The 55410-nt window shown below is 47.9% G+C and overlaps 2 protein-coding genes and 3 long non-coding RNA genes across 9 annotated transcripts in view; all 5 read left to right on the top strand.

Annotated features, from left to right (window-relative positions):
- The first annotated feature begins 784 nt into the window (after positions 1 to 784).
- Positions 785 to 26616, top strand: Gm32788. Of its 3 annotated transcripts, none has more exons than XR_384278.4 (4): positions 785 to 2945; positions 8941 to 9095; positions 12476 to 12632; positions 26363 to 26616. It is a non-coding gene; the product is annotated as a predicted gene, 32788 (long non-coding RNA). The 3 variants fall into 3 exon arrangements; XR_875506.3 differs by lacking the exon at positions 26363 to 26616 and adding an exon at positions 18730 to 18806 and having other exon boundaries at positions 785 to 5730; XR_875505.3 differs by having other exon boundaries at positions 786 to 5730.
- An 11408-nt stretch (positions 26617 to 38024) lies between these two features.
- C130064B19Rik lies at positions 38025 to 38912 on the top strand. Its single transcript, XR_384279.3, has 2 exons — positions 38025 to 38090; positions 38493 to 38912. It is a non-coding gene; the product is annotated as an RIKEN cDNA C130064B19 gene (long non-coding RNA).
- A 339-nt stretch (positions 38913 to 39251) lies between these two features.
- On the top strand, positions 39252 to 39754 carry Gm32886 (predicted gene, 32886). The gene is made up of 2 exons (XM_006521645.2): positions 39252 to 39260; positions 39426 to 39754. Exons 1-2 carry the CDS (start codon positions 39252 to 39254, stop codon positions 39624 to 39626), a joined length of 210 nt encoding a protein of 69 aa, XP_006521708.1. The 3' UTR covers positions 39627 to 39754.
- Positions 39755 to 39806: 52 nt separating this feature from the next.
- Gm41367 lies at positions 39807 to 41942 on the top strand. Its single transcript, XR_875507.1, has 2 exons — positions 39807 to 40227; positions 41149 to 41942. It is a non-coding gene; the product is annotated as a predicted gene, 41367 (long non-coding RNA).
- Positions 41943 to 45841: 3899 nt separating this feature from the next.
- Positions 45842 to 55410, top strand: part of A4galt (alpha 1,4-galactosyltransferase) — a 25008-nt gene continuing 15439 nt past the window's right edge. For 2 of the 3 annotated variants that reach the window (NM_001370647.1, NM_001170954.2), the window contains exon 1: positions 45842 to 45954. The gene's annotated coding sequence lies outside the window, so the exon portion shown is untranslated. The remainder of the gene's footprint in view (positions 45955 to 55410) is intronic. The other variant, NM_001004150.4, reaches the window with a different exon arrangement.

The following is a 55410-nucleotide window of genomic DNA, read 5'->3' as shown; positions in this document are numbered from 1 at the left end:
CTCTAGCCCCTGCCATCTCTCCCCATCAACCCTCGCTGTGGTCAGAACTTCCAGGCCCCCGCTCTGAGGCCCCTTGACCCTTCTGATCCCTAGCCAGTTTGACACAGGCCTCCTGGGATGGAGCGCAGCCTCCCAGCTTGTCTCTGACTTAAAACCTAAGTGCCTGGGGACAAGGTGGTCCGTCTGTCCTGTTAGCACACTGAAGATCCTGAGTCACTGCTCTGTTGGGAGGAGCCACAGGGATGACGGCAGACACTGAGGCTATGCTGGGCTGCTGGTACGGCTGTCATCATTCTGTCATCCTTTCCTCGGGACACGGGTTCACCTTTGCCAACAGGCTTTCCCTTCCCCACCCTACTCCTGACTTTCGTCTCAGGGGAGCAGAGATGACAGCCTTCAGTGGGGACAGGCTGGATCCTGAGGCCTGTGGGTGCACTATAGAGACTGTGCTTTTCTGGCCCAGTTTGCCCCTTTTGTATGTGGTTCAGGTACATAGCCCAGGCCTGTGTTTCACCTGCTGTAGAAACTCAGTGGTTACAGCTGTTAGCATTTTGTCTAGGCTCCGCCCCCCAGTTACCTGGCAACAGCCAGAAAGTGCCTGACTCAGTATAAAAGGGGCTCCTTGCCCCTCCTCTCTTTCTCTCTTGCCTTCTTGCTCTGTCCTCTTCCCTCCTGCTCCCCCTCTCCCCGTTCCCTTCCCCCCTCTCCATGTGCTCATGGCCGGCCTCTCTCTCTCTCTCTCTCTCTCTCTCTCTCTCTCTCCGCCCCCCCCCCTTTCTCTGTCTTTATTACCCTCTCAGCTCTGCTTCCCATGCCCTGAATAAACTCTATTCTAAACTATATAGTCCGTGTGACTGGTCCCTCAGGGAGAAGGGATGCCTCAGCATGGGCTCTCAGAGACACCCCTTTCCCCTGCACATCCACCAAGTATATTCTCTCTCCCTATATTTTTATAAAACAACAGTAACTAACATCTGTTGCCAGCCAAGCACATACTATCCAGCAGACACACAAATGGCTCTTCTCTGATCCCCTGTGCTTGGTTGACATCTCTGCTACTCCTACTAAGACAGCTAAGGTGACATAGGGGCACTGTCTAGAAAGGATGGGACTGGTCTTGTTAAACCAGGGCCTGGTGCTGAATCTGGGCTCTGGAACCCTTCCCACCCCTGTACCAATATGGCTTCCTTCCCCAAGGTGAGTCATATCCCACTCCCCAGCCCCTGAACACAAACCTCAACTGAGGAACTCCTGTACCTGACGGGACTCCAGCAGCCCTTGTCTGTATCCCCTGGGAGTTGACGGGCATTTCCTGTACCTCAGCAGGCTTCGATGTACTTGGAAAGTCCCTACTAGTGTGGCCACCCATGACTGGTGACCATCATTACTCAGCATTCACACCAAGCTGGGTTGTTCCTGTCAGAGACTCTATGAATGGGCCCTCAGCTTGCCAGAGCCAGTGTTGCCTCCTCCCTGGCCTCTTCCCCACATACTACTATGGTTCTCCCAGTGACCGTGGTGAATATCCAGGGAAGAAGAGCCAGTCTGTAAAGACTGGAAGATAGAGAGCTGAGGCTGAACCCTGATAATGGTGGAGTGGTTTGCTGGAAAGTGTAAATGAGGGATGAAGAGGTCAAGGGCCTGCTAGGCTGAGTGGTTGGCATGGGGCAGGTGGAGGAGCTAGGGCAAGAAATGGAGGGTTCTGGTTACAGATGTGTCTGTCTCTGTCAGGGGTTCAGAGGGCAGCATTACAGAGGCCCATGCGAGCTATCAGGGTAGAGCTGGCTTTCAAGGACAAGAGACTGGGACCACCCAGGGCTAGGACCCACCAATACAAAGCAAGAGGTCAGATGAGGAAGAAGCAGCTACAGAAAGAGAAGGACCAGCCACAGAAGGGGTAGACAGTCTATCAATGAGGCACCCCAGAGCCGGATGAGAAAAGCTTCAAATGCAGGACAGTGAGCGACTATTGGTGGACCCCACCCCCACCCCGGGGAGATCCCACAGAGGTGGAGACCTTCCAGCTCATGGGACTCGGGAGTTGGCTCCATTGGTAAAGTGTTTGACTAGCTTGTACAAGGCCCTGGGTTTGACTCCCAGCACAGCATAAACTGGGCATTGATGGTCCACACCTGAAATACCATGGTGCTAGCACTCAGGAGGTGGAAGCAGGAAGCTCAGATGCTTGGGGTTATCCTGAACTACATGGTCAGTTTGAAGGCATGGGCTACATGAGGCTTGTCTCAAAATGTAGAAAGGGGGAAAAAAGTAACTTTGTGTTCAGTTGCTGTAACAACAGGAAGCAGCATCAAGATACCATGTGGTAAACATCTCCTACCACAATGGCCTCAGGAACCAGGCCCCTGTTCCCCATCTCAGCCAAGATCATGGTGTGGCTTGCATCCACTTGCCCTCAACATGGCTTCCCTAATTCCAGCCATGGAGTTGGCAACTCCTGGCAGGGAGAAGGGAGACAAGTGAATTCGCAATCCTGGCTTCTTCCCCTTTGCCTCTTACTGGCCACAAATTGCTACTTCGAGCTGCTAAAGAGGAAGGAAAGGCTGCCTGCATTAACCCTCCGCAGACATAAAATTCTACTGGGAAAGAATGGGCAACTGAGAGACATGGTGGGCAGAGCTCAGCTCCCAGCACAGAGGAGACAAGTACACAGGTTTTCTCTCTCTCTCTCTCTCTCTCTCTCTCTCTCTCTCTCTCTCTCTCACACACACACACACACACACACACACCGCACTGCCTGCAGCAGATCTGAGAGGAGACAGTACAGAGAGGAGACAGTACAGGTAGCTGTGTCTAATGGTTGAGGAAACTGAGACACCCAGCTACTAGGACGCTTCTTCATGATCATCCACGTGCCCCAGACTGTTTTGACAGACCCAGAAATCTCGGAGACCTCCCTGGCTTACCTCCCCCATCTCCTAGACTTGGTGAGTTGCATTGGTTCCTGGCCATGAGCCATTGTCCCATGGCCTCAAAGGCCCAGCTTCTTGGGCTCTGTTCTGCAAGAAACTCTAATGGCCCTTTCCTTTTGGCTTGAAACAGGCAGTTTATGTGCCCTACCCCACCACACAGACCTTGGAGAAGAAAGGGCTTGGCCAGGCCCCAAGTGAGCCAGGTCTGCAGGCTTTTCAGAAGAAACACATCTGTTTCCTGGGCTTCTCCTGGCCCAACCTGGGTAGTTGGTCTGGAGCCTACACAGTAAGAGGTACAAAAGTCCAGATTCCTTGGCTCTGGAGTAGAAGAGTCAGAAATTAGCAGGTACCAGAGGATAACGAGGGTTGACTGGATGCCAGGGTAGAGACCAATGAAAGGCAAATGGATGCCAACGCCTGGGGGAGCTGAAAGGAGCCAATGGCTGCCTGCCGTATAATATGACCTCCCTAAGAGGACCTAAAATCAAGAAAGGCTGTGGGGGAGGATTCAGGAGTTGGGGAGGTGAAATAAAATTGAAATACATTTTATGCGTGTATTAGACTTGCAGTAAACAGGAAATAGATTTTTTTTAAATGACCTTCCTAGCTGCCATCAGATCCTGCCGGAAAGTCCCTCTGCAGAGCCAGCAGTGACCCAATCCCCCCACCCCCAGGCTTTACAGAGGTTGCTGGGGCAGTTCCTCATCAGCCCATCCAGGGAGAAACAGCTGGAACCCAGTGGAGCCTGGACAAGCAGTGAGGTCCTCAGCCCTGTGCTGGCTAAACATTTATGTCAACTTGACTCAAGCTGGAGTCATCCGGGAAGAGGGAACCTCAACTGAGAAAATGTCTCCGTTGGCCTGTAGGCAAGTCTGTGGAGGCATTTTCCTAACCAGAGATTGGTATGGGAGGGTCCAGCCCACTGTGGGCGGTGCATGCCCTAGGCAGGTAGTCCTGGGTTGTAGAAGAGATCAGGCTGAGGACGGGAGTGAAGGCTCAGTAGTCGAGAGCACTGGCTGCTCTTGCAGAGGATTAAGGTTCGGTTCCCAACACCCACATGGTGGCCCACAATCATCCGTAACCTCGGTTTCAAGGGATTCAAACATCTTTTTCCGGCCTCCACAGGCACTGCACAGATATGCGTGCAGGCAGAACACCCATACACATAAAACTATAATGATAACAAAACTTAAAAAGAAAGCAGCTGGTGAGTCACGAGGAGCAAGGCAGTGAGCAGCATCTTTTGTGGCCTCCATTCAGTTCCTGCCCCCACTGCCCTATGTGATGGACTTCTGGATGTAAGCCGAAATCACCCTTCCCTCCCCCAACTGGCCAGGATGTTTAGACAGCAATAGAAGGCTGCCTAGGGCAGCTAGTGTCACTGGTCCTAGGAAGTGAGTCTGTAGTCAGGCAGGGCTCCTCCCTGGGCCGACTAAGCCAAGTTTCAACTTTCAGGACAACAGCCCATAGGACCCCGGTTAAATCAAGCAAAGACTTCCTGTGACTCCTTCCAGATGGTGACAGACCCTACCTGGCCCCAAAGGGGAACATGGCCTGGGGGCAGGGGGTGACCCCACCAACTAAGCCCCTCAGGAAGGCATTCTGGGAGACTGTAGGAAAAAAACAAATCGCAAAACTCTAACATAAAGTCGGGTACAAACATAACTGTCCAGAGAACAGAATTGTGGCTGATAGCTCAGTGGGCACTTGACCCTGGGCCTGATGTCCTGAATCCAATCTCCAGGATCTTTATGGTTGAAGAGAAGCAACTCCCAGAAGTTGTCCTCTGATAGCCACGCTCATGCCATGTGATTTCCCCCAACACAGATAAAGCATAAAATGATAATAGCAACTTTTGCAAATGAAATGGAGACAAATTGTGTAACTTAAAAACCCAGTGTGTGGTATCCCGCATGTGTCCCCACACGTGTGTCTGTGCATGCACACACACACACACACACACACACACACTACTGATACCTCAGATGTTTCAAAATTTAGGTCTGAGAACTTTACAACCTAACCACAACCAGACCTCCCCACCCCCACCACCCTGCTCAGTGATGTGTCACAGTTGCTTAGTCGGGAAGTCGCTGTGGAATCTCGGACAGAGGTTATGCCTGGAAAGTGTGGAGACTTGCACAGAAAGGAAGTCAATGGGGACATGCCCAGGCCCGGGATTCAGGCCCTTCCCTGTGTGATCCGGGCCCATGGGCAGCCGGAGCTCTGAGCTCTGCGGCAGGGCCTATGGACTGCAGCACAGTGGAGAAAGAGAGGAACATACATGGCAGATAGAGACGAGCCACAGAATTGGCCCCTTGGGACTCATCTCTGGTCACACAGAAGCCAGGCAGTAGTGAGGCTTAGGGTCTGACAGGGGAAACTCAGTGTTAGGAAGTCTCAAAGCCCAATGGCTCCAGAGGGACAGCAGTGTGAGTCTCACTGGGATTTGTGACATCCTTCAGATAGAAGCCACATCTGCCTGACCACAGCTGGAGGGAGATTATGGTGGTCTGAATGTGGAGGGCCCCATAGGCTCATAAATTTGGTCCCCAGTTGGTGAAGCTGTTTGCAAAGGATTAGGAGGTGTGGCCTTGTTACAAGAAGTGTGTCATTGGGGGCTGGGCTTTAAGGTTGCAAAAGCCCATGCTAGTCCCAGTGTCTGTCTCTCTCTCCCTCTCCCCCTTCCTCCCTTTACTTGCAGATAAGGATGTAAGCTTTCAGCCACTGTCCCAGTGCCATGCCTGCCTGCCACCGTGCTCCCCACCATGATGATCCTGGACTCTAACCCTTTGGAATTGTAAGCCCCAATAACTCTCCTTTAAGTTGTCTTGTTCATGATGTCTCTAAACAGCAACAGAAGAGTTAGACAGAGGCGGCGCCTGGAACCAGCCTGGTGGGGGGGGGGGGCAGTTCAGACAGGGGAACATGGGGATGCTGTGCACTCTCCACTCTTCTCGAAGATTACACAAAGAAGAAGAAGAAGAAGACGAAGAGGAGGAGGAGGAGGAGGAGGAGGAGGAGGAGGAGGAGGAGAAGAAGAAGAAGAAGAAGAAGAAGACGAAGAGGAGGAGGAGGAGGAGGAGGAGGAGGAGGAGGAGAAGAAGAAGAAGAAGAAGAAGAAGAAGAAGAAGAAGAAGAAGAAGAAGAAGAAGAAGAAGAAGAAGAAGAAGAAGAAGAAAAGAAGAAGAAGAAGGAGGAGGAGGAGGAGGAGGAGGAGGAGGAGGAAGAAGGAAGAAGGAAGAAGGAAGAAGGAAGAAGGAAGAAGGAAGAAGGAAGAAGGAAGAAGGAAGAAGAAGAAGAAGAAGAAGAAGAAGAAGAAGAAGAAGAAGAAGAAGAAGAAGAAGAAGAAGAAAGAAAGAAAGAAGAAGAAAGAAGGAGGAGGAGACCCTCCAGAATAGAATAAAGCTGTATAACAGGCTAACTCTGGCCCAGAAACTGTCTCCACCCCTCAGCTATCCTAGTCAGCTCAGGCAATATGGCCAGTGTTTGACACAGCTGGGTCTGATCCCAGAGGCGCAGAGCCTCACTTGGAGCTAATTGTTGAGTCTCCACAGGCCATGGCTTTGGGAGATAAACCCAGGGACAGATGGGCCCCAGAGGCTGAGAAAAGCATGTGTGTACCTATGCCACTCCTGGTAAAGATCATGATCATCTAGGCAGCTTCACCCCGTGGGAAAACAAGAGCCTTGCAGGAGAAGCCAGCCTTGGCTTCTGCAGAGAGAATCAGGCAGCCATATGCAGGACTGAAGACAATGGCTTCCCTGACTGTGCTGACCCTATAGAAACAAAGGTCTCAGTTCCCGAAGGCTTTCTGAGATTTAGCGCCAGGGTGATACCCCCAGCTACACGCCTTCCCCAACCAGACCACCGTGGCCTTCCCTTTGCTGGCCTCAGCTAGACTGCAGCTGAGAAAGCCCCCAAAGACACTGCCCTGCAGCTGTGCCCAGCACCCCAACTTATACCAGGATAAGGTCTCCAGGGAGTTGAGCCCCACTGCACTTGTTGCAGAAACCAATTGGTGCCTGTTGGGGAGGATGGGGCTCAGCTACCACCTGGCATTTGTGTCTTAGGGAGAAGGAACAAATGGGTTTAGAAAGGGTGCTAGCTACATGACCTCCCTGAGGGTCACCATATTGACTAGCATGTTTTACTTGAAAACTCGGGGACAAAGGACTGGTTAGAGACTGCTGTGGGTTCCTCCCAGGGACCCCCAAAGCCCAGGATCTTCTTCCCCGGGGCTGGAGGATGGTGTGGGGAGGCTGTCCTCAGTGTCCAACTTCACGTCATCTCTTTTATAAAGATTTATTCATTTAATGTATATGAGTACACTGTAGCTGTACAGATGGTTGTGAGCCATCATATGGTTGCTGGGAATTGAACTCAGGACCTCTGCTCCATCCAGCCCTTCACGTTCTTCCTTATCATTCTCATCTGATTGAGGTCCAGCCCATAAACGAATGAAGCCCCGGAACACAGGTCTTTCGTGCCAAGCCTAGACTCACCATGTGTCCTGGTTCACTTTCTAGTGCTGTGATTCACTGTGCAAACCAAAAACAACTTGCGCCACTTACTGGCTTGCTCAGCCTGCTTTCTTATACAACACAGGACCACCGCCCACAGGGGGCTGGGCCTTCCTACATCAACCATTAATCCAGAAAATGTCCTTACAAGACTAACCTATAAGCTAACCTAATGGAAATGTTTTATCAGTTAAGGTTCACTCTTGCTAGATGTCTCTAGTTTATGTCAAGCTGACAGACAGACAAACAAACAAACAAACAAAACCTAACCACACCACACAGTCTGGTTGGTTCTCTTCACAAGTTCCAGAGGACTGGACACCCTCTCCTGGCCCTCAAGAGAACTAGGTATATATGCACTGCAATATATATGCACACATACAGAGAAAGAGGCATTCACAAATACACAGAATAAAAAAATAAATCTAAAGAAATTAAAAACAAAACACATTACCTAAACTTCAATAAACACTCAGTGTAACTGAGTGTGAAGTATAAGCTTTTAATTGTAGCACTTGGGAGGCAGATGGATCTCTGTGAGTTTGAGGCCAACCTGGTCTATATACTGAGTCTCAGGCTAGCCAAGGCTACATAGTGAGACCCTTTCACAAAATAAAGCAACCTTCTATGCAACAAGGCACATCCATTTTTAGTTGGGGTTAGATTATGTTGCCCATTCTGGCTTTGAATTTGTGATCCTCCTGCCTCAGCTTCCTGAGTATCTGGGATTACAGTTAACAGGTCCACCCACTTTCGTTTTGAATCTCTTGTCTTGTGTATCCCAGGCTGTACCTGAGGATGGCTTTGAACCCCTCATCCTCCTGCTTCCACCTCCTCAGGTCTATTGTCAGGATATGTCACCACATGGTTTTAAGCCCTGCCAGAGATGGGACCCAAGGTCTCCTGCACGCTAAACAAGTGTTCCACCAACTGAGCCATGTCTCCCACCCTGACTCCTGCCCCTTTCTGGCCAGTGTGACTTCTGAGGTCCAGAGGAGCCACAATCTCAGCTGACGAGTTTTTGTACTGTTTCTGTTCATAAATCACATTAGCACGCTCCTTGTGATTTTGGTATTATGTCTCCGAGCTTGATTTGAGAATACCTGGCTCAGAGCAGCCCACGGGGATGCAGGTGAGTGGTGTGAATTCCACAGCTCAGAGCGATGCTGGGAACAGAAATGCAGGCAAGAGAATGCAAACTCAGGCCAGCTAAGGTGCAGTCACAGCTGATGCAGGGAGGAGCCAGGAGGGGACCACATGGGGACCACACTGACCTCGCAGGGTCGACCCTGCCTGGTTCCCAGCTCAGTGACCCTGGAACCACGTGGTCGGCAGGTGTGGATGTGGTGAGACCCTCTCTGGGCTCTAATGCTTCATACACATTCCCACAAGGCCACGTTCATCCATCCTGGGGGTCTGGAGACGGGTTGCTGATGAGTGCTATTGTTATAATTTGATATTTATATGAGAACTCTGCCTGCTCACAGATCAGTGGACTCTGGGAAGTGATTTCATAGCACAGATGGGCTTTCTCTGACACACTCTCTCGCCACACAATGTCCACTGAATACAGAAGCCCAGACAGAAGATCATGAAGGGGCCAGCACTGTTGCCCTGAACTTCCCAGCCTCAAGAACACTGAGTAAGTACATTTCTTTTTGTTTTTGTTTATTTTCAGACGTTGTTTCTCTGTGTAACCCTGGAGTCCTGGAACCCACTCTGTGGGTCAGGCTGGCCTTGATCCACGTGCCTCGGTGTGCAGCACCACAGCCTGGGAGTAAATTTTTTTTTTTAAGTAAATAACCCCATCTTCAATACTAGCTTTACAGCAACAGAAATGGACTGAGATACCAAGAAAATTTGTACAGGTCACCTGATGCCCTCCCCATAAAAACAAACAAACAAATAATAACAATAGCAGCAACAATAATGATTCTATCCAGTACAAAACACTGATCCCAATACCAAAGGCAGAGAGATACCCAAACTGTAAAGATGACATTTCCTGCCCCATCTCTCCAGGACTAGTGTGGCAGCCACACTGTGGTGGGTAAGGTCTTGTCTCATGATGGAATAAGGAATGCCTACTCCTTACAGCCTGAACTATGGTCTTCCTAAGGTCCTGACTCCAGGTACCTCAGCCAGTGACTGCATCTGGAACATAATAAGGAAGCAACTGAGGGAAATCTGGCCCTGTGGCTGCCCCCCCACCCCCACCCCCACCTAGAGTGATGTGTGTCCTTATGATAAGATATCAGTCAAGAGGGCTGGCGAGATGGCTCCACGGGTAAGAGCACTGATTATTCTTCCAAAGGTCCTGAGTTCAGATCCCAGCAACTACCCCATAATGAGATCTGACTCCTTCTTCTGGTGTGTCTGAAGTCAGCTACAATGTACTTATGTATAATAATAAATAAATCTTTGCACCTGAGCAATCAGAGTGAGCAGGGCGTTGGAGTGAGCAGAGGTCCTAAAAATTCAATTCCCAACAACCACATGAAGGCTCACAACCATCTATACAGCTACAGTGTGCTCACATACATAAAATAAATAAGTCAGGAAGAAGGAGGAGGAGGAGGAGGAGGAGGAGGAGGAGGAGGAGGAGGAGGATCATTGCCTAGGAGCACAAGGAATGGACAACCTGAAGACACGGAGAAGCCAGTGTCCATAAGCCAAGAAAATGGCAGTAGGGATAGTTTTGGCTACTTTATTTGGTTCTTTTACCTACCATCCTTCTCCACCCTTATTCCACCCCAATCCGTTCCAATCCGTGACACTCGGTGGGAGAGAAAGAGGTTAGAGGGGAAAGGGGGTGTCAACCTCATTAGATTACTTCCTGCTGATTAAGGGACATTATGTTCCTTGGGACAATCTAATCTTCGTTGTCAAAATATCCAATTCCTTCTTGTCTCTCTGCTCACAACACTTGACAAACTGCAGCAGCACCAGCAAGGGGAGCAGCAGCCACCCCAGGCCCTCTTGGGTCTCTCACATTTATACCCTGTCACGAGTCCCCAGAATCCCAAATGTAAATGATCTGTAGCTGGCAAGAATCGCAGCCCTCCTAGAGCATGAGACAAATCATAATCAGCTGCTGTGGACAATCTGAAGCAGCCCCGTATCCCTCTCCTGGGATGAAAACAAAAACATAGTCACATAGCACAACTGGGTTTTTAAAGAAAGCAAAATTCTCACTGCAGGTGCCACCCTGCTGATCCTTTCAGTTTGCACTTGTGACCTCCCTCAACTGTGAGAAAATCCCTGTGGCTCTGGGAGCTCAGGGTGGGGTGTTACAACAGACCAGACAAAAATGCCAAGAGGTAAGGTCAGACTTTATGTTCAGAACATACAGTGTGCTGTCAGAAAAACCCCTTCACCAGAAGACAAAGTTGAGCTGGGCCTGATAGCCAGCCTTGGAATTCCCAGCAACCGGGGAAGCCGAGGTAGAAGCAGCAAAGATCCAAGACCTTCCCAGACTACAGACTGAGTTAAGGACCAGCCCCCAATTAAGACCCTGTTTCAATATAAATGGTTTTTTGTTTTATTGTTGTTTTTGTTGTTGTTTAGAGAGAGAGGTTAGGAGGCCGGAGAGTTGGAAGCACTGACTGCTTTTTCAGAGGACCCAGGTTTGACTCCCAGAACCTACAATGGCAGCTCACAACTGTCTGTAACTCCAGGATCCGACACCCTCACACAGATACACATGCAGGCAGAACACCAATGTGCATAAAATAAAAAAAAATTTTTTTAAAAAGTAAAGAAAAAAAAAAAAAGAAAAAAGCCGGGCAGTGGTGGCGCACGCCTTTAATCCCAGCATTTGGGAGGCAGAGGCAGGTGGATTTCTGAGTTCGAGGCCAGCCTGGTCTACAGAGTGAGTTCCAGGACAGCCAGGGCTACACAGAGAAACCCTGTCTCGAAGAAAAAAAAAGGAAAAGGGAAAAGGATAGAGCTCAGTTGTAGAGCATTTGTCTGGCATGGCATGAGAAGGTGAGATAATAATAATAATAATAATAATAATAATAATAACAACAACAGCAACATGATGTTAGCTGTCACAGAACGTTGCTCTGTGGAATGGTGGAGGTCTCTGAAGAGACTTTGTTTGCCAAGTGTTGTGACATACACCCATAACCAGCCCTAAGGAAGTTTAGACAATATGATCATGAGTTTGAGGCCAGCCTAAAACTTGGCTCAAGAGAAAAAGGCCTTTGAGTCTCTGCTCTTGGCTCCTGCACAGCACACAGAAATGTTTGTTGACTCCTTGTCCCTATAAAAGTAAAATGAAAAGTTATGATGATAACATCGAAGCTGGGCTTTGGGTGGAGGCTGCTTCGGAAGCCGAGCCAGGAGGATTAAAAGCTCAAGGTTTGTTGGAGCTACCCAGTTCAGGACCAACCAAAGGAAAAAGTGGGGGCTGAAGAGATGGCTCAGCGGTTAAGAGCATTGGTTGCTCTTCCAGAGGTCCTGAGTTCAAGTCCTAGCACCTAAATGGTGGTGGCTCACAACCACCGTTAATGGGATCTGATGCCCTCTTCGGGAATGCCTGAAGACAGAGCACTCGTATACATAAAATAAATAAATCTTAAAAAAAAAAAAAAACTCAAAAGGACGGGGCATGGTGGCTTACACCTTTAAAACCAGCACTGGCAAGACAGGAGTGGGTGGATCTCTGTGAGTTGGGGGCCAGCCTGGTCTACAGAGCGAGATTCAGGACAGCCAGGGCTTCGTAGAGAAATCCTGTCTCCAAACCAAACCAAAAAGGATCCTTTCGGTGGAATGAAGATGAGTCAGTGAGAGGGTCCCTACACTGCTGCTCTTCCTGTGGAGTCAAAGGCTGTGGGGCATCCTTACCAAGGGCCCACTCCTATCAGAGGCTTCTGTAAGCTGAAATAGCTTCTATATTAAAGACCCTGCAGACTGCCTAGGCCTGGCTTCGGGAAAAGACTGCTCCGTGGTGCTGAGTCAATTATCTGCAGTCATCTAGCCAAACTGTGCCTAACTTAGCTGTCTCCCGACTGGCAGATACACATCACAGAGTGTGTCCCTGAGTGTCTTTGATGACCTCCAGCCTCCACCAACCCTCGAGCTAAGGACAGCCACTGCTGTGTCCTGAATCGACAGAAGAGACCGCCCACCTTGGCTGTGGGCCACCTACCTGATGCTCCGACCAACATAGCTGGTAAGTGTACTGACGGTACAAGCCTCTGTGCCCTGTCCCATGGTGGCTCATGGTATCCAGGGCAGGCTGGCTGCCTTCCTGAGCCCCCTTACCCACTGCTGCACTGTTCCCGGTAAGCAGCCTCTCATTTTGTTTCTTTGTTTGTTTTCAAGGTCTATCAATTTATATTTTTTTGTTTGTTTATTTGTTTTTCGAGACAGGGTTTCTCTGTGTAGCTCTGGCTGTCCTGGAACTCACTTTGTAGACCAGGCTGGCCTCGAACTCAGAAATTCGCCTGCCTCTGCCTCCCGAGTGCTGGGATTAAAGGCGTGCATCATCACGCCCGGCTTCAATTTATATTTTTAATTTTTTCACTTTATATCCCCACCGAAACCCCTCTCCCTCCTCTCCTCCCAGGCCCACCCTCGCATGCCCCTCCCCCATTTTCCACTCCCCTTTTCTAAGGAGGAGAAGCCCCGCCCCCTCCCCCTCCCCCCCCCCCCCCCATGCATCCCAACCTGCCCTGGCCCTGACACATCAAGTCTCAGCAGGACTGAGCACGTCCTCTCCCACTGAGGCCAGGCAAGGCAGCCCAGCTAAGGGAAGGGAATCCAAAGGCAGGCAACAGAGTCTGAGACGACCCCCACTCCAGTTGTTAGGAGACCCACATAAAGACCAAAGCTGCGCATCTACTACAAATGTGTAGGGAGCCTGGGTCCAGCCCCTACACACTCTGGTTGGTGGTTCAAGTCTCTGTGAGCCCCCATGGGCCCAGGTTACTTGACTCTGTAGGTCTTCTTGTAGTGTCCTTGACCCTTCCAGCTTCCTCAATCTCTGCACCCCTCACCCCCACTCTTCCACAAGTCTCCCTGAGCTCAGCCTAATGTTTAGATGTGGGTCTCTTTCACCTGTTTATATCCACTGCTGGGTGGAGTCTCTCAGATGACAGTTATGCTAGGCTCCTGTCTGCAAGCATAACAGAGTATCACTAATAGTGTCAGGGATTGGTTCTTTTTTCATATATATAACATTTTTTAATTAGGTATTTTCTTCATTTACATTTCAAATGCTATCCCAAAAGTCCCCCATACCCTCCCCCCCAGGGATTGGTTCTTACCCATGGGATGGGTCTCAAGTTGGGCCTGTCATTGGTTGGCCATTCCATCAGTCTCTGCCCCATCTTTATCCCTGCACATCTTTATCCCTTGTAAGCAGAACAAACTTTGGGTAGAAGGTTTTGTAGGTGGGTTGGTGTCCCCCTCCCTCCACTGAAAGTCCTGCCACTATAGGAGGTAGGCATTTCAGTCTCCATGTCCCCTGCTGCTAGGAGTCTCAGCTAGGGTCACCCCCATAGACTCTTAGGAGTCCTCCCCCCATCCTAGGTCTTTAGCACTTTCCAGAGATGTCCCTCCACTGATTTCCATTTTCTCTCCCAGCCCTCTCCTGTCCCTGCTTCCCACACCTGGTCCCTACCTCAGCTCCCCTCCCCACCCCATCTCCCATCCAGTTTCCTCCCTCCATCCACCTCCAATGCCTATTTTATTTTATTTTATTTTTTGGTTTTTCAAGACAGGGTTTCTCTGTATAGCCCTGACTGACCTGGAACTCACTTTGTAGACCAGGCTGGCCTCGAACTCAGAAATCCGCCTGCCTCTGCCTCCCGAGTGCTGGTATTGAAGGCATGTGCCACTACGCCTGGCCCTATGCCTATTTTATATCTCCTTCTGAGTGAGATTCATGAATCCTCCCGTGAGTCTTTCCTGTTACTTAGCTTCCTTGGGTCTGTGGAGCATAGCATGGACATCCTGTATTTTATGGCTACTTATAAGTGAGAACATACCATGAATGACTTTCTGGGTTTGGGTTACCTCACTCAGGATTGTGTTTTCTAGTTCCATCCATTTGTATGCAAATGCCATGATGTCTTTGTTTCTAATAGCTGAGTAGTCTTTCACTGTGTAAATGTACCACATTTTCTTTATCCATTCTTCAGTTGAGGGACATCTTGGTTGCTTTCGGTTTCTGGCTATTATGAATAAAGCTGCTATGAACATAGTGGAACACATGTCCTTGTGGGGTGGAGCATCTTTTGGGTATGTGCCCAGGAGTGGTATAGCTGGATCTTTCACATGTGTGCTGGTACCAGTGTCTTTCTTGACTGCATACTGCTTGAGTTTGACCGTGTTTATTATTAAAAAGCAGCTGTAGACATACCAAAGGCAGAAAGAGACGCTTGATCTGAGCTTAGGTGGGACAATGTCTATTCGTGGTGAAGAAATATATTGTTACCTGTGAGTATGGATGGCCAAAAAGCCCACAGAAGAGGATGAGATGTAGTGCAGCTAAGAGGGGCAGAAACCATGGTCTGCAAGGGACGCTGGGAAATGTAGTCTTTCAGCAGGGAACTAACTGACTAGGTCTCTCACTGAAGCTGAAGCTTTTGTATTCAACTAGACTGTCTAGCCAGCAATCCTCCTGTCCTCAACTCCCCGGTCCTGGGCTTACAGGGGAGTGTTGCCACTGCCTGCTTTCTGTAGGAGTGCTGGGGACACAAGCTCAGGTCCTTATGTTGTATTTTATTTTATTTTAGGTGTAGGAGTATTTTGCCTGCTTGTATGTCTGTGCACCACATACATGCTTGGTGCCCAGAGAGACCGGAAGAGGGAATTGGATCCTCTGGATCATGTGTGTAATAACACCAGGCAGATGCTAGGAACTAAACCTGAGCCCGCTGCAAGAGCAGCAAGTGCTTTTAACCACTGAGCCATCTCTCTAGCCCCTGAACTCAGGTCTTTTTAGAAATTTTATTTGTTTGATTGTTTTTGAGACAGGGTTTCTCTGTTTAGCCCTGGTTGTCCTGAAACTAACTATGTAGACCAGGCTAGCCTCGAACTCACAGAGATCCATCTGCCTCTGCATTCCAATTACTAGAATCACCTGCTTTGATCCTACACCAGGTGTAAATGCTTGTTTAAGGTGTTCTTTCTTTGTTTAACATGCTCTTTATTTGTGAAGGCACTGACATCCCAGCCCTTTCATTTGTTCTTTCTTTTGCTATCGCTCTGTTTGTTGATTCAGAGCCTCAAGTAGCCCTGGGTGGCTCAAACTCGGTGTAGGGAAACATGGCTATGAACTCCGGATCCTGCTGCCTCCATCTCTCCAGCACTGAAATTCCTGACGTGCTTCACTCTTGCTGAAGTTTTCAGCCATCACGCGGCCTCGTCACAGGGCCCTGTTTTTTCTCAGATGCTCCAAAGGGGATGGCTTTTCTTGTGGGCACAGATGCATTTTCTGCCTTCTTTGGTCACTGGCTCTGAGCTGGCTGAACCCAGCTCCCCAACTGCCACTCCCAAGGATCCCAAGCAAGCCTCTCACTCTTTTCGGTTTACTGTCGGATGACATCTGTTTATCCCAGGAGAGCTCACACGTAGGAGTGGGCAGAGTCTGTGTGCGCATGCTCCTGCTGCGTTTGTGGCGGCAGAGAGGAAGAACACACAAGATCATTTATTTACGTGTCTGCGTATACACAAGTACTTGCTGACGTTAGAGAGCACTGAATTCCATAGGGTGGGAGTCACAGTCAATTGTGAAACATCTGACACATGCGTGCTGGGATCCAAATGGGATTCAAACTCAGAACAGCAAAGGCTCCGCTGACCCATCTCTTCAGCTCTGAAAAGCACCTCTTTTGCACCTTAGCTTGGGAGGAACAGATATGCGTATAAGCAGCACAGCGACCGTGGAACAAGAGGCCACACACGAAGGGCTTCCTTTCTCTTTCTGTTCTCCACAGAGGTAATAACATGGTCCTCGCTTGATTTGGTGGTTTAACAAATAAAAAGGCCAAGCTAGCCAGTGGTGGTGCATACAGCTTTAATCCCAGCACTCAGGAGGAGTCAGGCTGATCTCCGTGAGCTGGAGGCCAGCCTGGTCTACAGAGTGAGTTCCAGGACAGCCAACGCTTCAGAGAGAATCTGTCTGGGAAAGCCAAAGGAAAAAAAAAAAAAAAAAGAAAGAAAGAAACAGAAAGGCCAGCAGCCTTGACTATGTTGTGGTAAAGGACATATCCTTTGAACACGCTGAGAGAGTCGACAGCTTTCATGCTCTGTGTGTGTGCGTGTGTGTGTGTGTGTGTGTGTGTGTGTGTGTGTGCGTGCGCGCGCGCATGCGAGCACTCTTGTGCATGTGCTTTAGATTTCTTTGTCTTATGAGTGCTCTTACCCACTGAGCCATCTCACCAGCTTACATGTGTGCACCATATGTGTTCCCAATGACCACAGACGTTCAGGACCTCTGCTCACTCCAGCCCTGCTCACTCTGGTCCAAAGATTTATTTATTATTATATGTAAGTACACTGTAGCTGTCTTTAGACACAGACACCATAAGAAGGCGTCAGATCCCATTACAGATGGTTGTGAGCCACCGTGTGGTTGCTGGGATTTGAACTCAGGACCTTCAGAAAAGCAGTCAGTGCTCTTACCCACTGAGCCATCTCACCAGCTCCAATGGCTCATTTTCTTAAGAGCTGCCCAGATGTTCAGTGTTCAGTGTGGTGGTTCATGCCCTTAATCCCAGCACTTGGATTGCAGAGGCAGGTAGATCTCTCTTGAGTTCCAGGCCAGCCAGAGCTGTGGAGAGCTATCTTAAAAAAAAAAAAAAAAAAGACTTGTCCAGAGGGTTGGCAAAATGCTATTTCCAGGTGAGCCTGTGAGGGCGTTTTTGGAAGAGAGAGAGGTTTCCCTTCCCCTCTCCACCATGGTGAGTGGCTTCACCCAACCTGCCTAGGGTCCAAATGGAACCACAAGGCAAGCGGAGGGAGGGAACTGGAAGGACATGCTCTGCTGATGGTGGAGTTAGCTTTCAACAGGAAATTCTAGAGTAGATAAGCAGCATTCAAAACACATCAGGGTTTATTTAGATGAACTTATTTTATATGCAAATACGCAGTCCATGTGATAGCCACCTGTGGACAGAGTCCAAATGATGGCGGGTGTGTGTGTGTGTGGGGGGGGTGTCTCACTCCTCCCACTTTCACTGTGGTGGCACAGGAGACTAAACCGGAGCCCTACAAATGCTAGGCGAGAACTTTAGCACTGAGCTACTTCCCTAGGCACCTTTGCTCGGTTATCCCAGTTGGCCTTGAACTCACGCTGTGGAAACTGTAATCCTCCCGCCTCTGTTCCTAAATTGCTGGATGACAAACTTCTACCACTAAGCCCAGCTGACCCTACGTTATTATATTCAAAATAAGACACTTGTACATGGAAGCCTGGGTTAAAAAAAAAAAAAGTGCCATGAAGTTCCTGTGACCTATGGATGAGACAGCATGCAGAACAGTCCTCCCACACGATGGCTCACTAGAAAGAATTGCACAAACTACGATACACGAGCATCCTTGAAGATGGGCACCCGTGGCATGGTGCGTGGCGCACGCACACCTCTAGTCCTTGCACTCTCATTGTTATTAAAACACAAGGCGATGTTTACAGTTAGCTTAAGCAAATGCAAGAGCCAGCAAGGTGACACACCTGGCATTGAGTCTTCGCACCCTGGGTCCTGTGAAAAGAGCCAGGAATCTTGCTCCTGGCCCTTCTGTCTTTCTTACAGAGGCAATGTAGACCTGCCAGGAAACTCCCTCCATGTCCTTTCTTTTGAGTACACCTATTTTATTTTGTTTTTGTTTTTGTTTTGTTTTGTTTTGCTTTTTCAAGACAGGGTTTCTCTGTGTAGCCTTGGCTGTCCTAGAACATGATCTGTAGTTGGACTGGCCTTGAACTCACAGAGATCTGCCTGCCTCTGCCTACAGAGTGCTGAGGTCAAAAGCGTTCACCACCATGCCCAGGCTAAGAGTTTGTCTTTAAAAAAGAGAAAAGAGACAGGGAGAAAAAGGGAGGAAGAAGAGGAGGAGAAACAGTCACTGGTCTCTCCCACCACTAGAGGACAGAAGTCTAAGGTCAGGGCACCTCCAAACCCAGAGTCTGCCGACAGCCACTGCCTTTACTCTTCTTGCTATGCCCTTAAACTACAGAGGGTCAGGCGCTCTTGGGGACATCTTTGATGAAGGTTCAAAGCCCAGAAGTGAGGGCTCCAGTCTCACAGCCTTATTATCTCCCAAAGGTCTCTCTGCCTAACAGCCTCTGCTCCTCTTCCTCCAAGAAGGCCACACCTCCTCCAGCAAGGCCACACCTACTCCAACAAGGCCACGCCTACTCCAGCAAGGCCACACCTCCTAATAGTGCCACTCCCTGGGCCAAACATATTCAAGCCACCACTTCGGTCTACAGAGTAAGTTCCAGGACAGTCAGGGCTATACAGTGAAACCCTGCCCGGAAAACCAAACCAAACCAAACCAAAACATAACTCAGAGCATGTAGATCTCTGTGACTGGAGGCCACCCAACAGAGTTACATACCCCCAGCCTCTGAGAGGCTTTTCTGTGGGTTTTTTTTTTCATTCTTAGTGTTGCATATCTCATAGTGGGAATGGACCACAGTGATGACAGGATTGATAACAAGGAGAGTAGTGAGGTACGATGAGGATGAGGATGGTGATGATAATGCAGGTGATGACAGTGAACTGATGGTCCTGATAGAGATTACGATGGTGGTGGTTGGTAATGGTGGCAGTAACATACATTTTGGGTATACTCTGTGACTCTCAGAGCATCCCTGTTCAGAGAGCAGGCTTAGACTCCTCTCCTTTGCCTCTCACTACTCTGGGGCAGAGGACAAAAGCTCAGAGCCTCAAAGGGAGGCATAACCTACTTAAGGAGGTGTACTGGCTGGTTTTGTGTGTCAACTTGACACAGCTGGAGTTATCACAGAGAAGCTTCCTTTGAGGAAATGCCTCCATGAGATCCAGCTGTGGGGCATTTTCTCAATTAGTAATCAAGGGGGAGGGCCCATAGTGGGTGGTGCCATCCCTAGGCTGATAGTCCTGGGTTCTATAAGAAAGCAAGCTGAGCAAGCCAGGGGAAGCAAGCCAGTAATAACATCCCTCCATGGCCTCTGCATCGGCTCCTGCTTCCTGACCTGCTTGAGTTCCAGTCCTGACTTCCTATGGTGATGAACAGCAACATGGAAGTGTAAGCTGAATAAACCTTTTTCTTCCCCAACTTGCTTCTTGGTCATGATGTTTTGTGCAGGAATAGAAACCCTGACTAAGACAAGAGGAGAGAGCCATATGGTCCTCCAGGGTGGTGGCGATGCAGGCCATCTACAGGTCTGGGTGTGGGGGTGTTGGCAGAGCACACAGAAGCATATTGGGAAAACTGGGCTGGCCTCGTTCCCTGCTTGGTTCCCTTAGAAAGATTCTGTGTCAGACCAGGAAAGCCCAGCCATGAGTCATGAAGACATAATCAGGATCAATCAGCTGGCCTTGCCCATTCGGAGAGCGAGGGAACCTGCCAGAATGGAGCCAGATGCCTAGATAATCCAGTTAGAGCTCAGGCTGAACAGACATGGACAGCCTGACCCCCTCCATTAAGGAGGTCACAGGCTCCCAGAACCAGAGTCCTTGTGACTGATGGCACACTGCTCTGGCTCCTGCTAACAGCATGCTGCCCTGAACCTAAGAGATGACCATTCTTCCTAAATAGCAGATCAAACAAACAAACAAACCCTGGGGGGTTCTGGATGGCCTGTAGCTCCATAGAACAAGAGCTGCTGAGACACTATGTGGGTATCCCAACCTTCTTCCTGCCTCCCAGAGGTAGGTGTACCCTACCTCTTACACTGAATGGTCTTGGCTGTCCCTAACCAATTCCTTCCCATGGATTCCTTTCAGTACCTGGCATCCCCCTGACTATAGATACACTCTGATTCCTGTGTATGCCCCTGCCTTTTTTTGAATAGGAATGGCCCCCATAGACTCGTGAGTTTGAATAGTGCCTATAGGGAGTGGCACTATTAGGAGGTGTGTCCTTGTTGGAGGAAGTGTGTCACTGTAGAGGTGGGGCTTTGAGGTCTCCTATGCTCAAGCTAGGCCTAACACGACAGTCTCCTTCTGCTGCCTGCAGATCAAAATGTAGAACTCTCCCTCCTTCTCTAGCACCATGCCTGCCTGCCTGCTGCCATGTTTCCAGCCGTGATGGTACTGGACTAACTCTGTGAAACCATAAGCCAGCCCCAATGAAATATTTTCCTTTACAAGAGTTGCTGTGGTCACGGTGTCTCTTCACAGTAGTAAAACCCTGACTAAGACACCCTCCTTGGAAAACATTTGGCCAGGTTACTTTCTGATGACTTGCTGGGGCACAGGCTGACAGAAGGTGGACCTGGAAGGTGCTGTCTAGTGATAAGGGCAACAGGGTGGATGACACAAGTCTGCCCCTTCACCCCGCTTCTCCAGGGGGATCAAGGGACAGATATGGAGGGAGCTGCAATCTGCCTAAAAGCTGTGGATGACTCCCATCCCATCGTGTATGTCCATGGGCCAAGAACAAAGTCCTCTCAAAAGCCAGGCATGGTGGCCACACCTTTATTCCCAGCACTCAGGAGGCAGAGGGAGATGGATCTCTATGCATTTGAGGCCATCCTGGTCTAGGGAGCAATCCCAGGCCAGCCTACATAGTGAGACTCTGTGTCAAACAAAGTCCTGTCAAAGACCAGGTTCAGACCAGTGCTTGGGAAGATCAAAATTCAAGATCATCTTTGGCTAAATAGTAAGTTTGAGGGGATGAAGAAATGGCTCAGAGGCTAAGAGCACTGAGCTGACTCTTCTAGAGGTCCTAAGTTCAATTCCCAGCAACCACATGGTGGCTCACAGCCTTCTGTCATGGGATCCAATACCCTCTTCTGGTGTGTCTGAAGACAGCTATAGTGTATTCATAAACATAAAATAGATAAATAAATCTTTTAAAAAAAGTAGTAAGTTTGGGGGCAGCCAGGGTTTGGTGGCTTGTATATGCTTGGCCTTAGGGAGTAGGAGGTGTGGCCTTGTTGGAGGAAGTGTGTCACTGTGGGGTGGGCTTTGGAGGTTTCCTTCTATGCTCAGGCTCTGCCCAGTGTGGAAGAGACAGTCTCTCCTGGCTGTAGTTGGATTGAGATGCAGAACTCTTGGCTCCTCCAGCACCATGCCTGCCTGGAAGCTGCCATGCTCCCTGCCATGATGATAATGCACCAAACCTCCAAACCTCTAAGCCAGTATCAATTAATGTTGTCCCTTAATAAGAGTTGCCTTGGTCATGGAGTCTGTTCACAGCAATGGAAACCCTACCTAAGACACAGAGCTAGCTATGTGAAACCATCTCCAAAACAAAACCAAAGCAGTCCTCTCTACTCTGATGTCAGGCTTCCTGCTTGGTGTTGTCCTGGTAAAACTCTCCCTTTTGCTTGGTTGATTTTGTGTTTTGAGACAGAGTCTCACTATGGAGCCCTAGCTGGCCTGGAACTCTTATATACCAGGCTGGCCTCAAACTCACAGAGGTCTGCCTGCCTCTGCCTCCTAGTGCTGAGACTAAAACTGGGTAGCCTCAGTGATGGCCCCAAGAACAGTTAGCCATGCCCAAGGCTTCCTGCATGCTGGCTTTTGAGAGCCACCAGAGTGAGTGACATGGCGGGGGCGGACCCTTACTCCTGTGTTTTGAGATCTTGGGATGAGGAGGCTCTACTCCATGGAAGAGCCTGTCTAGAGGCTTTCAATTGTTGAGCTTTGAAGCATACAGGGTCCTGCTTGGTCTGGGTCCAACTGCTCCAACCTGGGACTAGGCAGCATCCTGGTCTTTATCATTCTCTGAAGAGCCCTGGGGTCCCATCCTCACCCTGGAGTCCTGCACAACCCGACAATCTCATTGGATGTGCACCCAGTCCCATCCCACCCTGTGAGGCATCAGAGGGTCACCTCATGACACATCCAGACTACCTTCCTGGTCTTACGACCCAGATGTCCCACCTCACCCTCATCCCTGGAACCCAGGGGAACTTGGAAGGAGAGAATGGACAGCACAAAGATGTCCTCTGACCTCTGCATGTGTGGAGACCAACTTCTGTCTTAGTTAAAGTTTTACTGCTGTGAACAGACACCATGACCAAGGCAAGTCTTATAAAAAAAACAACATTTGATTGGGGCTAGCTTACAGGTTCAGAGGTTCAGTCCATTATCGTCAAGGTGGGAGCATGGCAGCATCCAGGCTGTCAAGGCGCAGGCAGAGCTAAGAGTTCTACATCTTCATCCAAAGGCTGCTAGTGGAAGACTGACTTCCAGGCAACTGGGGTAAGAGTCTTAAGCCCACACCTACAGTGACACACACCTACTCCAACCAGGTCACACCTATTCCAAAAAGGTCACACCTCCAAATGGTGCCACTCCTTGGTCCAAGAATATACAAACCATCACATTCCACTCCCTGGCCCTCATAGACTTGTTCAAAAACATGAGTCTATGGGGGCCATACTTAAACATAGCATAATGCAAATGCATTCAGTCCAACTTTCAAAGTCCTCATAGTCTATAGCAGTCACAACAATGTTCAAAGTCCAAAGTTCAAGGGCTCTTAAACCAGCTGGGCAAACTCCAAACTTAAACATAGCATAATGCAAATGCATTCAGTCCAACTTTCAAAGTCCTCATAGTCTATAGCAGTCACAACAATGTTCAAAGTCCAAAGTTCAAGGGCTCTTAAACCAGCTGGGCAAACTCCAAACTCTGCATCTCCATGGCTGATGTCAAAGGAGTCTTCAGATCTCCATTCCTTTTTCATCTTTGTTAACTGCAACAAAAGGCTTTCTCCTGGGCTAGTTCCACTCCCTGTGCCATAGAGCCAGGTGCCACCTGCTCCATAATAATAACAAATAGAAGGTTTTTAAAAGAAAAGAAACCAATGATAAGCCGGGCCTGGTGGCGCATGCCTTTAATCCCAGCACTTGGGAGGCAGAGACAGGTGGGTTTCTGAGTTCGAGGCCAGCCTGGTCTACAGAGTGAGTTCCAGGACAGCCAGGGCTACACAGAGAAACCCTGTCTCGAAAAAACCAAAAAAAAAAAAAAAAAAAAAAAGAAAGAAAGAAAAGAAAAAAGAAACCAATGATAAAGGAAGATGACTGAACAGGACAGACAGACAGACAGACAGACAGACAGACACACACACACACACACACACACACACACACACACACACACACACCTAGCTGCATGTAACAAATCAGCATGCCAGAAGCTGACCTTTGCTCTTCAAATGAGAGAGAAGCAGAAGCTTTGGGAATATGTAAAAGACTTGTGCAGTTTCAGGTCCAGCTCTCCAGCTGGCTTCCCTTCTCAGGAGCCCCCTTTTCTTCATGAACAATCCATCTTCATTTCCATCATCAGCCACGTGTGGCCCCAGTCCAAATCCTCATTATGACATTCAAGAACCTGGACGTTTCCCCCCCCTCCCCCAACCCTCACCGTGGGTTTTCTCTGGACTCAGGTTCATTCCTATAGCGTCAGCCAGACAAGACTCACCAGGCACCCACTGATCCAGCCTAGGAGATACTCTGAGCTGCATGTGGAGTACTGCAAAGACAAGAGTTTCACTGTCGTTGTGTGGATGTCCCCCTCCACGTGGGACATCAGGAATGACAAGTGTGGGGGGTACTTAGGAAGCCTTCTGCGGCCAGGGTGGGAAACAAGATCTTCTAGCCAGGCCTTCAATCCTGGCACTAGGGAAAACAAAGATATCTTTAATGTGCCATTCCACAGAAAACAGTAGCAGCAGAAACAGCTGTTGTGCTGGTTTGGTGCCAGAGAGTGGTTTTTCAACCCCTGACCCTGAGCCAGCAGTGGTGGTACATGCCTTTAATTCTGGCACTCAGGAGGCAGAGACAGGCGGATCTCTGTGAGCTCAAGGCCAGCTTGGCCTACAGGACAAGTACCAGGATAGCCAGGGATACACAAAGAGACCCTGTCTGGAAAATATGTCACCATCATCATCATAATTCATTGTTATTATTATTATTCATACCTCATAATCCATAGGGATTGTGGGGATTTGTTTCAGGACCGTCATAGTTGCCAAACCTCTTCCATAGAAGATGTGATAGAACCTAGTGGGGAAACCCCCACTCAATTCCCGATTCGGCGTGCACCCAAAAAATCACGAAGGACCATCTTGATGTAATTACATGAGGTCATTTAATGACGGAGCTCCGGACCAACATGCATCCCACACAGGAGATAATGGATGTCAGCCACGAGGCTCGGAAGCTAGGGGTTTTTATGGGGTAAGGGCCTTAGGGGTGTGGAATTCAGCATAGCAACACACTATTGGCTTATTCAAACATCAGCAGAAAAATTACATGTCCGTGCAGGGTGTCAGAGTTCTGTGAGTTGTTGACTCAGTTTAGATAGCCCTGTTATGTCTTCACATTCCTCTTTATCTTTAAGGTTAAGCTGTTCCCAGGAATGTTTTAACTACGGGGGATACCCAGGTTTGGTTTTCTTTATTCTCAGCCCCAGGCAGTCTCTACCTCACAAAAAACCAGCAATTTCTGAGTACTTTATATGACTTACAGGTCTTGAAATTTCATCTTTCTTTCATTCCCCTCTTCTTCTACTAAGTAATTCTAATCTTAGAATTTCAGAAGTCTATATCTCTATGTGGAGAATAGAAATCATATTCTTTTTCTATCTTAACTATAGGTTGGTATTGATGCTGGAGGACTATAAGCTATAACAAAAACATAATAAGAAGGAATAGTAAACAGAACTAGGCAGGGACCCTTCTAGTGAGGCTTGAGGGTCTCAGCATGACGCAGGTGCACGTAGATCAGACCTCTGTCTGGAACTGGTGAGATGTCCTTGGGGTATCCGGCTCGTTTGCTGTAGCCAGTTGTGACCAGACTTTTTTCTGCACCACCTGCAAGCCTTTTAACTTAACATACAGATTATTATTATAACAACATAGGTTTGAACACATCATTTTAGACAGTTATGGGCATGGGAGCCCCATAAAGGATCTCAAAAAGAGTAGGGCATGAGGAAGGAGCACCAAGTCTGCGCCAGTCTCCGTGGTTAATTTTGTCAAGGCCTCTTTTAGAGTTCTATTTATTCTTTCTATCTGTCCTGAGCTCTGAGGTCTGTACACACAATATAATTTTCATTTGACCTCTAAGTACTTGGCCACACCCTGACTTACCTGGGCAACAAAGGCAGGGCCATTATCTGACACTATTGTTTTGGCAGAAGATATTCATACACATATTTTTCTCAGTAAAGTCTATTTCCCAGTAGACACCAGGTCTGTCTTCCCAGTGTCTTTTCCCTGGATCTACTATAGTGTGGCAGACATTGACTCTTTGGCAGGGCACACCTTTGTGCAGCACCTGTTCCACAAGGTGTTTTAAACCTGGTACATGGCTTGGAGAATGTCTGAATGAGCTTGCTTACCTCTAAGGTCCACTGATGCATCTGTTTGATCACAGCTTCTGCTTGTCTTTGTGGCAGGATTTTCTTTCCCTGGAGGTGTATCACAGTCTCTTATTTTTGTTGAACTGTGTAACCTTCCCTCCCCAGCCTGAAACCTGTTTGCTCAGGTTTCACTGTTTGCATCAGGGTGGAGCCTGCCGCTCAATCGTTCAGCCACGCCCACTGCTGGAGCCTGCCGCCTTGCTGTTCTGGAGCCATACACGTGGTCACCCTGCAACTGGACCCCAGGATTACTTGGCGGGAATTAGCCCCTTCCCCTTCCTTCATAACTCGGTGCACGAATTAGTAAAATTGAGCTTTGATCAGAATTTTGTCTTAGCTATGCCTTTCTCTCGTCCCTCTTCTCTTCCAGATTCCAGGATGCCTTCCCAGAACAGAACCCAGACATGTGAGCCGCTGGCCGGACACAACAGAACTGGTGACTGGAATCTTTGGAAATAAGGGATAAGTCCTCTGTTGTGTAGGCAAACTCGGGCTCCGTTGCCAGGAGCACCAGCAGGGCCATGGCTGTAACTGTTCGTGCCTCTCAGTCTGTCATGTTGTTGCCCCTTGCTAACATGGTATCCCTCTTCTGGTGACTAGGACAGTGGGTGATGTTTACCTTGGCAGGGTCGTGGAGGGCCTCAGTAGAGCCAGCATTTCTTCTTTGTTCTTATTTTCTTTTTCTTCCCGGTGTCAGTAGACTCCTCTGTTGATATATGGCCTCATAGACGTGGGCTGTGGCAAAAGTGTACCTGCTATCTGTGTAGATGTTGAGTCTTTTGAGCCGATGTGTCCTCTGGTGGGGCCTGTCCAGCTACCACAGCTGCTCCAGTATGGTTTTTTTTTTTCCTTCCTTCAGTTTGTCTATAACTTGATAGTCTTCAGACTGTCAGGATCATTGCTCTTTGGGATGCCTGTTTGGCGGTTAGATCTGCCATCAGATTTCTAGCCACAGCATCTTAGGTCTTTCTCTGCAGATGTCAACAGCCCTCTTTGTCTGTATATTGCTCTGTACAGTGGCAAAAGCATACCTGCTGTCAGTGTAGACTTCTCTTTTGCCATTTATAGAGCTTGTATCAAAGCCACAAGTTTAGCTTTCTGTCTACCACTGCACTGCTGTCCCCACCTTCCGCTTACCTTCAACCACGAGGCTACTGCCATCCGTGTACCAGCTCGAACTCTCAGGCCAAAGCTGATCTGATCCTTCAGATCACTTCAAGTATCCGTTTCTTCTGCCAGAATGTCAGCACAGTGATGAGTAGGTGAAGTCTCAGGCAGTAGGTTAGTGAAGGTCACTAGTTCAGTCAACAAAAAGCTCTGATAATGTGTCCATCGGTCAGGGGGACGGTTGGATAATGTTTTCAAGAGCGTTAGTCAGCCATCGGTCAGGGGGGCTGAACCACACTTTCTAGGGCATGTGCCAAGTTTTGTCTCAGAGTCAATTTATCTGCGTCCTTGACCAGAAGCCACTATGTGCAGACAAGCAGGCCATCCTACAGCCCCAGGTCTAATTTCTTACAAGTATGCCACAGGTCTTTTCCAGGGTCCCAATCTCTGAGTAAGAACCTCTTTGGCAATACCTTTGTTCTCAGTCACATCTAGGAGTCCCATAGCTGGGGATGACATTAGGGCAGTCTTAATGGCATCCAAGGCCATCCAAGGTTGTTCTTTATTTCTCTATACGAAGGGCTGTTTATCTCTTTAATTAAGCAAAACCTGGTATCCACAATCTGCAAAAGCCCGCAGTGCCCAAGAATTTTTCTAATTTGTTTTAACCTAGTTGGTGGAGGAATATGAAACACAGTCTCTTTTTTAGCTGCTTTGACAGGTAGGCCACCGGCCTCTTCTAAGGACTCAGCTTCTGTGTTAGCACCCCTTTTGCTATCTCTTTACTTTTAGTCACAAACAGGTGAAGGGTTTGATTATGAGGGGGGCTCCTCTTCTTTTTATTGGGGCAGTCTCTCACGCAGTGCTTTTTTCTTTACAGTAAACACATTGATCTTTAGCCAAAAGCTTTCTTTTGTTGCCAGGTACTATCTAAGTTTTCTAGTTTTCTTGACTTTTGTGGCCAGCATTTCATTTCTCTTATCTCTTTTTAATTTCCTGGCTTCCTGTTTCTTACAGATCATTTCAAAGTGCTAGCATTATTAGCATGTGCCACTTTGCTAGGTTCTAGTCTCCGTTATTTACCTCTCTTTGCTCCTGTTTCCTAACTGTAATGGAGATCTCATATGTTTATATATATATATATATCTTTTGTTCCTCCTCCTTGTCTTTGCTTCCTTTGGATGTTATCTAATTATCACATCTATATTCTGTCACTTATCTTCTCTCATAGTTTGCCTCTACCCTGGTTTATCTTTTTTTCTCACTGCACATCTCTGATTCTGACTCTGGTCTCTGTCTTGGTCAGCCTCATGTTTCCTCAACTCTTCTTCTTGTCTGACTCTTACTTACTGGTTCCTCTTCTAAATATTTCTCATTCAGAGTATCTCTCTCATTTCAGACCTCTCTAATCTCCTTCATCTCTATTTTCACTTCTCCTCACTGTTAACCTCTCTATTTGCCACTGTCATCTATCTCTCCTGAGTCTGCTGAAGACTTGCTTTTAGCTCACTTCTTTGCAGACCTCTATCCTTCCTTCGTTTCTCCTCCTCTGCACTTTCTTATCTACTTACACTTTCTTACCAACTTACCCTGTTCTTCTCTTAACTTTTGTAACTTCCTGTTACCTTGTTCAGATTGTTGGGACTTTCTAGTCCCACAGAGACGAGACCCCCATCAGAGCCTGGCAGTTAGACTCACAGGTGCTCCTTACCTTGGACAGAAGCCCCAAGTGGGCGGATGCCTCCCTCACTAGATCTTGGAACAGACTCACTGCCAGCAGCTCAGGGCGGGGTCGCCTGAGAAGAGAAAACATGTGGAGCAGGGAAGGGAGTGCAGCTCTCACAGCTGGCTGTACCGGGCCACTCATATCTCAAAGTGAAAGCAGTTTTTCTGTTAACAAGAGACGGGATGCAAGGGACAGGGGAATGAGAAGCTGCCAGGGAACCTGTGGCGCTCTTGGCCAGCTACTCCACAGCCTCCTCTTCTCTTCAGCAGCCACAACATCCAGGGCCACTGACTTCTCAGGGACCACCCCTCTTTTGCTCCGGATTTCCGAGCTCATTTCTCCCTAGGCTTCAGGTCCATGGGTGGGACCACTGTGACCCGCTGGCTGCTCCCTGGAGTTGGAGTGGGAGGCAGGGCAGCTGAGGATCTGAAAGGAAGTGGTCAGCATAGGGATCTGACAGGATTCTTAGGCTTATTCCAGAGGGCATAACTCAAAAACAGTTGTCAGTTGTTAGTCCGAGTCCAAACACATAGAGACACACAAGACACACACAGAAACTGTTTTCAGGCAACCACCATAGAATCACAGTACCACAGAAATGACAAACACAAGCAAGACCAATACAGGGCGTCTTACACATGATTTCCAGAGAAGCCTGATACTATCTGTTCCAGGCATAAACTGAACCCTAGTGCTGCTGGGTTGAGAAGGATTGTTTCAGATCCAACTTCCCAGCTTGACACCGGAGCATCCTCGAGCATTGTGGCCTGCTCAACGTTTTGGCACGTCTCACTGTCACTGCGACCAACCCAAATGGACCTCTCTCCATGAGAAGGACCTCTCTCCATGGGAAGGCCCCCAGAACCTGAGACCAGCCTAAAACCAAACCAAGATAATCAGTCAACCCCTTGGGACCAAAACCAGACCTGAAACCAGACAAACCAAAAGGAAAACAGAATCAGAAGGTGGTCTAATGGAGGACACACAAGTGAACAAGACAGACAGACACACAGACATACAGACAGACAGGCAAGGAGGGATTCCACTTTACCTCTGATGTACAGTGTCTGTGTCCCATGACGAAAACCACAAACAAAAACAAGACAGCAACAGAGAAAAAGACACCAGTATATCTAAGCACACTCGTCCACACCTGGATTTGTACAACCAGCCAAACGCTACTTCCTGACGGGGTCAGATTCCACATCGACTCCCTTTCTGGCAGAAAAAGCACCTTATCTTTCTCACTCTGCCGGATGACAGTCAGACCTTTCTGACTGTCCCTCACCCTGGGCACTTCCTCCAGGGTCACCCTTGGAACGTCTTCCAAGGTTGCAGCCTTAGGACGTCTCTCTACCGCAGCCACTAGGTCCTTATGGTCCACTGTGGCAGCTGCCAGAATACAGAATACCAGAGCTGGAAAACTAAGACACAAGGTGGGACTCAAACCCACAATCTCAGAACTGAAAAACCAAGACACAAATTCAGCGGTGCCACACTTAGACACTTAGACAACAGACAACAGACAAGACTCACACAAACAAATGTACCTCCAAGGGATCTTTCAAGGTTCCTGGGTTCACGCAGAACTCCGTGGGACCTCCAAATGATAGAACCTAGTGGGGAAACCCCCACTCAATTCCCGATTCGGCGTGCACCCAAAAAAATCACGAAGGACCATCTTAATGTAATTACATGAGGTCGTTTAATGATGGAGCTCCTGATCAACGTGCATCCCACACAGGAGATAACGGATGTCGGCCAGCCACGAGGCTCGAAAGCTAGGGGTTTTTATGGGGTAAGGGGCTTAGGGGTGTGGAATTCAGCATAGCGACACACTATTGGCTTATTCAAACATCAGCAGAAAAATTACATGTCCGGACGTTCAGGGTGTCAGAGTTCTGTGAGTTGTTGACTCAGTTCAGGTAGCCCTGTTATGTCTTAAATTCCTCTTTATCTTTAAGGTTAAGCTGTTCCCAGGAATGTTTTAACTATGGGGGATACCCAGGTTTGGTTTTCTTTATTCTCAGCCCCAGGCAGTCTCTGGCTCACAAAAAAACAGCAATTTTTGAGTACTTTATACGACTTACAGGTCTTGAAATTTCATCTTTCTTTCAGATGTAATATCTGCCAGTGTGCTTTGTACCTCTATGATCCCAGGACTTGAAAGGTTAATGCAGAAGGGCCTTGACTGTATAGCAAGTTTATAGTCAGTGTGGGCTATAATTGTAATGGTCTGATCTCCTGCCCCAGAATAACTGTAGCCGTTTCATTCCATGCCTTCCAGCTATTTCATATTGCTGCTGTAACAGGTCTGCCAGTCATTGACACAGAGAAGTGACCTGGCTCATGGGCGTGCTGACCACACACACCCTGTTTTGTTCTTTATCTTCTGAATGTTCATTCTGAGGTTTGCTAATCTTAAGAAATTCCACAAAGCTTTACATATGACCTGTCAAATTAAAGGTCATTATGAACTGTTATATCTAAAAGGACTTGAGTCAGAGCTGACCACCAGGCAGCTCTTCCTATACCTGAGTATAAACTCACTGTGGTTTTTATGGGTGACACTGAAGAATGCTACTAATAAGACAAAAAGTTATGATTATAATCCTCATGTTCTGTTATCTCGATGTTCTGAAATTCCCCTGTCCATCCCCCTTACCTTACTCAGGACCAATCAGCTTAAAGGTTAGCTGATAATACTTTGCCTAGTAAGCCAACTGCTCCTCTCCTTGCCCTTTAAACTCCTGGACCTGGTTTTTCCTGTATAAAAGCCTACTCTGAGAGCAGACCAGGACCACAGTGAGGCTCCCAAAGTCCTTTCTGCATACATCCAGTACTATGGTGTGCATTCAATCAACTACTCTTGCTTAACTGAGATCAGTGTTTGTTTGGTTTGAGTGGTCATTTCCTGAATTCCAACAATAATAAGATCCCATCTCTCTCAAAAAGAAAAGAAAAAGTAGCCCAGGCTGGCCTCAAACTCTCCATCCTTCTACCACAGCCTCCCCAGTGCTGGGACTATAGGCTTGCACCACCACCACCATTGCTCAGGAAAATGAACCCAAGGAATAATCTGACTTGTTCAGAACAAGAGGAAGCCTTCTCTTCAAATACCATCTTTCCCCTGTTGTTTGAGTGTCTGCTTCCAGACCATTCTGATTCCCTGGGCTGACTACACGACCTTCAAAGATGTGCAGCCACAGAGGTAAATGGATTTAGCTTCCTGTCAGGCCTCTGGCTGGTGTTGGGACAGCTGCAGGGTGTAGCCCTGAAGATTCAGATTTCAGTTTGTGAGCCTTGCCTTGGACCTTCAAATCCCTCCCTTCCTGCCCTTCTTCCTGGGTGGGTGGGGCAGGAGGTGAGAGATTCTGGATTCTGCTTAGCTCTCCTTCCTCCCTTTCACTGGCCTAGTCTAGTCCAATGTGCTGCTTCCAGCAGAATGGGAGAGATGTCACCTGCACCCTGATGTCTATAGCAGGTACCTCATAGTGCCAGAGCTGACATGCAGGCAGACATCCCTGGTGTAAGAAAAACCTCTTATGGTCCCTTTTCAGTTTGAGGTGCACTCAGGGTGCCTCAGAGGCATCAGGCTCCTGTCCTTTAGCTGCAGGCTAGCACCTGTTTCTCTTAAACCTCTGAGACTGGAGAGTTACAGGTAATCTGTTATGTGACCTGCAGCCATGGTCAGAAATGTGGGCAGTCTCAAAATTCAGTCCCTGGATATTCCTTACATAAGGTCTTGTATCCTAAACCAATAAGGTACTGGTGGGTGGGGTCTTCACAGAAGGCTATGCTAGACTGTGAATCCCTAAAATCCTGCCCTATGGGAAAAAGAGGGTAGGAATTTCTCGGGGTCTGAGATTTTTTTGTTTATTTATTTATTTAGGTGTTGGGTTTTTTTGTTTGTTTTGGTTTTGAGACAGGATTTCTCTGAGACAGCTTTAGCTATCCTTGGAACTCCATCTATAGACCAGGCTGGCCTTGAACTCACTGAGATCCGCCTGCCTCTGCCTCTCCAGTGCTGGGATTAAAGGCATGCACCACCATGCCCTGCACTTAATTTTACTTTTAAAGTTTGCTTTGGATGTATGGGTATTTTGCCCATCTATGCACAATGTGTGTGCCTGTGAAGCCACAAGAGTCCATCAGATCACCTGGAACAGATGGCAGTGAGATACTACATGGGAGCTGGGAATTGAACTTGGGTCCTCTAAAACCAAGCAGTGCTCTTAACCTCTCAACTGCTGAGCCATCTCTTCATCCCTTTAATTCTATTTTTAATTGTGTGTATGTGTGTGTGTGTGTGTGTGTGTGCGTGTGTGTATGTGTGCGCGCGCACCTGTGCACACATAGTTGTGCTGATGAACCAGCCTGCCTCCATCTTGGGCTCGAAAGCCATTTATATTGTTCTATGTGTGTGTGTGTGTGTGTGTGTATGTATATATGTATATGTATATAATTTTTTTATTTTATGTTTATTGGTGTTTTGCCTGCATGTATGTCTGTGTGACGGGGTCGGAAGCTCTGGAACTGGAGTTGCAGACAGGCGTGAGCTGACATGTGGGTGCTGGGAATCGCAGGTCCTCTGGAAGAATGTCTGTGCGACTACTGAGCCACCTCTCCAGCCCTCGAAAGCCATCTTATAGTAAAAACAAACTAGGTTCATTCCTGTTTATGATTAAACTTCCATTTCTCAAGGATCAGGCTATGCCCCCACCTGTAACCTTAACTACCAATGGTTCTGCACTGCCTGTTCCAGGAGTGCCAATCATGTCTTTATTTGTAAAAGTTGTTTATAACTATCTTGTAACCTTACCTTTGCCGGGCAGTGGTGGCGCACACCTTTAATCCCAGCACTTGGGAGGCACAGGAAGAGGCGGGCAGATTTCTGAATTCGAGAACATCCTGGTCTACAGAGTGAGTTCCAGGACAGCCAGGGCTACACAGAGAAACCCTGTCTCGAGAAAACAAAAACAAAAAAAACCAAACAGGCAACCTTTCCTTTCAGAAGGTTATAATCCAACCTGTGACTGTCTCGTTGTTATGACTACCCTGTTAAGTACACCTCGAAACCATGTCTTTGTTTCAGGAGGTCTTTAGAACTCACTTGTCTTCTGTAGACCACGCCTACTTTGCCCACAAAATCACTCATTTGGGGAGCTGGAGAGATGGCTCAGTGGTTAAGAGCACTGGCTGCTCTTCTAGAGGTCCTGAGTTCAATCCCCAGCAACCACATGGTGGCTCAAGACCGTCTGTAATGTCCCAGCACACCTGGCCTGATTATTTAATTTTTTTTATTTACATATGTGTGCATATGTGAGTGTGTTAAAGGAGGTCAGTGTAAAAATGAAAGTGTTGGGATTTAGCAATGTGATTCTACCATGTGGGAGTGAGCTCAGGTTGTTAGAAATGGAAGCAAGCCTTATTTATCACTAAACCATCTCGCCAGCCCTTGTTTTGTTTCGTTTTAGACTTATTTTTATTTATGTGTGTGTGTGCCTGTGTGTCATGAATGTGCAGTATCTATGGAAGCCAAAAGAGGCACTGGAGAGCCTAGAGTTATGTTACAGGTGGTGTGAGTTGTCCATGCTTGGCACTGGATTTGGGTCCTCTGGAATGGTGGTGGTGAAAGACCCCGAGAGGAGCCCCTCACTCAGGCCTCAGGACAGTAGCGGACCCCCAAGAACTCACGAGAGACCAAGCTTAATGCAAACCACATGAGGCTTTATTCGGGGAAAGCCAGAGCTCTGGGGACGACTCATATCCCATGCAGGGGTAGAGGAGTCGACCTGGAGGGGAAACAGGTCCCAGTTTTTATAGGCCCTCAGGGGGGAAAGGAGAAGGGGGAGTAGGGGATTTCCAGATCTATTCTCAAGAAATAGGTATGGGAGGGGTACAAGGAAAGAGTCTGGTGAAGATGTAGCAACTCTGGATTGGCCCGGCTGTGGTTGCTGGGGAGATTTTCTGACTCTTTCCCAACAAACAATACCATAAACACCTGGCAATGGGCTTCATCAGTGGGCACACACATGGGTCAAGGAATGGTCAAAACATTGGCAGACACACGGGTTCAAAGAGTGGCCAGAGCATTGTGCACCTCTATTTTTCTAAATCAGTGAAGCTAGTTCTGCTAACAATGAAATCTATTTTTTCAATTTTTGGGCTTCTGTGACCTTTTATATTTTGTCAGGATCTTTCAGTGGAAGCAGCTGACAAGAGAGCTCAGTCAGACACTTCAAAGACACCAAGATCATTCTACTAGTAACTGCCAGTGGAGTTAAGGCTACCCCTAGCCATTTAACCAATAATGCTTAGGCGACCACTAAAGTAGAATCTAGACTGTTAACCAGAACAAAGTTGTAGCCAATAAGGCAAGATTTTGTACAAGAGGAGATAAAGATGCATCCTGTGTAGCCCTCTTATGGGAAAAGAGAGCTGATACAGTAATGTTAACCTCAGAAGAAATGAAGGGGATAAGGGGGTTTGAGGAAATCCCCATATATGTGAAGGCCTAGAACAAATTTTAGATATAGCCAGAGGGAAAACCCACTCTTCATTGGATTAGAAAATTCTAATTAAGATCACCCCACTACATTTGAGACTAATGATGTCATCAATTCTGGCCAATTGCCAACGTGTTGGAGAAGGTATTGCCTTCTTCAAGTGGACTGGGAACCCGAAATGGGTAGGAGTATATCCCTGCAGCCTATTGTACAGAATCGAAGCAAACCAGAACCGTGGACAGACTCACTCAAAAGGTGGCCTTTTGTAGGCAAAGGCAGGGCAAGACCATGGGCCCAGACCAACCCTACATTCCTTCAGAGAATCAAAGATATAAGGACCATTCCAAAGATAAGATCCGATACCAACAAGACAGCCCCAAGGAGGAGGATTCAGAAACACATTCCTATGCAGACCAAAGAATGATATTGGAGACTTACCCTACTATGCTTTGGATGGTATTCCTACCAGAATGCTGAGACCATGAACACTTCACCCTGACTCTTATGTACACTAGGAATGCATTCTGTGCCCAAGATGGTCTCTGTGCAGCTATTGGGAATACAGTTTGGTATAGCTATAGTAACGAATGGAGGAAAGCTAAGGTCCACTTTGTACAGACTTTGAGAGCCATAGTCTCCAATGACCAAGAGGATGTCAAAAAACACCAATTTTAAGGGGGGAAAGAAACCCATTGAAATACCATTTAACACAGATTTGGAGAAATATCACAGCAGCATCCGCCATCTACAGCCACTAAAGAGAACTGTCTCCTAGAGCATCCATCCACCTGACAATGAAGAACAAGGGGAGAATAAGGTTTGAGATACCAGACATGGAAGACTCCATGTTTGACTGTGAAATGGCAGCAAACACCAAACTCCACTCAGTGTTCTTCACTCCACACGTATGGCAGATGAACCCCACGACTGGCTGCCAGAACATCAACCAAGAGTGGACTTGATACAGTTTGTAAGCAGAGGATGCCCTAGAGCCTATGCCTCCTGCATGCCAAGGTACCACATGAGAAAGGCAAACAACAGAACCCTACACTGGGGGGACACTGCAGGTATGGATACTTTCCAAACTAGAACCCTGGAGACATACACACCAAAGACTCCTGCATTACTTCTACAAGATTCTTCTACTACTACAGCTCAAGGAATGAGGTCCTGGAGACTTTGTGGCCCATAAGCCCATACTCAATATGCCACATGCAGGAACTCTGCACAAGGGACTTCAATTTGATGAGGTATGTGTCTTCCCTCTTACATGGGATCCTGTGGAAGCAAAGAAGACAGCTTGACATTGTCATTGATAGAGGAGAAGACGACAAGAACTAATTCTTCACAGCTCCATGACAAGGTGGCATTTGTCAGCCCCTCTGTCTCCTCACCACTGCTTATCAGAGCGCCCATGATGATGCCTGATCTTAGCCTCCCTGCAAGACAGATTTACACGTAGGATCCAGACAATCTCACTTTCCTTGGACCCCAAATCATAGCTCCCACCTTCAGAACTCTGCTCTGAACCTGAGCTTCTGAGAGTATCAGTCTTCTACACCTCAGGAAATAAATTTGTTACAAAAAAAAAAAAAAAAAGTTTACAACTGATGGTTGCTGACCTGAGTTGGTTGGTTCCTTCCTTGGAGTTGGCACAGTATCTTCTGTTCCTTCCTACATCAATGCAGACATCAGAAACCCTACTGAACAACAACCATTGACTGTTAACACCTTGGCTGACACTAGGCTATTACCCACAAGCTGATCCACAGGCCTTAACTACAGTTATTAAAGCAAAGTAGATTTATTAAGCAGTGGTTGGCAGATACTAACAAATATACAGCTGAAAATTTGAAGAGGCTCTCTGTAGCCAACCAAATTATTTGCCACAATGTATCCAGAGGAACAAAAACAAGAGAATGTATCCAAGCAAGACTCAAGACTTGCTTTTCAAAGAGTAGAGGCTGACTGGTCTCAGCCCTTTTTTTTTTTTTTTTACAGGATCAGTCAACAATACTCTACTGGAGCCAAGGCAAATCTCTAGGTGTGAGCATGGATTCTCTAAAAATCCATTTACTCTTAGTCTATAAGGACAATGTGATACCAGCTCAACACACTACCATTGCCTGGGAAACTTGTTATACCCACTGATTCTTTCCTATGGATTAGTTGGACTAATACAGTGGATGTTTACTAGCCAGAGGAACGTACCATCTCATCTGGTCCCACACCTTTTTTTTTTTTTTTTTTTTTTGTGACTCCCCACCCTCTGTCCAGTGAGCTCCGAATACCCTTCCAACCAACTCATAGACCCTGGCACTAGAGTCTCCTCTGCTTGTCCCATGAAGGCCTTCAGCGTCATGGGTGACATCTATAACTTCGCCATGAACACCTGAGACTCCACCTTTTATTCTGTAGAACCTGGTTGTGTGGCTATATAGAATTTTCCTGGAGTGAGAGCTCATTTCTCAGAACAGGTAGATATGCCCAGCCACTCTCTCTACCCTAACCTTTGAACAGAGACTTTTTAAAAAAGATTTTTATTTATTAAAAAAAGATTTTTATTTATTTTTATGTATGTGAGTACACTGTAGCTGTCTTCAGACACGCCAGAAGAGAGCATTGGATCCCATTACAGATGGTTGTGAGCCGCCATGTAGTTTCTGGAAATTGAACTCAGGACCTCAGGAAGAAGAGTCAGTGCTATTAACTGCTGAGCCATTTCTCCAGCACCCAAAGACATATTTTTGACTCAGGTACCCTATATAACAGGGAACACAAAGATGACTTGCTAGGAACAGTTAGGAAAGCCACTAATGAAATTTCCACTGCTCTCTTCTCTAATGTACCACAACTACAGCCAACAGATTATCAGAGCAGTAGGGATATCAAGACCCTGGAAGGACAGACAGAATCTAACACTTCTCAGCTGTATTCGGGGCACACACTATTTTCTATTCCCATAAAGTTAACAAGCTTTAAAAAAAAATGTTCTTTATTTGATATGATTGGTAGGGTGTTAAATTTGATTATACTTGTTTGCCCACATAGAACTTGTTCCACTGGATAAAGGAGAGATTTGGGCTTTTTGTATATATCATATTGGCATACAAACTCCTTATGATTATTTGGGCCTTGTTTAACAAACTTCATTTCAGGAAGAACTATGACAAGAGGCTCCAGAGATTACTATCGCACCAGAAGGAACAAACCCAGCTAGGCATGATTCTGGCAGACGTTTCTGTAAAAACCAGGATTGGAGAAACTTCTTCAGGACATGTTTTGTCTCCAGGGTGATACCGCAAGCCAGAAACATCGTAAGTATTCCAATACAATGCTTTCTTCTACTCCACCAAATAAATTCCATTTTTGCCAGAAAAGATGGCGTGTGTACATTAGTCTCAGACCCAAGATGGATGCCTCTGGAGATTCATTAGACTCCTGGATGCCCTATATCCATCATTCGGCTTCCCATAATATTAGTATCCACAAAACTAAGACATTGGACGCTAATGATGACGCTCACTGGACTGTCAGGTGTTCTTTTCATTAATAAAAGAAGAACTATTCAGCCCACAGCCATGTCCCAGGTGCTCCTGCTTGGCTCTGATCAGGTTCTGGTCGGCTCATCCCCAAAATCCTGCGGCTTCGACCCTGCTATGCCTCTACAACATTTTTGTTTGAGACTGAGTGAGTTACCTTTTATTTCTGAATGTGTTTTTCAGCTCGGTGCATCCCAACCCTAGAGAAAACACATATTTCAGGAAATATGCCTAGGCCCTAGAAATCATGGCAAGCCCCTGTGATACACCCCAGTAGACAGGAGTCCACCTTGTTCCGACCATTTTCCTCAATAATTGCATGCTTTGTTGCCTGAGATTTCTCTCCGTACATTTATTTGTCTATCAGTGCTTGGAATGTTCGCGGTATGCTTTCTCCTTTTCCTGTTCTGGTCCAAATTTGCGATTTTCTGTGAAACTATAATGCTAAGAACTCTTACGTGTTGTCTGCATTGGTGCCGCGCAGACCGCGAGGACCAGGGGAAGAAACATAACGAGCATAGTAAAAGAAAAAAAGAAAAAGCCTTTTAGCTCTTCTCCTTTCCCCCACTGCGCCTGATTTGGCTTCCTGCCACGTCTTCTTCTCACAAGACTTTCAGAATCAAGCGATGCCTGGCCAAGAAACAAAAGCAAAATCGCCCTATTCCTCAGTGGACCCAGATGAAAACTGGTGACAAAATCGGGTACAACTCTAAGAGAAGACACTGGAGGAGAGTGGAGCTGGGTCTGTAAGGATTCACACTAGGGCAAGACTGAGGGTTTAGACGGAATGGTTTGTGTTCATTGTTCAGTGCTACCAGATGGATTTCAACTTTTTTTTTTTATGGTTTTATGAGACAGGGTTTCTCTATACAGCCCTGACTGTCCTGGAACTCACTCTGTAGACCAGGCTGGCCTCGAACTCAGAAACCCACCTGCCTCTGCCTCCCAAGTGCTGGGATTAAAGGCGTGCACCACCACCACCCAGCAGATTTCAACATTTTTAACCTGGAAACTTGCTCATGTCTGAAATTAGGATGTTTATCCAGTAATAAAATGTAGAACCTTTAAAGAAAATGCCTTTTAGACATGTAAAAATACCTTAGTTAGGAACCCCATTACAACCCAAGGCTGCACCTGATAACCAGAACCAAATGACATTACACACTCAGAATAACCTGACACAGTCCTAGAACCCCATGATGCCCACTGGGCAGTATGTAAGCTAAGCAGAGACCACGAGCAATGCTCTCTGCTCTGCACATCTGGAGACCACGCCTTCTTCTGCAGATGCAGAGTCTTCCCCAGGATCCTCACCTGCGAATCAGAGACAGAAACTGGGCCTGACCTTCAGGTAAGATATGTCACAGCTTTGGGGAATTAGGCTTAGGGTCATAGTAAGGAACTTAAAGGGCTATGAACTTTGTGGGATGACCTCAGCATAATTAAATATAATTTTTGTTATACCAACTACAGGGATGTAGCTTCTAGCAAGTGCTCTTCACCCCTGAGCCATCTCTCCAGCTCTGATTTGTTTTTATTTATTTATTTATTTATTTATTTATTTATTTATTATTTTTTGAGACAGGGTTTCTCTGTGTAGCCCTGGCTGTCCTGGAACTCACTCTGTAGACCAGGCTGGCCTCGAACTTAGAAATCCGCCTGCCTCTGCCTCCCGAGTGCTAGGATTAAAGGTGAGCGCCACCACGCCCGGCTTGATTTGTTTTTATGAGCCAGGCTTATGTAGCCCAGGCTAGCCTGGAATTCACTATGTAGCCTAGGATGACCTTTAACTTTTGATTCTCCTGCCTCCATTCCTCAAATGCTGAGTTTGAAGGTGGGCGCCACCACCACACTTGGTTTTATACAGGGCTGGGGTTTGAACCTAGGACTCATGCCTGCTCTCCATCGCTGAGGCCCGTGCTTCCCAATGGCTTGCTCTTCTCACCCTCTGCCTCACACTGAGGACTTCCTCCTTGGTGAGAACGCTGACTCTTGAAGATCAGAATCCTCTTAGCCCCCCAAGGCAGGGGATCTGACCTAACTTCCTGTTCCCTTTGCAGTGCTGGGGCTAGACCCAGGGGGGCCAAACCTTTGCCAGGGCTAAGCAAGCTCTACCAGGAAGCCCCTGCAGCTTCTGAAAACTTATTCACTTCCTTCTTGGCTTTGGAAAACCTCCCTCAGGCCCCAGGAGAGTATAGATGGAACTTTAGATGGTTTTTACAACCGAGGTTTTGGCCCCTCTACAGATGCGTTCTTCTCTGTCTCCTCTCAGGTCCTGGTGTCCCCCAGAAAGAGTCCTTTCCAGTTCTCTCGTTCACCCTGGAAACACTTGGGCAGCTGGGTGGTTTATTCCAGGTGCTTGCCCTCAGTCCCACTTGCTTCCAGGTTTGCTATGATGGTATCTCGTCCAGGCCTTCCCAAGGCTCCCAAAGCAGGTTTGTTCCCTGCAGGAGCACAGGTAAACTTTAACCATTCACTCTGCGGGAGTTAGGTTACAGACCCTGTGGCTGCCCATGCACCCCTTCCCCGGCTCCCCAACCATTCTCCTGTGGCAGAGAAAGTTGATAAATTGATAAGCCAGTCTACTCCGGCCTTCCAGTCTACTTCCCCACCCTCAACCCAGGCCTAAGGGCATCCGGAATTATAATTACTTTAGCTAGTGCGTTCCAGCCTGGTAACTCCAGGCATAACAAGCGGGGCAAAGATGAAGCCTTCCTAAAAGGACACTTTGGCATTCAGACTATTAAAACAGTGAAAATTCAGAAACAGAAACTAATTCTTCCCAGGAAACCTGTGCTGGATGAGGAGAAAGTTTTGAGCCAAGGGCAGCCAGAGGGAAACTTTTCTCCCAGAGAGTTACCACCTGTGGCCCACCTTACGAAAAGACCAGATGGTCAGTGACTGACAACTGCTGAGGTTAGCATAACTCTGGCTCTTTCTTAATGCTCAACTTCACTTCAGAACCCTGAAGATGGATTGTGAGGGAGGGGGATAATTGCATCTCTTCATTCCTGTTCCCAAAGTGGTCACACTGAATAAATCCCCTTTTCTGCTCTTCACTGGTAATTTGGCTGTTCTAAGATTTTTCTTGGTGCTGGAGTGATGACTCAGCAGTTAAAAAGCACACACCAGTCTTCCAGAGGACTTGAACTTGGTTTGTACCACACACTTCAGGTGCCTTGCAACCTCCTGTAACTCCAGCTCTAGAGGACCTAAAGTCCCTGGCCTTCTTGAACTCCTCACACACAGATAGGAAGGCATACTTTCATACTGCATGTGGCAGTGCATATAGGTGCAGGTGCCTGTGTTGGCCAGTAGAGGGCACACTATTCCCTTCGAGCTGAAGTTGTTAACGTGGGTGCTGGGAACAGAGACCAAACTCTGGGAGCAGCTTCTCTCTCTCTCTCTCTCCCTCTCTCTCTCTCTCTCTCTCGTTATTTATTTATTTATTTATTTATTTATTTATTTATTTTGGTTTTTCGAGACAGGGTTTCTCTGTATAGCCCTGGCTGTCCTGGAACTCACTTTGTAGACCAGGCTGGCCTCAAACTCAGAAATCTGCCTGCCTCTGCCTCCCAAGTGCTGGAATTAAAGGCGTGCACCACCATGCCCGGCAACTTATTTATTTTTAAAGTTTATGTGCATCGGTGTCTTGCCTGCATGCATGTCTGTATGGGCATGTTGGATCCTGGATTTACAGACAATCGTGAGTTGTCCTGTGAGCTGTGGAACTCAGGAAGAACAGCAACCAGTGCTCTTAACCTCTGAGCCATCTCCAGCTGGGCAAAGCCGGGCAGGACTCACTCTTAACTGCTTGCTTATCTCTCTAAACTGTTGGTTGCCCCTCCCCCACACACTGTATCAAATGGTGGCAAGTGTGTCCCTGTGTTTTCAGTTGTTAATTGCTGTGCTGGCAAGAGCCAAATGGTCGCAGAGCCCACCTTGCTGGCACGATATTTGGTATTGTCCTGTCTATGACTCATTACCAGTTTCTATATGTAAATGCTTATTACAGCTAGCCCAAAAGACTTTGGAGATTTTCAGATTTAAAAAAAAGAAACCAAGCTGCCTTGAAGGAAGTCACGTAACCCTCTTCCCTGCAAAAGGGCAACTCTAAGAGGTGGATCCAAACTGCCTGCTGCTGATTGGCTGATTGGCTCAGACTGGAATGTAGGTTTTTGTTTGTTTTGTTTTGTTTTGTTTTGTTGTTTGATTTTTTTCGAATAAAGAGCTGGAGGCTGATCTGGGACGGGTGAGGCAAAGCTAGAGAGGGGAATGAGGCCGTGGGCAGAGAGTGAGAGCCACTGGAAGGCACACGGGTTCAGGGAAGTTGGGTTAAGTTAGATTAGCTGAGAGTTAGCCCCAGCAAAAGGCCAGCAACCTAATACTATAGGAATGTCACTGTGTCTTTATTATTAAACCTCAAGCAGAGCCAGGCTTGGTGGCGCAGGTCTTTAATCCCAGCACTTGGGAGGCAGAGGCAGGCGGATTTTTGTCTTTGAGGCCAGCCTGGTCTACAAAGTGAGTTCCAGGAAAGCCAGGGCTACACAGAGAAACCTGTCTCGAAAAAACAAAAAACAAAAAACAAAAAACCCTCAAGCGGGATCCCCAAAAAGCTCCACAAGACTAGGGGTTTTCAGCCGTCCTAACACTGTGGCTCTTTATTATAATACAGTTCCTCACCTTGTGGCAATCCCCCAACCATAAAGTTATCTTGCTGTTACTTCATAACCATAATTTTGCCACTGTTATGAATTATAATGTAAATATCTGATATGCAAAATATATACGGTATGTAACCCCCAAAGAAGTCATGACCCACAGGTTGAGAACCACTACTCTAGACCTAATTTGGCTATTTTATTTGGCTTCTGGAGGACAGGTAGTCACCCCAAATCCTGTAAGAGTGTGTAAACTAAGTCGGGCCTCCTCCCCAGCCAACCCATAGCAATAAGAAGTTCCCCTTGGGGACTGAAGAGGTGTCCCAGTGGTTAAGTCACTTGCTGTTCTTACAGAGGACCTGGATTTAAATTCCAGCACCCACGTGGTGGCTCACAACCATCTATAACTCTAGTTCCAGGGAGTCTCGTGCCCTCTTCTGGCCTCTGTGTGACCTAGGAGTGCACATAGCACACAGACATGAATGGATGCAACAAACAAACAAACAAACAAACAAAAAACACTCACACACACGTAAACTAAAAATAAATTAAACAACAACAACAACAACAACAAAACCCTTGAGCTGGGCAGTAGAAATGCAACATTTTGAATCCCTGCACTCTGAAGGCAGAGGCAGGCAGATCTCTGAGTTTGAGGCTAGCCTGGTCTACAGAGTGAGCTCCAGACATCCAGGGCTATACAGAGAAACCCTGTCTCAAAACAAAAACAAAAACAGAAAAAGAAAAGAAAAACTTTCTTTGCTTCTGGATTCGAAGGCTCTCTCCCTTCAAGATCCTATAGTGGCAGCCTGCGGTCATGACACTGAAACGCTGCTAATATAGTTTATCTGAAGAACAGTGTATCTCGGCACCTGTGTGCATCCATCACACTAAGAATTAAGTTTTGTTTTTTTTTTTTTTTACTTATGAGTACATCTGTGTAGCTGTGTGGGTGCAGGTACCCTCAGAATCTGGAAGAAGACGTGAGATTCTCTGGAGCTGGAGTTACAGGCAATTGTAAACCTTCTGGTGTGGGCTTTAGGAATCCAACTCGGCTCCCCGTGAAGAGCAGCAATTGCTCTTAACTGCGGAAGGGTCTTCAACACAATACCATTCATTATCCAATACTCTGTAGCCTTGGCTTGGCCTAAAAAGCTCTATATAAATCAGGCTGGCCTCGAACTCTCAGAAACCTGCCTGCCTCCCAAATGCAGGGATTGAAAAGAAATGCACCACCACGGCTGGCAGGGCTCCTTGTTTGAGTTTTAAGATGAGCAAAGTCTGTTATCCCAGCATTTGGGAGGCGAAAGCCAGAGGGGTTGTCACAAGTTTGAGGCCACTGTGGTTTACAAGAAAGCCGTGGGCTAGAATGAGAAGCAGTCTGGCAAAGCCAAACCAAAAAAATCAAACCTGGGAGTGATGAGCACTAATGGGAATGGCCCGCGAAGAGGCAAGAGGGGCAGGAGCAGCAACGGCTAGCAGCTGGAGGCTGGGGATCTCCTGGAAAACGAGAAAGGGTGGGCATAGCCAAGAGCTAGGTAGTTGTCAGCAGTGGGGTGAAGGGGTGAGAATTTTCCACAGATTCGCTTTTACAAAGCCTGTTTACCCAGGCTGTTCTCAGGGTTGGGATAGGGTGTTTCCATTTTCTCAGCGGCCTGGACACAGGTTTGTATGGTGAGAGAGATGAAGCAGGGCAGGCAGCGAGGGCACGTTGGCATCTAGCCCGAGAGGAGAGCTGGCGGGGGAAATCGCCACTAGGGAACACCATGCCGTGGGCCCGGCCCTTCCTTGGGTCACAGCAGGCCAGAGCAGGGAGTGAGGAGTACTTGGAACAGACGCTGCTGGGCAGTGGCGTCAGGATGACTCAAGTCTCAGATGTCGCCCCTTCTCAACTGCACAACATTTATGTAATTAACCAAACCGCTTCGAGCCTGGCTTTTTATTTTTTTTTCCATCTGTTAAATGGAAAAAAATAGAGCCATGGGTAGGGGATTCATCCCTGTCTTGGAGGAGTGACTTGGGAGGCTGAGGCAGGAGGATTGCTAGCTCTGGGGCAGAAGGGCTGGAGAGAGAAACGGAAGGTTTAGAATAGGATTGTGACTAGTGAGGTGTGGGTGGCCGGGAGGCGGCTCACACCTGTTGGCTACTGGCTATTGATGACTCAGGTCGTGCCCACCCCCATTTCTAGACAGGACTAGCTGCAGGCGGAGAGGGACCCGTGGGGCAGAAACGCCAGACCCCGCCCAGGGCTGGAGGGGCGGCGCTCCTGTCCGCTGGGCTCAAGCCACCGCCCTCCAGGGCCGCAGTAGCCGCCCGCCGACGCGGGAGCCGGAGGTACCTGGATCTCAGGGACAGGGCAGCGGGCAGGGGGATCTCGTTGGGATCCGGGGCGCCCCTGTTCTAGGCTGGAAAGGGAGGTGAGCTGCAAGACATCAGGGACCCGGGTCCCCGCCTGGCCACCTGTTCTACAGGCGACAATGGTGCGGGCACCAGTTCCGCGCCGTGGTCCCTCAGCTGCCGCCCGCACCGGTCTGCGCCCCGAAGTTGAGCGCGGCGCGGCGCGAGCTAGTCTGGGGCCGGCTAGGATCCCGCAATTCCTTCCCGCAGCCCAGGAGGCCCTCGGAGGGCGAGGTTCACGGGGGAGGGGGACGACTGGGAATCCGAAGTCCAGATCCCAAAGCGCTGCTCGGCGACGTTGGGCGTGCTCTGGGAGGTCGCGGCGGGGCGCATCCCGGAGAGGAATGGAATGCCGCGCGCTGCAGGGAGGGCTTCGGGTTGGGAGTTGGCTCTGGGCTTTCTGGATGCTCCGGCTTCGGACCTGCACCGGGAAGGGTCTTCAGGTGCAGGGGGTAGCCTGGGAAAAGCGGGGGAGCAAGGGAAGCCAGCATGGAGTCGCGAGACCCAGGGCTCGGTCCCGGATCAGCACGCTCGCGCTTCTCCCCTTCTTCCGATGAGAACAGTTGAGGTATGGGACTGGAAGCCGAATAGGGTTGGAAGAGGCTGCGCCTGGGAGATTTACCCTATCCACTCCTTTTCACTGTTAGGGCGAGCCCCCTTGCCTCAATGTCTTCGTATGTCATCTGGGGCTAGAAGTTCTTTTCATCTCCTTGGCAGAGTCCACTGAGTCTCTAGCCCGCTGGAGATTAAAAGTATCCTTTCCATCTCTACTCTGTCACATCCATAGCAATCCAGCTGCTGCAACCCCAGCCGGTTCCGAAGTGACACCCTCCGGCTCCCCGTCACCCCACTCCACCCCCTCTTTGACCTTTCTCCTCCCTAAGAATGGGGACTCCAATAAAGCAGAGCTGCCCTCCACTCGCACTCCCCTAGTCTCTGGCATTCAGCAGCAGAAATCTTTCCCATAAAGGAAAGTCCTCAAACGAAAGACCAAAAAATTCACAGGAACTCAGCCTCCCGGTTTTATTTGTTTGTTTGTTTTGTTTTGAAAACGCTTCTTCAATGCCTCAAGGGCTGGTCCCTGCCTGGACAGCTCAAGGGTCGCTGCGACCTATTAAACAATTCTGTAGAGTTTGCTTTGTTTCTTTGAAACAATTAAGGCTCTGCAGCTGTCTATATTGACAAGGATTAGTCCCAGAGAAAGGTTGTTCACTCATGGGAGAAGTGATGAATATCCCAGGGTGTGGGCAGGGTTGCTTGAATCTCTAGAGGCGACTGTGACCCACCATATCACCCCAAAACAGCCTGGTCTTAGAGGTGGAGGTGGAAGGCGAGGAGCAGTCCAGACCTTCAATGACCTCAAGTAACAGCTTTACTACTGAGCCGCCTCAACTGCCCTGGTTTTTGTTGTATAATGAAAGCATTTGGTTCTTTTAGATACTGTTACCCTTTGTTTTGAGACAGGGTCTCACTGTGTAGCTCTCACTGCCCTGGAATACTGTATACACCAGGCTGGTCTCCAACTCAGAGATCTGCCTGCCTCTGCCTCCAGGGTGCTGGAATTTTTTTTTTTTTTTTTTTTTGGTTTTTCGAGACAGGGTTTCTCTGTATAGCCCTGGCTGTCCTGGAACTCACTCTGGAGACCAGGCTGGCCTCGAACTCAGAAATCCGCCTGCCTCTGCCTCCCAAGTGCTGGGATTAGAGGCATGTGCCACCACGCCCAGCTCTCCTGGTGCTGGAATTAAAAGGCCCGTGTCACCACGCCCACCTAGATACTGTTACATCATTATAAATGCATACAGTTTTTATGAATGGTTAGATTTTCCTGAGAAAAGAATTAGACTGTTCAGTGTGTGAGCCGGTTTCACCAGCTGGCTCTGCCGAAACCCCTAGCCTGGGCAGACTTCCTCAGACCGTGTGTTAGTATCTCCATTTTCTCTAGAATCGAAACCGCTGAGTCAAACAGTGAGCAGCTAAGAGTTTGTGTGCTGTTCATCAGGTGTGAAGGCTTTGCCCCTTGGCTGCTCCTTGGCAAAGTTTGTCTCCTTTATTGTAGATTTCAGATATATGTTTGAGAAGCTGGGGTGTTTTGGGGTTTTTTGTTGTTGTTGTTTGGTTTTGAATTTATTTATTTTACTATGAATGAGCATTTTTGCCAGTCGGTATGTGCACCCCACCCATGCCTGGTGTCCATGGAGGTCAAAAAGGGTGTTTGAACTGGAATTGAAGTTGAGAATTACATGTGGTCACTGGGATTTGCCAAGTATTCTTTTTTTGTTTGTTTGTTTGTTTGTTTTTAAGATTTATTATTTATTATATGTAAGTACACTGTAGCTGTCTTCAGACACTCCAGAAGAGGGAGTCAGATCTCGTTAAGGATGGTTGTGAGCCACCATGTGGTTGCTGGGATTTGAACTCTGGACCTTCAGAAGAGCAGTCGGGTGCTCTTACCCGCTGAGCCATCTCACCAGCCCGTTTGTTTGTTTTTTTGAGACAGGGTTTCTCTGCGTAGCCCTGGCTGTCCTGGAACTCACTCTGTAGACCAGGCTGGCCTCAAACTCAGAAATCTGCCTGCCTCTGCCTCTCAAGTGCTGGGATCAAAGGCATGCGCCATCACGCCCGGCTTCTCCAAGTATTCTTAACTGCTGAGCCAGTCCCAGGAGCTGAGTTTTTATTAGTTTAAGTTGTTGTTAGTTTTTTGTTTTGTTTGTTTGGTTGGTTGGTTGGTTGTAAGAGTCTCATGTAGCACAAACTGGTTTCTAACATGCCATATTGCTTTAAGATTAGACTTAAACTTCTTCCGCCTCCAGAATGCTGGGACTACACAGACCATCATGGCCGTTTTATGGGGTCCTGGGGGTCTTAGTCCCTTCTGCTAGGGTTGGACTGGCTGTTTGAGTCTCCTCTGGAGTCCTCGCCCATGTGAGGTACCAGGTGTTAACACACTCGTGCACACACACACACACACACACACACACGCAAGATGGAGAGATACTCGCAGGTGGTTATTTCCCTTCTGAGCTTTCTGTCTGGTAAATTTAATGAAGTGGAGCCCAACCGTTCTGGTAATGGAGTGCCCCTTTCTCTTTCCCAGGGGACCTTCATTTCCATCTGGGTGGAGCCCTATCCGCAGAGCTGGTCTGGACACCCTTGAGCCTGTAGCTCTCCTCTGGGCCCCAGTTCTCCCACAAGCTCGCTCCCTCAAACAACGCAGCCTCTGAGGTCACACCTCCCGGTGTAAACTGGCGATAGGGAAGCTTGGGGAACAAAGAGCACTTAGCAAGCTGGAGAAGGGTAGATAATAAAGGGGCGGAAGACATTGTTCCAAAGCAGGTGTGCTGGCTCACACCTACAGGCAGAAGGAGTAAGATGAGTTTAACGTCAGTGTGGATTGTGGGGGTTGGGGAAGAGAGGCGGGAGGGGAGAGAGGGCGGGACAGAGATGGGGGCCCGCTCAGAAACAAGTATCCAGGTGTTAGTAGTGTTGCATTGCTCCTCCTGGAAGGTCCCTGGTGGCAGCCTCACAAGGGGCCAGACTCTAATTATTCTCAGCTATCCTTTTGAGACAAAACTCAGGATCCAACGACACTGAACCCCTTTCAGCTGGTAAATGATGTTTGAATCCCACCCAGCATTTCCATTTCCCAGCTGTGCCTTGGTTTCAACTCTTTTTAAGATTACAAATTGAGGGTCTGGAGAGATGGCTCTGCAGTTAAGAACACTGACTTTTCTTCCTAGAGGTCCTGAGTTCAGTTCCCAGCAACCACATGGTGTCTCACAACCATCTGTAATGGGATCCGATGCCCTCTTTTGGTGTGTCTGAAGACAGCGACAGTGTACTCACATAAATAATAAATACATCTTTAGCCGGGCAGTGGTGGCGCATGCCTTTAATCCCAGCACTTGGGAGGCAGAGGCAGGCAGATTTCTGAGTTCGAGGACAGCCTGGTCTACAAAGTAAGTTCCAGGACAGCCAGGGCTACACAAAGAAACCCTGTCTCGAAAAACCTAAATAAATACATCTTTAAAAAAAAAAAGTATTAAAAAAAAAAGACTACAAATTGAACTGAGTGTAGTGGCTCACACCTTTAATGCCAGCACTTGGGAGGCAGAAACAAGTTGATCAATGAGTTTGAGGCCAGCCTGGTCTACAGAGCTAGTTCTAGAAGAGCCAGGGCTACACAGACAGATCCTGCCCCCCCCCCCCCAAAAAGCCCAATTAGATTGAGGGGCAGTATCTGTAGGGTATGTTCAGGGGGCAGTTTGTTACCTAAATACAGACTGGCAGCGCAGTTAGCATTTGAAAGTCATCAAACACCCTCTCTATGCCAGACCCTAGCTATTCTGAAATATGTATTGTTTCTGGCTGTGGCCAGAACACCTAAAGTGCACCACACAGCCAAGTCCTAGCTAACTGAGTCTGGTGTCTGAAGCAATCAGAGACTCCTCCCTTCTTCTCCCCTTCCTAACTTCTCGTGACCACTCCTCTACCCACTTCTTCTGAGGTTGATGTATTTAACCTGGGGGATAACCTCACAGGATTAAGAGCAGAAAGTAAAATGATACTAGTGTGGTGCACAGCCCGGTGCCCTGGAGGGCCAACCCCTGTGAGGGTGTGGGCAGGGAGGTGGAAGGATAGGCTGTTCACTGTGTCTTTATGTAAAGCGATATTTACCTGCCTTTGGACCCAGAACTCTCCTTTCCAGGAGCTAGCCATATGGGAGTAGTTACAGATTTTCTACGAGATGTTAAGTATGGGGATCCAAAGTGGGATCCATTTGCTGTGGCGTTTCTGAAAGTCCGAAGGTGGAAACCACTTCTGGCATCAAAGTGGGGAAATCGGAGGAAGGCAGGCAGCAGCAACCTTCACTGACAGGAAGCAGTGGTGCTCTGGAGATGGGGGCTGGATACATTAACACGGGGGCTTCACTTCACAGACTCATCCTTAGCTACCCATGAGGCATTGCTCTAGAATCCCAGAACACTAAAGTAGCTTTCATGAGCTAGCGCAGTGTTTGCACGTAGCCTGCACACGTCTTCCATATACTTTTAAATTTCTTTGATGCTGACTTGAACACAAGGGCCTTGTGCATCGTCATGTCCAAAGAAACCCAGGATAAGGTTCACTCAGTACCAGTGGCTCCTCCCAGCACCTCAGCCCTCACAGGTAGCTAAGGATGAGTTTACCTTAAACCTCTCCAACCCAGGGACCAGCTTCTCATTCCTATATAAACCTGACATTTCAGCCTTGAATTCCCTTTGTTCTGTTCCTCTCTTGGTCCTCAGCTTCTCACTGGGTCCACTGATCCTCCTCCTCCCCCCCCCCCGCCCCCCAATCTCAGGGCCCCTGTTCAGTCTGGACTCTGGCCAGATGATGCCTCTAACTGCATTCTCATATCTACAATTAAAACCTTCTTGTCAACCATACCTAAGCACTCTAATGCCCTTGTTTGCATTCATGCATGCTACAAATGTACTCTGACATCGAGGCAACACACCCTTCCATGTACTTATATTTTAAAAATTATTGTTGCGTATGCGCAAATATGGTGTGTGTGTGTGTGTGGCTGGGTGTGTGTGAAGATCAGAGGACAATATAGAGTTGATTCTTCCACTGTGGGTATCAAGGGTTTAATTAACTCAGGCTGTTTTCATGGCTTTAAAAGCAAGTACTTTTTTTTTTTAAATTTTACTTATTTTATGTATATGAGTACACTGTAGCTGTACAGATGGTTGTGAGCTCGCTCCGGCTCAAAGATTATTATTATTATATGTAAGTACACTGTAGCTGTCTTCAGACACACCATAAGAGGGCGTCAGATCTCATTACAGATGGTTGTGAGCCACCATGTGGTTGCTGGGATTTGAACTCAGGACCTTAGGAAGAGCAGTCAGTGCTCTTAACCGCCAAGCCATCTCGCCAGCCCAAGAGCAAGTACTTTTACCTGATGAGCCACCTCCTTGCCTTGCTACCTAGTAGTATTAATCTGATTTTATGACTCCACACAAGCTAGAGTCATCAGAGAGGGAGCCTCAATTGAGAAAGTGCCTCCATAAGATCCAACTGTAAGGCATGTCCTTAATTAGTGGTCAATGGGAGAGGGCCCAGCCCGTGGGGGATGATGTCATCCCTGGGCTGGTGGTCCTGGGTTCTATAAGAAAACAGGCTGAGCCAGCCATTTACAACAAGCCAGTGAACAGCATATCACCCCTCCATGGGCTCTGCGTCAGCTCCTACCTCTAGGTTCCTGTCTTGACTTCCTTTAATGAACAGTAATGTGGAAGTGTAAGTCATGTAGTGTTTGGGGTTTTGCCGATCTCAACAGGTGAGAGATGTTTTCTGAGTGTGTCCGGTTTCATTTCTCCTCCATTGGAAAAAAAAAAATGTCCTTGGGAGCTAAGGATGTGGCTCGGTTGGTGAACTGCCTGTGGAGCATGCATGGAGCTCTGGGTTTAGTGAAACCTCTATGGTGGTGCACTCTAACACTCGGGAGGTGGAGGCAGGAGGATTGGAGTTCAAGCTCTTCTTCAGCTACACAGGGAGTTTGATGCCAAGGGGGCCTCTTGAGACATTGTCTCAGAAACAACAAGAGCACTATCCTTGACTGCGCATCATTATTAAAGGGTCATTTTGTGTGTGTTCAAATTGTCCCTTGCCCATGTTGGGGGTGGGCAGGCCCAGCAGAACTTCTCAGGGAGGTAGCAGTTTGGCTTGTAGGGTCCTCCTGTGTTCAAATTAACGTGTGTACACATGGTTTTCTGTTTATCTGTGCTCTGAAACTTCCTAAAGATTTGGGGGTGTAGGGGCTCGAATGAGGGAGCAGCAGTTAGGAGTACTTGTTCTTTCTTTGGTTTTGTTTTGTTTTGTTTGGTTTGGTTTTTTGGGTTTTTTTGTTTGTTTTTGTTGTTGTTGTTTGTTTGTTCTGTTCAAGACAGGGTTTCTCTGCTTAGCCCTGGCTATCCTGGAATTCTCAGTAGACCAGACTAGCCTGGAACTCAGGGTTCCTGCTGCTTCTGCCTCCCGAGTGCTGGAATTAAGGGCGTGCCCCCACAACTTGCTGGCCTTTCCTCTGAAGTGTTAAGCTGTCTTCCACCCCTCCCCCCATCCCATTCCTTCTTCCATCTTTGGTGGCAGGGTCTACTGGAACTCAGTGTGCAACCTGGCCTTGAATTCCTGATTTTTTTTTTCCCTGCCTCCACTCCCCAGTTCTACCGTTAACATATGCCATTATGCCCAGTTTGTCTCTTGGCTACAAGACAGGGTTGGTCAGATGGCTCAGTGGGTAAAGGTACTGCCCTAAGTGTGATGACCTGAGTTCAATCTCCAGGACCCACATGGTGGACAGAGAGAACTCAGGAGTTTACAGTGGCACATGTATTCCACCAGCGCGGCCACATACAAATTAAAACAAGTCAATGAATAAGGTAACTTTTAAAATTCTTTTCTTCTTAAAGATATGTGAGTTCAAATATAAAATTGGGGCCAAACTGGTTGTTGGGATTTGAACTCAGGACCTTTTGGAAAAGCAGTCAGTGCTCTTTAACCGCTGAGCCATCTCACCAGCCCGGGACTTTGCTTCTAAAAACTAAATTCTTTATCCATCCTAAGGGGACATTGCTGCTTGATAATTAGAGGCTGGAGAGATGGCTCGGTGTTTGAAAGCAATGGCTGTTCTTGCAGAAGACCTGGGTCTAGTTCCTGGCACCAACATCCATAACTACAATTCCAGGAGATCTGATGCCCTCTTCAGGCAAAAGGCATACACACGCCGGGTGTGGTGGTGCACACCTTTAATCCCAGCACTCGGGAGGCAGAGGCATTCGTATTTCTTTTTTTTTTTTTTTTTTAAGATTTATTTATTGTTATATGTAACACACTGTAGCTGTCTTCAGACACACCAGAAGAGGGCATCAGATCTCATTATGGATGGTTATGAGCCACCATGTGGTTGCTGGGATTTGAACTCAGGACCTTAGGAAGAGCAGTCAGTGCTCTTAACCGCTGAGCCATCTCTCCAGCCCGGCATTCGTATTTCTGAGTTCGAGGCCAGCCTGGTCTACAGAGTGAGTTCCAGGACAGCCAGGGCTATACAGAGAAGCCCTGTCTCAAAAAAAAAAAAAAAAAGGCATACACACACAGTGCAAGTGCATACACGCAGGCAAGCCTCTCAGACACATAAAATAAACATAAACCTGAAGAACATATCAAAGCTGTGGTCTTTAAGCCTGGTGGGACACACTAGGGAAGGAGTAGCAGGCAGCTCTCTGTGAGTTCCTGGTCAGCCAAACTAGTGAGACACTGAAAAAAACAAAAAAACAAAAAACAAAACCAATCTGGCCTGAGCCAGCAAGAGGCTAATGGATAGAAGTATCTGACATGTAAGCCTCACTGAGAACCTGAATTCAGGCCCTCAACCCATTAAAGTTGTCCTTTGACTACCACACATGAGTGTTTTGCCTGACGTTGGTATGTAAACCATGTGCATGCCTGTTCCTCAGGAGGTCGGAAGAGAGCATCTTATCTCCTGGAACTGGATTTATAGATGGTTGTGAGCCACCGTGTTAGTGCTGGGAGTTGAACCTGGGTTGGCTGCAAGAACGAGTAGATTTAACCAAACTGAGTCGCCTCTCTGGCCCATCTCTTAGGTTTGGTTTTTGTATAGGGTCTTGCTCTGTAGCCCAGCTGGCCTTGAACTCACGATATCCCAGGCTCTATCTCCAAAGTGCTGGGAATCACAGGTGCTCCTAGTCACTCCTGGCTGGCTTACATGTGGATGTAATGATAAAAGCTCTGGGCCCCTCTGAGTATCATCGTGTCTCTTCTGTGAACAGAGAGAGATGCCTTTGGTCTCTCCTTCCTCATAGCTCTGCCCCATTTTAGCTGATACCGTGAGCAGCTCTAGCAATATTTCTAAAGGTTCTGGCATCTTTCAGGGCAATCGAGGCCCACAGCACACGTGGAGATCAGGGCGGCTTTGCTCCTTCCACTGTGGGTTCTGGGAATTGATCTCAGGTCATCACAGTGCACAGCAATTGCTTCTCTCTGCTGAGCCATCTCCTTGGCCCGGTAGCCTATAGTTTTTAGGGCAAAAGCCAGGGTCCTAGCAATCCCATCAGATTCAGCAAGGCCACCTGGTGGTCAAGGTGTGGCCTGGCTGGTGGTTCACCCAGTGTGGTCAGAAATACTTGTCATTGCTCAAGTAGATCAGTGGGGCTCCATGCTGAGCACCTCTGTCCCAGGGTGTAGTGGGGTGTAATCTATTCATAGATGATTATCTTCATCTAGGTGTTAGTCTCTAGGAGGTATATGTATGTGTTGACAGGGTCTCAACCCTTCCTGCTTCAGCCTCCCGTGTGTCCAGACTTCAGACATGTGTCCCTATGACCCTGGCTACTTCCTTCCTTTGCTTTGTTGTGTAGCCCTGGCTGCCCTGGAACTGTTCTTTTTTTTTTTTTTTTTTTTAAATGCGTGTAAAT

The sequence above is a fragment of the Mus musculus genome, chromosome 15 (assembly GCF_000001635.26).
Source record: "Mus musculus strain C57BL/6J chromosome 15, GRCm38.p6 C57BL/6J".
Lineage (NCBI taxonomy): Eukaryota > Metazoa > Chordata > Mammalia > Rodentia > Muridae > Mus > Mus musculus.
Note: the sequence above shows the minus strand (reverse complement) of the source record. Positions and strands in the feature narration are given on the sequence as shown.